Here is a 72,089-nt window from a genome sequence, read left to right as displayed (position 1 = left end):
TGCATCGAACGTACCATATGATCGGAAATCATTTTGGACGCACCCGATGGAACTCCTAGGTGACATGGGTTTTTTCGTTTGGAGATTGTGTTAGTGTCGGTGCAAGATAGGTGCGTGGTTTGCGCTAGATGTACCATAGGCTTACAAATCATTTTGAACACACCCGTTGGTGCCACTAGATGATGATGCTCAACTGGAAGCTCATTTTGGTCTATTTGGAGATAGTGCTAACCTTGACGCAAGATAGGTGCATGGTTTGCGTCGAACACACCATAGGCTAGGAAATCATTTTGGACGCACCCGATGTAACTTCTAGGTGACGTGGGTCATGTGGAACCTCACTTCTTTCCGTTTGGAGAGAGTGTTGGAGTCGGTGCAAGCTAGGTGCATGGTTTGCACTAGATGTACCCTAGGATTACAAATCATTTTGGACGCAACCGATGGTACCACTAGATCATGAGGCTAAAGTGGAAGCTTGTTTCGGTCCGTTTGGAGATAGTGCTAATCTTGACGCAAGATAGGTGCACGGTTTGCGTCGAATGTACCATAGGCTTGGACATCATTTTGGACGCACCCAAAGGAACTCCTAGGTGACGTGGGTCATGTGGAATCTCTCTTCTTTCTGTATGGAGACAGTGTTGGTGCAAGATAGGTGCATGGTTTGCGCTAGACGTACCATAGGATCTGAAATTGGTTTGGACGCACCTGATGGTACCACTAGGTGACAAGGCTCAAGTGCAAGCTTGTTTCGGCCCGCTTGGAAATAGTGCTAAACTTGACGCAAGATAGTTGCATGGTTTGCATCGAACATATCATAGGCTCGAAAATCGTTTTGAACGCACCCGATGGAACTCCTAGGTGACGTGGATGATATGGAATCTCGCTTCTTTCCGTTTGGAGACAATGTTAGTGTCAGTACAGGATAGGGGCATGGTTTACACTAGACATACCATAGGCTCAGAAACCGTTTTGGACGCACTCGATGGAACCACTAGGTGATGAGGCTCAAGTGGAAGCTCGTTTTGGCCTTTCGGACATAGTGCTAATCTTGAAGCAAGATAGGCGGATGGTTTTCATCAAACGTACCATAGGATCGGAAATCATTTTGGACGCACTCGATGGAACTCCTAGGTGACATGGGTCATGTGGAATCTCACTTCTTGCCGTTTGGTGACAGTGTTAGTGTCGGTGCAAGATAGGTGCACGGTTTACGCTAGACGTACCATAAGATGAGAAATCATTTTGGCCGCACTCGATGGTACCACTAGGTGAGAAGGCTCAAGTGGAAGCACGTTTTGGCCTTTTCAGACATAGTGCTCATCTTGAAACAAGATAGGTGCACGATTTGCGTCAAACGTACCATAGGATCGGAAATCATTTTGGATGCAACCGAGAGAACTCCTAGGTGACGTGGGTCATGTGGAATCTCGCTTCTTTCCGTTTGGAGACAGTGTTAGTGTCGGTGCAAGATAGGTGCACGGTTTGCGCTAGATGTACCATAGGCTCAGAAATCGTTTTGGACACACTCGATGATACCACTTGGTGACACGGCTCAAGTGGAAGCTCGTTTCGGCCTTTTGGACATAGAGCTAACCTTGACGCAATATAGGTGCACGGTTTGCGTCAAACATACCATAGGCTCAGAAATTGTTTTGGATGCACCCGATGGAACTCCTAGGTGACGTGGGTCATGTGGAATCTCTCTTCTTTCTGTTAGGAGACAGTGTTGGTGCAAGATAGGTGCATGGTTTGCGCTAGACGTACCACAGGATCTGAAATCATTTTGGACGCACCTGATGGTACCACTAGGTGACAAGGCTCAGGTGCAAACTTGTTTTGGCCCGTTTGGAGATAGTGCTAATCTTGACACAAGAGAGTTGCATGGTTTGTGTCAAACGTATCATAGGCTCAAAATCATTTTGGACGCACCCGATGGAACTCCTAGGTGACGTGGGTGATGTGGAATCTCGCTTCTTTTCTGTTTGGAGACAGTGTTGGTGTCGGTGCAAGATAGGTGCATGGTTTGTGCTAGACGTACCATAGGCTCAGAAATTGTTTTGGACGCACTTGATGGTACCACTAGGTGACGAGGCTCAAGTGGAAGCTCGTTTTGGCCTTTCAGACATAGTGCTAATCTTGAAGCAAGATGGGTGCACAGTTTGCATTGAACGTACCATAGGATCAGAAATCATTTTGGACGCATCCGATGGAACTCCTAGGTGACGTGGGTCATGTGGAATCTCACTTCTTGTCGTTTGGTGACAGTGTTAGTGTCGGTGCAAGATAGGTGCATGGTTTGTGCTAGACGTACCATAGGCTCAGAAATCATTTTGGACGCACCCGATGGAACTTCTAGGTGACGTGGGTCATGTGGAACCTCACTTATTTCCATTTGGGGAGAGTGTTGGAGTCGGTGCAAGCTAGGTGCATGGTTTGCACTAGATGTACCCTAGGATTACAAATCATTTTGGACGCAACCAATGGTACCAATAGATCATGAGGCTAAAGTGGAAGCTTGTTTTGGTCCGTTTGGAGATAGTGCTAATCTTGACGCAAGATAGGTGCACAGTTTGCGTCGAACGTACCATAGGCTTGGACATCATTTTGGACGCACCCAAAGGAACTCCTAGGTGACGTGGGTCATGTGGAATCTCTCTTCTTTCTGTTTGGAGACAGTGTTGGTGCAAGATAGGTGCATGGTTTGCGCTAGACGTACCATAGGATCTGAAATCGGTTTGGACACACCTGATGGTACCACTAGGTGACAAGGCTCAAGTGCAAGCTTGTTTCGGCCCGCTTGGAAATAGTGCTAAACTTGACGCAAGATAGTTGCATGGTTTGCGTCGAACGTATCATAGGCTCGAAAATCGTTTTGAACGCACCCGATGGAACTCCTAGGTGACGTGGGTGATGTGGAATCTCGCTTCTTTCCGTTTGGAGACAGTGTTAGTGTCAGTGCAGGATAGGGATGGTTTACACTAGACATACCATAGGCTCATAAACCGTTTTGGACGCACTCGATGGAACCACTAGGTGACGAGGCTCAAGTGGAAGCTCATTTTGACCTTTCGGACATAGTGCTAATCTTGAAGCAAGATAGGTGTATAGTTTGCATCGAACGTACCATATGATCGGAAATCATTTTGGACGCACCCGATGGAACTCCTAGGTGACATGGGTTTTTTCGTTTGGAGATTGTGTTAGTGTCGGTGCAAGATAGGTGCGTGGTTTGCGCTAGATGTACCATAGGCTTACAAATCATTTTGAACACACCCGTTGGTGCCACTAGATGATGATGCTCAAGTGGAAGCTCGTTTTGGTCTATTTGGAGATAGTGCTAACCTTGACGCAAGATAGGTGCATGGTTTGCGTCGAACACACCATAGGCTAGGAAATCATTTTGGACGCACCCGATGTAACTTCTAGGTGACGTGGGTCATGTGGAACCTCACTTCTTTCCGTTTGGAGAGAGTGTTGGAGTCGGTGCAAGCTAGGTGCATGGTTTGCACTAGATGTACCCTAGGATTACAAATCATTTTGGACGCAACCGATGGTACCACTAGATCATGAGGCTAAAGTGGAAGCTTGTTTCGGTCCATTTGGAGATAGTGCTAATCTTGACGCAAGATAGGTGCACGGTTTGCGTCGAATGTACCATAGGCTTGGACATCATTTTGGACGCACCCAAAGGAACTCCTAGGTGACGTGGGTCATGTGGAATCTCTCTTCTTTCTATATGGAGACAGTGTTGGTGCAAGATAGGTGCATGGTTTGCGCTAGACGTACCATAGGATCTGAAATTGGTTTGGACGCACCTGATGGTACCACTAGGTGACAAGGCTCAAGTGCAAGCTTGTTTCGGCCCACTTGGAAATAGTGCTAAACTTGACGCAAGATAGTTGCATGGTTTGCATCGAACATATCATAGGCTCGAAAATCGTTTTGAACGCACCCGATGGAAGTCCTAGGTGACGTGGATGATATGGAATCTCGCTTCTTTCTGTTTGGAGACAGTGTTAGTGTCAGTATAGGATAGGGGCATGGTTTACACTAGACATACCATAGGCTCAGAAACCGTTTTGGACACACTCGATGGAACCACTAGGTGATGAGGCTCAAGTGGAAGCTCGTTTTGGCCTTTCGGACATAGTGCTAATCTTGAAGCAAGATAGGCGGATGGTTTTCATCAAACGTACCATAGGATCGGAAATCATTTTGGACGCACCCGATGGAACTCCTAGGTGACATGGGTCATGTGGAATCTCACTTCTTGCCGTTTGGTGACAGTGTTAGTGTCGGTGCAAGATAGGTGCACGGTTTACGCTAGACGTACCATAAGATGAGAAATCATTTTGGCCGCACTCGATGGTACCACTAGGTGAGAAGGCTCAAGTGGAAGCACGTTATGGCCTTTTCAGACATAGTGCTCATCTTGAAACAAGATAGGTGCACGATTTGCGTCAAACGTACCATAGGATCAGAAATCATTTTGGATGCAACCGAGAGAACTCCTAGGTGACGTGGGTCATGTGGAATCTCGCTTCTTTCCGTTTGGAGACAGTGTTAGTGTCGGTGCAAGATAGGTGCACGGTTTGCGCTAGATGTACCATAGGCTCAGAAATCGTTTTGGACACACTCGATGGTACCACTTGGTGACGCGGCTCAAGTGGAAGCTCGTTTCGGCCTTTTGGACATAGAGCTAACCTTGACGCAATATAGGTGCACGGTTTGCGTCAAACATACCATAGGCTCAGAAATTGTTTTGGACGCACCCGATGGAACTCCTAGGTGATGTGGGTCATGTGGAATCTCGCTTCTTTCCGTTTGGTGATAGTGTTCGTGTTGGTGCAATATAGGTGCACCATTTGCGCTAAACGTACCATAGGCTCAGAAATAATTTTGGATGCACTCGATGGTACCACTAGGTAACGAGGCTGAAGTGGAAGCTCATTTCGGCCTTTTGGTCATAGGGCTAATCTTGATGCAAGATAGGTGCACGGTTTGCGTCGAGCGTATCATAGGCTCAAAAATCATTTTGGACGCACTCAATGGAACTCCTAGGTGACATGGGTGATGTGGAATCTTGCTTCTTTCTGTTTGGAGACAGTGCTAGTGTCAGTGCAAGATTGGTGCATGGTTAGCGCTAGACGTACCATAGGCTTAGAAATAATTTTCGACGCACTCGATGGTACCACTAGGTGACGAGGCTCAAGTGGAAGCTCCTTTCGGCCTTTTGGACATAGTGCTAATCTTGAAGCAAGATAGGTGCATGGTTTGCGTCGAACGTACCATTGGATCGGAAATCATTTTGGATGCACCCAATGGAACTCCTAGGTGACGTGGGTTTTTACCATTTGGAGATAGTGTTAGTGTCGGTGCAAGATAGGTGCGTGGTTTGCGCTAGATGTACCATAGGCTTACAAATCATTTTGGATGCACCCGATGGTGCCACTAGATGACAATGCTCAAGTGGAAGCTTGTTTTGGTCTGTTTGGAGATAGTGCTAACCTCGACGCAAGATAGGTGCATGGTTTGCGTCGAACACACCATAGGCTAGGAAATTGTTTTGGACGGACCCGATGGAACTTCTAGGTGACGTGGGTCATGTGGAACCTCACTTCTTTCCATTTGGAGATAGTGTTGGAGTCGGTGCAAGATAGGTGCATGGTTTGCACTAGATGTACCATAGGATTACAAATCATTTTGGATGCAACCGATGGTACCACTAGATGACGAGGCTCAAGTGAAGCTTGTTTCGGTCCGTTTGGAGATAGTGCTAATCTTGATGCAACATAGGTGCACGGTTTGCGTCGAACGTACCATAGGCTCGGACATCATTTTGGATGCACCCAATGGAACTCCTAGGTGACGTGGGTCATGTGGAATCTCTCTTCTTTCTGTTAGGAGACAGTGTTGGTGCAAGATAGGTGCATGGTTTGCGCTAGACGTACCACAGGATCTGAAAATCATTTTGGACGCACCTGATGGTACCACTAGGTGACAAGGCTCAGGTGCAAACTTGTTTTGGCCCGTTTGGAGATAGTGCTAATCTTGACACAAGAGAGTTGCATGGTTTGTGTCAAACGTATCATAGGCTCAAAATCATTTTGGACGCACCCGATGGAACTCCTAGGTGACGTGGGTGATGTGGAATCTCGCTTCTTTTCTGTTTGGAGACAGTGTGAGTGTCGGTGCAAGATAGGTGCATGGTTTGTGCTAGACGTACCATAGGCTCAGAAATTGTTTTGGACGCACTTGATGGTACCACTAGGTGACGAGGCTCAAGTGGAAGCTCGTTTTGGCCTTTCAGACATAGTGCTAATCTTGAAGCAAGATGGGTGCACAGTTTGCATCGAACGTACCATAGGATCAGAAATCATTTTGGACGCATCCGATGGAACTCCTAGGTGACGTGGGTCATGTGGAATCTCACTTCTTGTCGTTTGGAGACAGTGTTAGTGTCGGTGCAAGATAGGTGCATGGTTTGCGCTAGACGTACCATAGGCTCAGAAATCGTTTTGGCGCACCCAATGGTACGACTAGGTGACAAGGCTCAAGTGGAGGCTCATTTCAGTCCGTTTGGAGATAGTGCTAATCTTATCGCAAGCTAGGCACACGGTTTTCATCAAACGTACCATAGGATCGGAAATCATTTTGGACGCTCCTAATGGAACTCCTAGGAGACGTGGGTCATGTGGAATCTCACTTCTTGCCGTTTGGAGATATTGTTAGTGTCGGTGCAAGATAGGTGCACGGTTTGGGCTAGACGTACCATAGGATGAGATATCATTTTGGCAGCACTCGATGGTACCACTAGGTGACAAGGCTCAAGTGGAAGCTCGTTTCGGCCTTTCGGACATAGGGCTCATCTTGAAACAAGATAGGTGCATGGTTTGCGTCGAACGTACCATAGGATCAGAAATCATTTTGGACGCAACCGACGGAACTCCTAGGTGACGTGGGTCATGTGGAATCTCACTTCTTTCCGTTTGGAGATAGTGTTTGTGTCCGTGCAAGATAGGTGCATGGTTTGCGCTAGACGTACCATAGGCTCAGAAATCGTTTTAGGCGCACCCGATGGTACGACTAGTTGATGAGGCTCAAGTGGAAACTCGTTTCAGTCCGTTTGGAGATAGTGCCAATCTTGACGCAAGATAGGCACACGGTTTTCATCAAACGTACCATAGGATCATAAATCGTTTTGCACGCACCCGATGGCTCTCCTAGGTGACGTGGGTCATGTGGAATCTCGCATCTTTCCATTTGGTGATAGTGTTAGTGTCGGTGCAAGATAGGTGCACGGTTTGCGCTAGACGTACCATAGTTTGAGAAATCATTTTGGCTGCACTCGATGGTACCACTAGGTGGGAAGCTTGTTTTGGCCTTTCAGACAGAGTGCTCACCTTAAAGCAAGATAGGTGCACGGTTTGCGTCGAACATACTATAGGATCGGAAATCATTTTGGATGCAACCGACGGAACTCCTAGGTGACGTGGGTCATGTGGAATCTCGCTTCTTTCTATTTGGAGACAGTGTTGGTGTCGGTGCAAGATAGGTGTATGGTTTGCACTAGACATACCATAGGGTCATAAATCATTTTGGATGCTCTCGATGGTACCACTAGGGGACGAGGCTCAAGTGGAAGCTCGTTTCGGCCTTTCGGACATAGAGCTAACCTTGACGCAAGATAGGTGCACGATTTGCGTCAAACGTACCATAGGCTCAGAAATCATTTTGGACACACCCGATGGAACTCCTAGGTGATGTGGGTCATGTGGAATCTCGCTTCTTTCCGTTTGGTGATAGTGTTAGTGTCGGTGCAAGATAGGTGCACAGTTAGCGCTAGACGTACCATAGGCTCAGAAATCATTTTGGACGCACTCGATGGTACCACTATGCAACGAGGCTCAACTAGAAGCTTGTTTTGACCTTTCGGACATAGAGCTAACCTTGACGCAAGATAGGTGCACGGTTTGCGTCAAACGTACCATTGGATCGGAAATCGTTTTGGACGCACCTGATGGAACTCCTTGGTGACGTAGATTTTTTCTGTTTGGAGATAGTGTTAGGTTCGGTGCGAGATAGGTGCGTGGTTTGCGCTAGATGTACCATAGGCTTACAAATCATTTTGGATGCACCCGATGGTGCCACTAGATGACGATGCTCAAGTGGAAGCTTGTTTTGGTCTGTTTGGAGATAGTGCTAACCTTGACGCAAGATAGGTGCATGGTTTGTGTCGAACACACCATAGGCTAGGAAATCGTTTTGGACGCACCCGATGGAACTTGTAGGTGACGTGGGTCATGTGGAACCTTACTTCTTTCCTTTTGGAGATAGTGTTGGAGTCGGTGCAAGATAGGTGCATTGTTTGCACTAGATGTACCATAGGATTACAAATCGTTTTGGATGCAACTGATGGTACCACTAGATGACGAGGCTCAAGTGAAGCTTGTTTCAGTCCGTTTGGAGATAGTGCTAATCTTGACACAAGATAGGTGCACGGTTTGCGTCGAACGTACCATAGGCTCGGACATCGTTTTGGACGCACTCAATGGAACTCCTAGGTGACGTGGGTCATGTGGAATCTCTTTTCTTTCTGTTTGGAGACAGTGTTGGTGCAAGATAGGTGCATGATTTGCGCTAGACGTACCATAGGATCTGAAATCGTTTTGGACGCATCTGATGGTACCACTAGGTGATGAGGCTCAAGTGGAAGCTCGTTTCGGTCCGTTTGGAGATAGCTGCATGTTTTGCGTCGAACGTGCCATAGTCTCGGAAATCATTTGGACGCACCCAATGGAACTCCTAGGTGATGTGGGTCATGTGGAATCTCACTTCTTTCTGTTTGGAGACAGTGTTAGTGTCGGTGCAAGATTGGTGAATGGTTTGCGCTAGATGTACCATAGGCTTACAAATCATTTTGGATGCACCCGATGGTGCCACTATATGACAATACTCAAGTGGAAGCTTGTTTTGGTCTGTTTGGAGATAGTGCTAACCTTGACGCAAGATAGGTGCATGGTTTGCGTTGAACGTACCATAGGATCGGAAATCATTTTGGACTCAACCGATGGAACTCCTTGGTGACATGGGTCACGTGGAATCTCACTTCTTTCCGTTTAGAGACAGTTTTATTGTCGGTGCAAGATAGGTGCATGGTTTGCGCTAGACATACCATAGGCTCCTAAATCGTTTTGGGCACACCCTATGGTTCTACTAGGTGACGAGGCTCAAGTGGAAGCTCGTTTCAGCCTGTTTGGAGATAGTGCTAATCTTGACGCAAGATAGGCACATGGTTTTCATCAAACGTACCATAGGATCGGAAATTGTTTTGGATGTACCCGATGGAACTCCTAGGTGACATGGGTCATGTAGAATCTCGCTTCTTTCCATTTGGTGACAGTGTTAGTGTCGGTGCAAGATAGGTGCACGGTTTGCGCTAGACGTACCATAGGCTCAGAAATCATTTTGGACGCACTCGATGGTACTAGTAGGTGACGAGGCTCAAGTGGAAGCTTGTTTTGGCCTTTTGGACATAGTTCTAATCTTGACGCGAGATAGGTGCACGGTTTGCGTTGAACGTATCATAGGCTCAAAAATCATTTTGGACGCACTCGATGGAACTCCTAGGTGACGTGGGTGATGTGGAATCTCGCTTTTTTCTGTTTGGAGACAGTGTTAGTGTTGGTGTAAGATAGGTGCATGGTTTGCGCTAGATGTACCATAGGCTTACAAGATAGGTAATGTATCATTTGGACACACTCGATGGTACCACTAGGTGACGAGGCTCAAGTGGAAGCTCGTTTCGGCCTTTTGGACATAGTGCTAATCTTGAAGTAACATAGGTGCATCGTTTGCATCGAACGTACCATAGGATCAGAAATCATTTTGGATGCTCCCGATGGAACTCGTAGGTGACATGGGTCATGTGGAATCTCACTTCTTGCCGTTTGGAGATAGTGTTAGTGTCGGTGCAAGATAGGTGCATGGTTTGCGCTAGACATACCATAGGCTCAGAAATCATTTTGGGCGCACCTGATGGTACGACTAGGTGACAAGGCTCAAGTGGAAGCTCATTTTAGTCCGTTTGGAGGTAGTGCTAATCTTGACGCAAGATAGGCACACAGTTTTCATCAAACGTACCATATGATCAGAAATCGTTTTGGACGCACCTGATGGAACTCCTTGGTGACGTGGGTCATGTGGAATCTCGCATCTTTCCATTTGGTGACAGTGTTAGTATCGGAGCAAGATAGGTGCATGGTTTGGGCTAGACGTACCATAGGATGAGATATCATTTTGGCCACACTCGATGGTACCACTAGGTGACGAGGCTCAAGTGAAAGCTTGTTTCAGCCTTTCGGACATAGTGCTAATCTTGAAGCAAGATAGGTGCACGGTTTGCGTTGAACGTACCATTGGATCGGAAATCATTTTGGACGCACCCGATGGAACTCCTGGGTGACGTGGGTTTTTTCCGTTTGGAGATAGTGTTAGTGTCGGTGCAAGATAGGTGCGTGGTTTGCGCTAGATGTACCATAGGCTTACAAATCATTTTGGACGCACCCGATGGTGCCACTAGATGACAATGCTCAAGTGGAAGCTTGTTTTGGTCTGTTTGGAGATAGTGCTAACCTTGACGCAAGATAGTTGCATGGTTTGCGTCGAACACACTGATATGCACCTGCTAGGGTTGAATCCCGATCTTTCGATGAGAGAAGGTGGATAACTCGATTTGGGGATGGAGATGACGTTCACGGCCCGACTACAACCATCCAAGGATGCTGCGCCTTAGCAACCGATACACCATCTCCAACGGCCGTCGCGATCTTGTGGAGCACGATCAACCAAACCACTAGGGTAATTCCTGCAAGCAATCGAGGAACAAGCAAGAACAAGTAGAACAAGCAACTCAATTGCAAGTATGGAGGTGAAAAAAACCAATCTGAAATCACAAAGTTGGGGTTCTGAATCGAGTAGAACGGATGGTCTAGTCGACACACGCGTCTACAAGGAAGTAGCAATGGCTAAACTTGATCTAAACAAAACCCCAATCTGTTTGTGGTGGCTCTAATCCTTATTAATATCTAGGGGAACGACCAGGGGGTGTTGGGGTCATTCTCCAACCCTAGGACGCGTCCTTAATGGACCCAACTTGATACATGGACCAGCGGCCCAAAATAGGGTGACGCAACACCAAAGGCAGAAAAGGTCCCGGCATTGAAACAACGATTGCGGAAGCATCGGATAAGATATAGCCATGAGTCCAGATCCGTTGGAAAATAGACTTGATAAGCTTTCCAAAAAGTGCTAGAACGTCCCAATCGGAGTCTGTATGAAGTTGTGGTGACCGTCGCAATTTGGGACTATTTTGAAGTCCGAATTCAACTTCCAAAATGTGTTGGACTTGGACTCTTTCTGTCCTTGGAACCAAAGTGACGTGGTGGCCTAGCAGAGGACGTTAGGAATACTTGGATTTGGTCCCCAATCAACTTCATTAACCTTCCATGCTTTCCATATGCAATCAAACCTTCCCTTGATCCATGTAAGTAATTCTGAAAATGAGAATGAACACACATCATGGTGCAGCATCAATTCATCAAATGCATCAATGATAAGCCTTATATAGAATGGTTGCACCTTTGGTATAGAAGTGGTTGGCATGGTCATATTGGAGCCAATGATGTCCTCATCATTCTCCCCTTCTTGACAGCAAACCGTCCTCGGTTTGACCTTTGTTGGAGTATGTGTTGTAGGTAAAAGTGAACCATGCTCCCCTTCTTGATATTTATCCTGTTGCGTATGGGAAAAACTAGGAAAACTTTGCAAGACATCATTGGTGTTAGTGCAGCCCTCAATTTGATCATGGTATTGTGGCCCAAAAGGATATTTCAGATTAGAGCAAATATAAACTTTATGCACCAAATATTCTCCTTTGCTGTCATATTTGCCAATTGCATGAAGCGAACAATGATTAAAACTCGGCAAACCAGAATCAAATTTAAGTTTCTCTTTTAGACAATTTAGATTACATAGAATATCAAATTCAATATAACCCAAAGTATTTAAAGAGGACAGCAAATTCAGTTCATCTTGTGCACATGTAATAGGATGAAAAAGCTTATCTTCAGCACATTTGTATGGTTCCAAACCAAAAGTATCACACTTATTCACTACTTGTGGCATAGAAGTAAAAGAATCATCAGCACACAAGTCCTCTTTGTCACAAGGAACAGCGAGTAATTCATTTTGTGACAAAGGAAAATCAGTAGTGGGTTCCACTATTTGTTGCTCTTCATTAGCATGCAGAGTGGACAAATTTTGGACATTATGGGTCACATCATTCTGGCAAGTATTCACAGATAATAGAATCTCTTTTTCAGCATTGAGAGCCAGACAAAACAATTGACCAATATGGCAATATGATTTGCTAATTAACAAGGTTCGAATTTCAGAATTGAGCCCTCTCATGAATCTACTCATAACATCTTCCATGCATTCATCCAATCCACCAAACATGATACAAATCTTAAAATTATGGTAGTATTGTTTCATAGTCTTACTATCCTGCTTCAAGTTGTCTAATTTTGCAAGCAAATAATCAACATAATATGTAGGAACGAATGCATCTCTAAAAAGAAATTTGAAGTCTTTTCAAGATTCTGGAACTTTGTTGTGCCTACAAATGTGTTTCCATTCTAGCAAAGCATATTCAATCAAAATATTAGAGGCAATACGAATCTTTTGTTTCTCGGACAGGTCATGCTCATCAAATTCATTGTCTACTTTTAACTCCCAATCAATGTAAGCTTGAGGATCAAACTTACCATCATATAATGGCAAGTGTTGAATGACATCCTGAATATGAAGGTCTAGTTTCAACAGCTCAAAATCTCCATATCACCTGCCATGATTAGTAGAAAACAAGAAACACAAAAATAATATGTATCCTCCTATCAACTACTAGGATGTGTCGGTTGTAATTCTCTCAAACTCAACTTGTTAAAACAAGCCCTTACAAGTTCTTACCAAGCCATACAGGAGATGACGGCAACCAACAAGTCTGCAACCGTGGAGCGAAGTGTATCGGTGCCGCAGCAACAAAACAAACTATCAAGCTGTAGTCAAAATATGTGGAGCTATAGGTGGGCTAAAGCAAGGAAGTACTAGCACCACGTTAGTCACAAAAGCAAGCTGAATAATCGTTCAACGGCGGTACTATGCTGGTTCTAGGCTAAACCATGCTAGAGACGTGAGCCTAGGCACAAAGGTAGTCACTGAAAAAGAACAACTAGCACAGCATGAAGAAAACAACAGATTCAGCCCCTTCTTTCTTCTCCTTCTCTTGTCTCTTTTTTTCCTTTTTTTCTTCTTTTTCTTTCTTATTTTTTTGCACAGGCCTAAATGTTTTATTTGGTACTATGACAACCCAAACAATAAGGCTATTGCACACAGCCCCTTCGAATTCAGATTTAACAACTCTTGTTAATACCGTAGATGCGGAAATCTCTAAGATGATTGTGGAGTGCTCAGATCGAATTTTGCTGCAAGGTCAGATCCATTGGAAAGAAGACAACTTCAAGTTTCCAGATTGTATTCAAACTCCCAAATCGGACATCATATGGATCCGTGGTGGCAGAAATGCAGCAACAATGTATATGGTGATGGTGGATCTCGTGGTGACTAAAATGTGATAGAACTCAAAACTCTAAAGGAATAGACACTAAGACCAGCAACTCGACACAACCGATGCAACTGAAAACTCAGCAAGCCCTAACTAAGCAGCGCTAGCAAAGGCTCAAAGGGTTTATAGGATTGTGGGTAAATGAATCTACTATTTTTTGGCTTTTCTAGACTATAGGAAAAATTAAAAAACAGTGAAGGATTCGAAGTCTCTCACCGATAAACCATGCTCTGATTACCAACTGATATGCACCCGCTAGGGTTGAATCCCGATCTTTCGATGAGAGAAGGTGGATAACTCGATTTGGGGATGGAGATGACATTCACGGCCCGACTACAACCATCCAAGGATGCTGCGCCTTAGCAACCGATACACCACCTCCAATGGCCATCGCGATCTTGTGGAGCACGATCAACCAAACCACTAGGGTAATTCCTGCAAGCAATCGAGGAACAAGCAAGAACAAGTAGAACAAGCAACTCAATTGCAAGTATGGAGGTGAAAAAAACCAATCTGAAATCACAAAGTTGGGGTTCTAAATCGAGTAGAACGGATGGTCTAGTCGACACACGCGTCTACAAGGAAGTAGCAATGGCTAAACTTGATCTAAACAAAACCCCAATCTGTTTGTGGTGGCTCTAATCCTTATTAATACCTAGGGGAACGACCAGGGGGGTGTTGGGGTCGTTCTCCAACCCTAGGATGTGTCCTTAATGGACCCAACTTGATACATGGACCAGCGGCCCAAAATAGGGTGACGCAACACCAAAGGCAGAAAAGGTCCCGGCGTTGAAATAATGATTGCGGAAGCATCGGATAAGATATAGCCATGAGTCCAGATCCGTTGGAAAATAGACTTGATAAGCTTTCCAAAAAGTGCTAGAACGTCCCAATCGGAGTCTGTATGAAGTTGTGGTGACCGTCGCAATTTGGGACTATTTTGCAGTCCGAATTCAACTTCCAAAACGTGTTGGACTTGGACTCTTTCTGTCATTGGAACCAAAGTGACGTGGTGGCCTAGCAGAGGACATTAGGAATACTTGGATTTGGTCCCCAATCAACTTCATTAACCTTCCATGCTTTCCATATGCAATCAAACCTTCCCTTGATCCATGTAAGTAATTCTGAAAATGAGAATGAACACACATCATGGTGCAGCATCAATTCATCAAATGCATCAATGATAAGCCTCATATAGAATGGTTGCACCTTTGGTATAGAAGTGGTTGGCATGGTCATATTGGAGCCAATGATGTCCTCATCACACACCATAGGCTAGGAAATCGTTTTGGACGCACCCGATGGAACTTCTAGGTGACGTGGGTCATGTGGAACCTCACTTCTTTCCGTTTGGAGACAGTGTTGGAGTCGGTGCAAGATAGGTGCATGGTTTGCACTAGATATACCATAGGATTACAAATCGTTTTGGATGCAACCGATGGTACCACTAGATGATGAGGCTCAAGTGAAGCTTGTTTCGGTTCGTTTGCAAATAGTGCTAATCTTGATGCAAGGTAGGTGCACGGTTTGCGTCGAACGTACCATAGGCTCGGACATCATTTTGGACGCACCCAATGGAACTCCTAGGTGAGTGGGTCATGTGGAATCTCTCTTCTTTCTATTAGGAGACATTGTTGGTGCAAGATAGGTGCATGGTTTGCGCTAGACGTACCATAGGATCTAAAATCGTTTTGGACGTACCTGATGGTACCACTAGGTGACAAGGCTCAAGTGCAAGCTTGTTTCGGCTTGTTTGGAGATAGTGCTAATCTTGACACAAGATAGTATAGTTTGCGTCGAACGTATCGTAGGCTCGAAAATTGTTTTGGACGCACCCGAGGGAACTCCTAGGTGACGTGGGTGATGTGGAAGCTCGCTTCTTTTCCGTTTGGAGACAGTGTTAGTGTCAGTGCAAGATAGGTGTGTGGTTCACGCTAGACGTACCATAGGTTTAGAAATCATTTTGGACGTACTCGATGGTACCACTAGGTGACGAGGCTCAAGTGGAAGCTCGTTTTGGCCTTTTAGACATAGTGCTAATCTTGAAGAAAGATAGGTGCACGTTTTGCGTCGAACATACCATAGGATTAGAAATCATTTTGGATGCACTCGATTGAACTCCTAGGTGACATGGGTTTTTTTCGTTTGGAGATTGTGTTAGTGTCGGTGCAAGATAGGTGCGTGGTTTGCGCTAGATGTACCATAGGCTTACAAATCATTTTGAACACACCCGATGGTGTCACTAGATGATGATGCTCAAGTGGAAGCTCGTTTTGGACTGTTTGGAGATAGTGCTAACCTTGACGCAAGATAGGTGCATGGTTTGCGTCGAACACACCATAGGCTAGGAAATCATTTTGGACGCACCCGATGGAACTTCTAGGTGACGTGGGTCAAGTGGAACCTCACTTATTTCCATTTGGAGAGAGTGTTGGAGTCGGTGCAAGCTAGGTGCATGGTTTGCACTAGGATTACAAATCATTTTGGACGCAACCAATGGTACCACTAGATCATGAGGCTAAAGTGGAAGCTTGTTTTGGTCCGTTTGGAGATAGTGCTAATCTTGACGCAAGATAGGTGCACGGTTTGCGTCAAACGTACCATAGGCTTGGACATCGTTTTGGACACACCCAAAGGAACTCCTAGGTGACGTGGGTCATGTGGAATCTCTCTTCTTTCTGTTTGGAGACAGTGTTGGTGCAAGATAGGTGCATGGTTTGCGCTAGACGTACCATAGGATCTGAAATCGGTTTGGACGCACCTGATGGTACCACTAGGTGACAAGGCTCAAGTGCAAGCTTGTTTCGGCCCGCTTGGAAATAGTGCTAAACTTGACGCAAGATAGTTGCATGGTTTGCGTCGAACGTATCATAGGCTCGAAAATCGTTTTGAACGCACCCAATGGAACTCCTAGGTGACGTGGGTGATGTGGAATCTCGCTTCTTTCCGTTTGGAGACAGTGTTAGTGTCAGTGCAGGATAGGGGCATGGTTTACACTAGACATACCATAGGCTCATAAACCGTTTTGGATGCACTCGATGGAACCACTAGGTGACGAGGCTCAAGTGGAAGCTCATTTTGGCCTTTCGGACATAGTGCTAATCTTGAAGCAAGATAGGTGTATAGTTTGCATCGAACGTACCATATGATCGGAAATCATTTTGGACGCACCTGATGGAACTCCTAGGTGACATGGGTTTTTTCGTTTGGAGATTGTGTTAGTGTTGGTGCAAGATAGGTGCGTGGTTTGCGCTAGATGTACCATAGGCTTACAAATCATTTTGAACACACCCGTTGGTGCCACTAGATGATGATGCTCAAGTGGAAGCTCGTTTTGGTCTGTTTGGAGATAGTGCTAACCTTGACGCAAGATAGGTGCATGGTTTGCGTCGAACACACCATAGGCTAGGAAATCGTTTTGGACGCACCCGATGTAACTTCTAGGTGACGTGGGTCATGTGGAACCTCACTTCTTTCCGTTTGGAGAGAGTGTTGGAGTCGGTGCAAGCTAGGTGCATGGTTTGCACTAGATGTACCCTAGGATTACAAATCATTTTGGACGCAACCGATGGTACCACTAGATCATGAGGCTAAAGTGGAAGCTTGTTTCGGTCCGTTTGGAGATAGTGCTAATCTTGACGCAAGATAGGTGCACGGTTTGCGTCGAATGTACCATAGGCTCGGACATCGTTTTGGACGCACCCAAAGGAACTCCTAGGTGACGTGGGTCATGTGGAATCTCTCTTCTTTCTGTTTGGAGACAGTGTTGGTGCAAGATAGGTGCATGGTTTGCGCTAGACGTACCATAGGATCTGAAATTGGTTTGGACGCACCTGATGGTACCACTAGGTGACAAGGCTCAAGTGCAAGCTTGTTTCGGCCCGCTTGGAAATAGTGCTTAACTTGACGCAAGATAGTTGCATGGTTTGCATCGAACATATCATAGGCTCGAAAATCATTTTGAACGCACCCGATGGAACTCCTAGGTGACGTGGGTCATATGGAATCTCGCTTCTTTCCGTTTGGAGACAGTGTTAGTGTCAGTACAAGATAGGGGCATGGTTTACACTAGACATACCATAGGCTTAGAAACCGTTTTGGACGCACTCGATGGAACCACTAGGTGACGAGGCTCAAGTGGAAGCTCGTTTTGGCCTTTCGGACATAGTGCTAATCTTGAAGCAAGATAGGCAGATGGTTTTCATCAAACGTACCATAGGATCGGAAATCATTTTGGACGCACCCGATGGAACTCCTAGGTGACATGGGTCATGTGGAATCTCACTTCTTGCCGTTTGGTGACCGTGTTAGTGTCAGTGCAAGATAGGTGCACGGTTTGCGCTAGACGTACCATAAGATGAGAAATCATTTTGGCCGCACTCGATGGTACCACTAGGTGAGAAGGCTCAAGTGGAAGCACGTTTTGGCATTTTCAGACATAGTGCTCATATTGAAACAAGATAGGTGCACGATTTGCGTCAAACGTACCATAGGATCAGAAATTATTTTGGATGCAACCGAGAGAACTCCTAGGTGACGTGGGTCATGTGGAATCTCGCTTCTTTCCATTTGGAGACAGTGTTAGTGTCGGTGCAAGATAGGTGCATGGTTTGCGCTAGATGTACCATAGGCTCAGAAATCGTTTTGGACACACTCGATGGTACCACTTGGTGACGCGGCTCAAGTGGAAGCTCGTTTCGGCCTTTTGGACATAGAGCTAACCTTGACGCAATATAGGTGCACGGTTTGCGTCGAACATACCATAGGCTCAGAAATCGTTTTGGACGCACCCGATGGAACTCCTAGGTGATGTGGGTCATGTGGAATCTCGCTTCTTTCCGTTTGGTGATAGTGTTCGTGTCGGTGCAATATAGGTGCACCGTTTGCGCTAGACGTAACATAGGCTCAGAAATAATTTTGGATGCACTCGATGGTACCACTAGGTAACGAGGCTGAAGTGGAAGCTCGTTTTGGCCTTTTGGACATAGGGCTAATCTTGACGCAAGATAGGTGCACGGTTTGCGTCGAACGTATTATAGGCTCAAAAATCATTTTGGACGCACTCAATGGAACTCCTAGGTGACATGGGTGATGTGGAATCTTGCTTCTTTCTGTTTGGAGACAGTGCTTGTGTCAGTGCAAGATTGGTGCATGGTTAGCGCTAGACGTACCATAGGCTTAGAAATAATTTTCGACGCACTCGATGGTACCACTAGGTGACGAGGCTCAAGTGGAAGCTCCTTTCGGCCTTTTGGACATAGTGCTAATCTTGAAGCAAGATAGGTGCACGGTTTGCGTCGAACGTACCATTGGATCGGAAATCATTTTGGACGCACCCAATGGAACTCCTAGGTGATGTGGGTTTTTACCGTTTGGAGATAGTGTTAGTGTCGGTGCAAGATAGGTGCGTGGTTTGCGCTAGATGTACCATAGGCTTACAAATCATTTTGGACGCACCCGATGGTGCCACTAGATGACAACGCTCAAGTGGAAGCTTGTTTTGGTCTGTTTGGAGATAGTGCTAACCTCGACGCAAGATAGGTGCATGGTTTGCGTCGAACACACCATAGGCTAGGAAATCGTTTTGGACGGACCCGATGGAACTTCTAGGTGACATGGTCATGTGGAACCTCACTTCTTTCCATTTGGAGATAGTGTTGGAGTCGGTGCAAGATAGGTGCATGGTTTGCACTAGATGTACCATAGGATTACAAATCATTTTGGATGCAACCGATGGTACCACTAGATGACGAGGCTCAAGTGAAGCTTGTTTCGGTCTGTTTGGAGATAGTGCTAATCTTGATGCAACATAGGTGCACGGTTTGCGTCGAACGTACCATAGGCTCGGACATCATTTTGGATGCACCCAATGGAACTCCTAGGTGACGTGGGTCATGTGGAATCTCTCTTCTTTCTGTTAGGAGACAGTGTTGGTGCAAGATAGGTGCATGGTTTGCGCTAGACGTACCATAGGATCTGAAATCATTTTGGACGCACCTGATGGTACCACTAGGTGACAAGGCTCAAGTGCAAGCTTGTTTTGGCCCGTTTGGAGATAGTGCTAATCTTGACACAAGAGAGTTGCACTGTTTGCGTCAAACATATCATAGGCTCAAAAAATCATTTTGGACGCACCCGATGGAACTCCTAGGTGACGTGGGTGATGTGGAATCTCGCTTCTTTCTGTTTGGAGACAGTGTTTGAGTTGGTGCAGGATAGGTGCATGGTTTGTACTAGACATACCATAGGCTCAGAAACTATTTTGGATGCACTCGATGGTACCATTAGGTGACGAGGCTCAGAAATCGTTTTGGACGCACTCGATGGTACCACTAGATGACAAGGCTCAAGTGGAAGCTCGTTTCGGCCTTTCGAACATAGTGCTCATCTTGAAGCAAGATAGGTGCACGGTCTGCATCGAACGTACCATAGGATCGGAAATCATTTTGGACGCAACCGATGGAACTCCTTGGTGACATGGGTCACGTGGAATCTCACTTCTTTCCGTTTAGAGACAGTGTTATTGTCGGTGCAAGATAGGTGCATGGTTTGCGCTAGACATACCTAGGCTCCGAAATCGTTTTGGGTGCACCCTATGGTACCACTAGGTGACGAGGCTCAAGTGGAAGCTCGTTTCAGCCCGTTTGGAGATAGTGCTAATCTTGACACAAGGTAGGCACACGGTTTTCATCAAACGTACCATAGGATCGGAAATTGTTTTGGATGCACCCGATGGAACTCCTAGGTGACATGGGTCATGTGGAATCTCGCTTCTTTCCGTTTGGTGACAGTGTTAGTGTCGGTGCAAGATAGGTGCACGGTTTGCGCTAGATGTACCAAAGGCTCAGAAATCGTTTTGGACGCACTCGATGGTACTAGTAGGTGACGAGGCTCAAGTGGAAGCTCGTTTTGGCCTTTTGGACATAGTGCTAATCTTGACGCAAGATAGGTGCACGATTTGCGTTGAACGTATCATAGGCTCAAAAATCATTTTGGACGCACTCGACAGAACTCCTAGGTGACGTGGGTGATGTGGAATCTTGCTTTTTCTATTTGTAGACAGTGTTAGTGTCGGTGCAAGATAGGTGCATGGTTTGCACTAGATGTGCCATAGGCTTACAAGATAGGTGCAAGATAGGTGATGTATCATTTGGACACACTCGATGGTACCACTAGGTGACGAGGCTCAAGTGGAAGCTCGTTTTTGTCCTTTGGAGATAGTGCTAATCTTGACGGAAGATAGGCGGACGGTTTTCATCAAACGTACCATAGGATCGGAAATCATTTTGGACGCACCCGATGGAACTCCTAGGTGACGTGGGTCATGTGGAGTCTCACTTCTTGCCGTTGAAGACAGTGTTAGTGTCCATGCAAGATAGGTGCATGGTTTGCGCTAGACGTACCATAGGCTCAGAAATCGTTTTAGGCGCACCCGATGGTATGACTAGGTGACGAGGCTCAAGAGGAAGCTCGTTTCAGTCCGTTTGGAGATAGTGCTAATCTTGACGCAAGATAGGCACACGGTTTTCATCAAACATAGCATAGGATCAGAAATCGTTTTGGACACACCCGATGGAACTCCTTGGTGACGTGGGTCATGTGTTCTCTCGCATCTTTCCGTTTGGTGATAGTGTTAGTATCGGTGCAAGATAGGTGCATGGTTTGGGCTAGACGTACCATAGGATGAGATATCATTTTGGCCGCACTTGATGGTACCACTAGGTGACAAGGCTCAAGTGGAAGCACATTTTGGCCTTTCAGACATAGGGCTCATCTTGAAGCAAGATAGGTGCACGGTTTGCGTTAAACGTACCATAGGATCGGAAATCATTTTGGACGCAACCGATGGAACTCCTAGGTGACTTGGGTCATGTGGAATCTCGCTTCTTTCCATTTGGAGATAGTGTTTGTGTCGGTGCAAGATAGGTGCATGGTTTGCACTAGACATACCATAGGGTCATAAATCGTTTTGGACGCACTCGATGGTACCACTAGGTGACGAGGCTCAAGTGGAAGCTCGTTTTGGCCTTTCGGACACAGAGCTAATCTTGACGCAAGATAGGGGCACGGTTTGTGTCGAACGTATCATAGGCTCGAAAATCATTTTGGACGCACCCGATGGAACTCCTACGTGACGTGGGTGATGTGGAATCTCGCTTCTTTCCATTTGGAGACAGTGTTAGTGTCGGTGCAAGATAGGTGCACAATTTACGCTAGACGTACCATAGGCTCAGAAATCATTTTGGACGCACTCGATGGAACCACTAGGTGACGTGGCTCAAGTGGAAGCTCATTTTGGCCTTTCGGACATAGAGCTAACCTTGACGCAAGATAGGTGCACGGTTTGCGTCGAATGTACCAAAGGCTCGAAAATCGTTTTGGACGCACCTGATGGAATCCTAGGTGACGTGGGTCATGTGGAACCTTGCTTCTTTTCCATTTGGAGACAGTGTTAGTGTCAGTGCAAGATAGGTGCATGGTTTGTGCTAGACGTACCATAGGCTCAGAAATCATTTTGGACGCATCATTTGGTACCACTAGGTGATGAGTCTCAAGTGGAAGCTCGTTTCAGTCCGTTTGGAGATAGTGCTAATCTTGACGGAAGATAGGCGGATGGTTTTCATCAAACATACCATAGGATCGGAAATCATTTTGGACGCACCCGATGGAACTCCTAGGTGACGTGGGTCATATGGAATCTCACTTCTTGCCGTTGGAGATAGTGTTAGTGTCCGTGCAAGATAGGTGCATGGTTTGCACTAGACGTACCATAGGCTCAGAAATCATTTTAGGCGCACCTGATGGTACGACTAGGTGACAAGGCTCAAGAGGAAGCTCGTTTCAGTCCGTTTGGAGATAGTGCTAATCTTGACGCAAGATAGGCACACGGTTTTCATCAAACGTACCCTAGGATGATAAATCTTTTTGGACGCACCTGATGGAACTCCTAGGTGACATGGGTCATGTGGAATCTCGCATCTTTCCGTTTGGTGACAGTGTTAGTGTCTGTGCAAGATAGGTGCACGGTTTGCGCTAGACATACCATAGGATGAGAAATCATTTTGGCCGCACTCGATGGTACCACTAGGTGAGAAGGCTCAAGTGGAAGCTCGTTTCCGCCTTTTAGACAGAGTGCTCACCTTGAAGCAAGATAGGTGCACGGTTTGCGTCGAACATACTTGATGAGGACATCAACACCGATCATACATCCACGCCGTCCACGCCGACACCTGCTGGTCCTATTACCCGTGCTCGTGCTCGAACACTTAATCATCAAGTGAGTTCCTTCTTGAGCTCTTGTCCATCCTGTTTAGATCTTGGAGACACATGCACTCTTGTTTTGATTAGGAATCAAGGAGAAGACCGAAAGGGAAAAGGACTCGCGTAGGCTGGATTCGGACTGCAGCACACCTCCAACTTGCGACGGTCGCCACGGTTACATACGGAGTCGGATTGGGGTGATTCTGGACTTGTTGGAAAGCTAATAAAGTCTACTTTCATACGGATCTGACCTCATACTCATACCTGCTCATAAACGGCGTCAACAGCCCAAAAATCACCGAGAGGTCTATTCTGTCCAGGGTGCTGCGCCACCTTAAGTTAGCCCAATGGGCTTGTATCATTTAGAGTCCAGTAGGGATGCGTCCTAGGGTTGGAGCACGACCCAAACTCTCTTGTGGTCGTCCTCCACACGTCATATACCCCTTAGCCGCCACCAGGAACACTTGGGTTTTGTTTAGATCAAGTTTAGCCTTTGCTACTTGCTTGTAGGCGCGCGTGCTGATCCAGCCGCCCATCTCCTTGTCTTCGGAACCCCACTCAAAATAAGATTCAGTTTGAGGCTTTCAATTCCATCTTGCAAATTCAGTGCTTGTTTCCTTGTTCTTGCTAGTTCTTCGATTGCTTGCAGGACGGGAGCCCTAGTGGCTGGTTGTCGCGCTCCACAAGATCGTGACGGCCTTTGGAGGTAGTGTATCGGTTGCTAAGGCGCGGTCTTGGAAGGCTGTAGTCGGGCCGTGAACGTCATCTCCATCCACCAAATCGAGTGATCTCACGCCTCTCATCGAAAGATTGTCCATAAACCCTAGCGGGTTCATATCAATACTATAGGGTCATAAATCATTTTGGACGTAACTGACGGAACTCCTAGGTGACGTGGGTCATGTGGAATCTCGCTTCTTTCCGTTTGGAGACAGTGTTGGTGTTAGTGCAAGATAGGTGTATGGTTTGCACTAGACATACCATAGGGTCATAAATCATTTTGGACGCTCTCGATGGTACCACTAGGTGACGAGGCTCAAGTGGAAGCTCGTTTCGGCCTTTCGGACATAGAGCTAACCTTGACGCAAGATAGGTGCATGGTTTGCGTCGAATGTATCATAGGCTCGAAAATCATTTTGGACGCACCCGATGGAACTCCTAGGTGACGTGGGTGATGTGGAATCTCGTTTTTCTGTTTGGAGACAGTGTTAGTGTCGGTGCAAGATAGGTGCATGGTTTGCGCTAGATGTACCATAGGCTTAAAAGATAGGTGCAAGATAGGTGATGTATCATTTGGACACACTCGATGGTAACACTAGGTGACGAGGCTCAGGTGGAAGCTCGTTTCGGCCTTTCAGACATAGTGGTAATCTTAAAGCAAGATAGGTGCATCATTTGCATCGAACGTACCATTGGATCGGAAATCATTTTGGACGCTCCCGATGGAACTCCTAGGTGACGTGGGTCATGTGGAATCTCACTTCTTGCCATTTGGAGATAGTGTTAGTGTCGGTGCAAGATAGGTGCATAGTTTGCGCTAGACGTACCATAGGCTCAAAAATCGTTTTGGGCGCACCTGATGGTACGACTAGGTGACGAGGCTCAAGTGGAAGCTCATTTTAGTCCGTTTGGAGATAGTGCTAATCTTGACGCAAGATAAGCACACGGTTTTCATCAAACGTACCATAGGATCAAAAATCGTTTTGGACGCACCTGATGGAACTCCTTGGTGACGTGGGTCATGTGGAATCTCGCATCTTTCTGTTTGGTGACAGTGTTAGTATCGGTGCAAGATAGGTGCATGGTTTGGGCTAGACGTACCATAGGATGAGATATCATTTTGGCCACACTCGATGGTACCACTAGGTGACAAGGCTCAAGTGGAAGCACGTTTTGGCCTTTCAGACATAGGGCTCATCTTGAAGCAAGATAGGTGCATGGTTTGCGTCAAACATACCATAGATCGGAAATCATTTTGGACGCAACCGACGGAACTCCTACGTGACGTGGGTCATGTGGAATCTCGCTTCTTTCCGTTTGGAGACAGTGTTGGTGTCGGTGCAAGACAGGTGCACAATTTGCGCTAGACGTACCATAGTGTCATAAATCGTTTTGGACGCTCTCGATGGTACCACTAGGTGACGAGGCTCAAGTGGAAGCTCATTTTGGCCTTTCGGACATAGAGCTAATCTTGACGCAAGATAGTTGCACGGTTTACGTCGAACGTATCATAGGCTCAAAAATCATTTTGGATGCACCCGATGGAACTCCTAGGTGACAAGGGTGATGTGGAATCTCGCTTCTTTCCATTTGGAGATAGTGTTAGTGTCAGTGCAAGATAGGTGCACGGTTTGGGCTAGACGTACCGTAGGCTCAGAAATCGTTTTGGACGCACTCGATGGTACCACTAGGTGACACGGCTCAAGTGGAAGCTCGTTTCGACCTTTCGGACATAGAGCTAACCTTGACGCAAGATAGGTGCATGGTTTGCGTCGAATGTACCATAGGCTCAAAAATCGTTTTGGACGCACCTGATGGAATCCTAGGTGACGTGGGTCATGTGGAATCTCGCATCTTTCCGTTTGGTGACAGTGTTAGTGTCGGTGCAAGATAGGTGCATGATTTGTGCTAGACGTACCATAGGCTCAGAAATCATTTTGGACGCATCCTTTGGTACCACTAGGTGATGAGTCTCAAGTGGAAGCTCGTTTCAGTCCGTTTGGAGATAGTGCTAATCTTGACGGAAGATAGACGGATGGTTTTCATCAAACATACCATAGGATCAGAAATCATTTTGGACGCACCCGATGGAACTCGTAGGTGACGTGGGACTTGTGGAATCTCGCTTCTTGCTGTTGGAGATAGTGTTAGTGTCCGTGCAAGATAGGTGCATGGTTTGCGCTAGACGTACCATAGGCTTAGAAATCATTTTAGGCGCACCCGATGGTACGACTAGGTGATGAGGCTCAAGTGGAAGCTCGTTTTAGTCCGTTTGGAGATAGTGGTAATTTTGACGCAAGATAGGCACACAGTTTTCATCAAACGTACCATAGGATCATAAATCGTTTTGGACACACCCGATGGAACTCCTAGGTGATGTGGGTCATGTGGAATCTCACATCATTCCATTTGGGTACAGTGTTAGTGTCAGTGCAAGATAGGTGCACGGTTTGCGCTAGACGTACCATAGGATGAGAAATCATTTTGGCCACACTCGATGGTACCACTAGGTGAGAAGGCTCAAGTGGAAGCTCGTTTCGGCCTTTTAGACAGAGTGCTCACCTTTAAGCAAGATAGGTGCACGGTTTGCGTCGAACATACTATAGGATCGGAAATCATTTTGGACACAACCGACGGAACTCCTAGGTGACGTGGGTCATGTGGAATCTTGCTTCTTTCCGTTTGGAGATAGTGTTGGTGTTGGTGCAAGATAGGTGTAAGGTTTGCACTAGACATACCATAGGGTCATAAATCATTTTGGACGCTCTTGATGGTACCACTAGGTGACGAGGCTCAAGTGGAAGCTTGTTTCGGCCTTTCGGACATAGAGCTATTCTTGACGCAAGATAGGTGCATGGTTTGCGTCGAACGTATCATAGGCTCAAAAATCATTTTGGACGCACCCGATGGAACTCCTAGGTGACGTGGGTGATGTGGAATCTCGCTTCTTTCCATTTGGAGACAGTTTAGTGTCAGTGCAAGATAGGTGCACGGTTTGGGCTAGACGTACCATAGGCTCAGAAATCATTTTAGACGCACTCGATGGTACCACTAGGTGACGCGGCTCAAGTGGAAGCTTGTTTCAACCTTTTGGACATAGAGCTAACCTTGACGCAAGATAGGTACACGGTTTGCGTTGAACGTACCATAGGCTCGGAAATCGTTTTGGACGCACCTGATGGAATCCTAGGTGACGTGGGTCATGTGGAATCTCGCTTCTTTTCCATTTGGAGACAGTGTTAGTGTCGATGCAAGGAAGGTGCCTGGTTTGTGCTAGACGTACCATAGGCTCAGAAATCATTTTGGACGCACCCTTTGGTACCACTAGGTGACGAGGCTCAAGTGGAAGCTCATTTTAGTCCGTTTGGAGATAGTGCTAATCTTGATAGAAGAAAGGCGGATGGTTTTCATCAAACATACCAAAGGATCGAAAATCATTTTGTGCGCACCCGATGGAACTCCTAGGTGACGTGGGTCATGTGGAATCTCGCATCTTTCCATTTGGTGACAGTGTTAGTGTTGGTGCAAGATAGGTGCATGGTTTGTGCTAGACGTACCATAGGCTCAAAAATCATTTTGGACGCATCCTTTGGTACCACTAGGTGATGAGTCTCAAGTGGAAGCTCGTTTTAGTCCGTTTGGAGATAGTGCTAATCTTGACAGAAGATAGGCGGATGGTTTTCATCAAACATACCATAGGATTAGAAATCATTTTGGACGCACCCGATGGAACTCGTAGGTGACGTGGGTCTTATGGAATCTCGCTTCTTGCCGTTGGAGATAGTGTTAGTGTCCGTGCAAGATAGGTGCATGGTTTGCGCTAGACGTACCATAGGCTTAGAAATCGTTTTAGGCGCACCCGATGGTACGACTAGGTGACGAGGCTCAAGTGGAAGCTCGTTTCAGTCCGTTTGGAGATAGTGCTAATCTTGACGCAAGATAGGCACACAGTTTTCATCAAACGTGCCATAGGATCATAAATCGTTTTGGACGCACCCGATGGAACTCCTAGGTGACGTGGGTCATGTGGAATCTCACATCATTCCATTTGGTGACAGTGTTAGTGTCGGTGCAAGATAGGTGCACGGTTTACGCTAGACATACCATAGGATGAGAAATCATTTTGGCCACACTCGATGGTACCACTAGGTGAGAAGGCTCAAGTGGAAGCTCGATTTGGCCTTTTAGATAGAGTGCTCACCTTTAAGCAAGATAGGTGCACGGTTTGCGTCAAACATACTATAGGATCGGAAATCATTTTGGACGCAACCGACGGAACTCCTAGGTGACGTGGGTCATGTGGAATCTCGCTTCTTTCTGTTTGGAGACAGTGTTGGTGTCGGTGCAAGATAGGTGTAAGGTTTGCACTAGACATACCATAGGGTCATAAATCATTTTGGACGCTCTTGATGGTACCACTAGGTGACGAGGCTCAAGTGGAAGCTTGTTTCGGCCTTTCGGACATAGAGCTATTCTTGACGCAAGATAGGTGCATGGTTTGCGTCGAACGTATCATAGGCTCAAAAATCGTTTTGGACGCACCTGATGGAATCCTAGGTGACATGGGTCATGTGGAATCTCGCATCTTTCCGTTTGGTGACAGTGTTAGTGTCGGTGCAAGATAGGTGCATGGTTTGTGCTAGACGTACCATAGGCTCAGAAATCATTTTGGACGCATCCTTTGGTACCACTAGGTGATGAGTCTCAAGTGGAAGCTCGTTTCAGTCCGTTTGGAGATAGTGCTAATCTTGACGGAAGATAGACGGATGGTTTTCATCAAACATACCATAGGATCAGAAATCATTTTGGACGCACCCGATGGAACTCGTAGGTGACGTGGGTCTTGTGGAATCTCGCTTCTTGCTGTTGGAGATAGTGTTAGTGTCCGTGCAAGATAGGTGCATGGTTTGCGCTAGACGTACCATAGGCTTAGAAATCATTTTAGGCGCACCCGATGGTACGACTAGGTGACGAGGCTCAAGTGGAAGCTCGTTTCAGTCCGTTTGGAGATAGTGCTAATCTTGACGCAAGATAGGCACACAGTTTTCATCAAACGTGCCATAGGATCATAAATCGTTTTGGACGCACCCGATGGAACTCCTAGGTGACGTGGGTCATGTGGAATCTCACATCATTCCATTTGGTGACAGTGTTAGTGTCGGTGCAAGATAGGTGCACGGTTTGCGCTAGACATACCATAGGACATCATTGGCTCAAATATGACCATGCCAACCACTTCTATACCAAAGGTGCAACCATTCTATATGAGGCTTATCATTGATGCATTTGATGAATTGGTGCTCCACCATAAAATGTGTTCATTCTCATTTTCAGAATTACTTACATGGATCAAGGGAAGGCTTGATTGCATATGGAAAGCATGGAAGGTTAATGAAGTTGATTGGGGACCAAATCCAAGTATTCCTAACGTCCTCTGCTAGGCCACCACGTCACTTTGGTTCCAAGGACAGAAAGAGTCCAAAGTCCAACACGTTTTGGAAGTTGAATTCGGAGTGCAAAATAGTCCCAAATTGCGACGGTCGCCACGACTTCATACGGACTCCGATTGGGACGTTCTAGCACTTTTTGGAAAGCTTATCAAGTCTATTTTCCAACGGATCTGGACTCATGGCTATATCTTATCTGATGCTTCCGCAGTCGTCATTTCAACGCCAGGACCTTTTCTGCCTTTGGTGCTGCGTCACCCTATTTTGGGCCGATGGTCCATGTATCAAGTTGGGTCCATTAGGGACGCGTCCTAGGGTTGGAGAACGACCCCTAACACCCCCTGGTCGTTCCCCTAGGTATTAATAAGGATTAGAGCCGCCACAAACAGATTGGGTTTTGTTTTGTTGAAAGTTTAGCCATTGCTACTTCCTAGTAGACGCATGTGTCGACTAGACCATCCGTTCTACTTGATTCAGAACCCCAACTTTGTGATTTCAGATTGGTTTTCATCTCCATATTTACAATTGAGTTGCTTGTTCTACTTGCTCTTGCTTGTTCCTCGATTGCTTGCAGGAATTACCCTAGTGGTTTGGTTGATCGTGCTCCACAAGGATCGCGACGGCTGTTGGAGGTGGTGTATCGGTTGCTAAGGCGTAGCTTGGAAGGCTGTAGTCAGGCCGTGAATGTCATCTCCATCCCCAAATCGAGTTATCCACCTTCTCTCATCGAAAGATCGGGATTCACCCTAGCGGGTTCATATCAGTTGGTAATCAGAGCAAGGTTGATCGGTGAGAGACTTCCAGTTCTTTGTTGTTTTTAATCTCCTATAGTCCAGAAAAAGCCAAAACAAAATTAGTAGATTAGTTCTCCATAATCCCAAAAACCCTTTGTGCTTAATACTATTACTGCTTAGTTAGGGCTTATTGAATTAACGGGTGCATCGTCATGTTATGTTGCTGGTCTTAGCGTTTAGTCGTTTAGAGTTTTGAGTTCTAGTCACGTTTCTGTCACCATAGCAGATTTGAGTTTATTTGTTTCTCTCAACGAATCCGAGTGGATTTCCAAATTCTTTTGTTTTGTTTACCACCATTATCCTAGCCACGTCCTTGGAGGTTTCATCCACGTCCATATTTCCATCTACAAAAAGGAAATCCAACAAGATCAAGATAGAATTTGATTCGGAGTCCTGTTTTATCCTGAAAAGAAAAGCACCATATTTCCTTTGTCAGGAGTCTGAATAGGGAGTTTAAATACAATCTGGAAACCTTAACTTGTCCTCTTTCCAACGGATCAGAGCTTGCTCTGAAATTCATTCTGAGCGCTTCGCAATTGCCCTGGAGATTTGCGCGTCTGCTGGTTTTGCAAAACAGCCACTTGTTTGACTTTGCTACTGAATCACCCTTCCCAAGGAAACATTTAATTGTTGTAAGTAGCTTGTTAATTCTTGTTGCAAAAAATTCAGTTTTGTGCTAGTTGAAAAAAAAACAGAAAAAAAGATAGAAGAAAGAAAGAAAAGAAAGAAAGAAAAGAAAGATAGAAAGAAAGAAAGAAAAGAAAGAGAAAGAAGAAGAGAAGGGTTTTCTTTTGTTGTTATTCCTATCCTTGTGATCCTTCTTTGCTGCAGCTTAGTGACTTTGTTTGTGTCCAGGCTCGCGTCTCTAGCACGTACTAGCCTAGGACCAGCATAATAACGTCGTTGAGCATTTGTTCAATTTGCTTGCAACTAACGTGGTTCTAGTACTTCCTTTCTTTAGCCCACCTACAGCTCCACATATTCGACTACAGCTTGAGAGGTTTTTGTTGCTGCGGCACCGATACACTTCGCTCCACGGTTATAGACTTGTTGGTTGCCGTCACCTCCTGTTTGGCTTGGTAAGAACTTGTAAGGGCTTGTTTTAACAAGTTGAGTTTGAGAGAATTACAACCAACACATCCTAGTAGTTGATAGGAGGATACATATTATTTTTGTGTTTCTTGTTTTCTACTAATCATGGCAGGTGATATGGAGATTTTTGAGCTATTGAAACTAGACCCTCATATTCAGGATGTCATTCAACACTTGTCCGTTATATGATGGTAAGTTTGATCCTCAAGCTTACATTGATTGGGAGTTAAAAGTAGACAATGAATTTGATGAGCATGACCTGTCCGAGAAACAAAAGATTTGTATTGCCTCCAATGTTTTGACTGAATTTGCTTTGCTAGAATGGAAACACATTCGTAGGCACAAGAAAGTTCTAGAATCTTGGGAAGACTTCAAAATTCTTTTTAGAGATGCATTCATTCCTGCATATTATGTTGATTATTTGCTTGCAAAATTAGACAACTTGAAGCAGGGTAGTAAGACTGTGAAACAATACTACCATGATTTTAAGATTTGTATCATGTTTGGTGGATTGGATGAATGCATGGAAGATGTTATGAGTAGGTTCATGAGAGGGCTCAATTCTGAAATTCGAACCTTGTTAATTAGCAAATCATATTGCCATATTGGTCAATTGTTTTGTCTTGCTCTCAATGCTTGAAAAAGAGATTCTATTATCTGTGAATACTTGCCAGAATGATGTGACCCATAATGTCCAAAATTTGTCCACTCTGCATGCTAATGATGAGCAACAAATAGTGGAACCCACTACTGATTTTCTGTTGTCACAAAATGAATTACTCGCTGTTCCTTGTGATAAAGAGGAGTTGTGTGCTGATGATTCTTTTACTCCTATGCCACAAGTAGCGAATAAGTGTGATACTTTTGGTTTGGAACCATACAAATGTGCTGAAGATAAGCTTTTTCATCCTATTACATATGCACAAGATGAACTGAATTTGCTGTCCTCTTTAAATACTTTGGGTTATATTGAATTTGATATTCTGTGTAATCTAAATTGTCTAAAAGAGAAACTTAAATTTGATTCTGGTTTGCCAAGTTTTAATCATTGTTCGCTTCATGCAATTGGCAAATATGACAGCAAAAGAGAATATTTGGTGCATAAAGTTTATATTTGCTCTAATCTGAAATATCCTTTTGGGCCACCACACCATGATCAAATTGAGGGCTGCACTAATACTAATGATGTCTTGCAAAGTTTTCCTAGTTTTCCCATATGCAACAGGATAAATATCAAGAAGGGGAGCATGGTTCACTTTTACCTACAACACATCTTCCAACAAAGGTCAAACCGAGGACGGTTTGCTGTCAAGAAGGGGAGAATGATGAGGACATCATTGGCTCAAATATGACCATGCCAACCACTTCTATACCAAAGGTGCAACCATTCTATATGAGGCTTATCATTGATGCATTTGATGAATTGGTGCTCCACCATAAAATGTGTTCATTCTCATTTTCAGAATTACTTACATGGATCAAGGGAAGGCTTGATTGCATATGGAAAGCATGGAAGGTTAATGAAGTTGATTGGGGACCAAATCCAAGTATTCCTAACGTCCTCTGCTAGGCCACCACGTCACTTCGGTTCCAAGGACAGAAAGAGTCCAAGTCCAACACGTTTTGGAAGTTGAATTCGGACTGTAAAATAGTCCCAAATTGCGACGGTCGCCACGACTTCATACGGACTCCGATTGGGACGTTCTAGCACTTTTTGGAAAGCCTTATCAAGTCTATTTTCCAACGGATCTGGACTCATGGCTATATCTTATCTGATGCTTCCGCAGTCGTCATTTCAACGCCAGGACCTTTTCTGCCTTTGGTGCTGCGTCACCCTATTTTGGGCCGATGGTCCATGTATCAAGTTGGGTCCATTAGGGACGCATCCTAGGGTTGGAGAATGACCCTAACACCCCCTGGTCGTTCCCCTAGGTATTAATAAGGATTAGAGCCGCCACAAACAGATTGGGTTTTGTTTTGTTGAAAGTTTAGCCATTGCGACTTCCTAGTAGACGCATGTGTCGACTAGACCATCCATTCTACTTGATTCAGAACCCCAACTTTGTGATTTCAGATTGGTTTTCATCTCCATATTTGCAATTGAGTTGCTTGTTCTACTTGTTCTTGCTTGTTCCTCGATTGCTTGCAGGAATTACCCTAGTGGTTTGGTTGATCGTGCTCCACAAGGTCGCGACGGCTGTTGGAGGTGGTGTATCGGTTGCTAAGGCATAGCTTGGAAGGCTGTAGTCAGGCCGTGAACGTCATCTCCATCCCCAAATCGAGTTATCCACCTTCTCTCATCGAAAGATTGGGATTCACCCTAGCGGGTTCATATCAGTTGGTAATCAGAGCAAGGTTGATCGGTGAGAGACTTCTAGTTCTTTGTTGTTTTTAATCTCCTATAGTCCAGAAAAAGCCAAAACAAAATTAGTAGATTAGTTCTCCATAATCCCAAAAACCCTTTGTGCTTAATACTATTACTGCTTAGTTAGGGCTTATTGAATTAACGGGTGCATCGTCATGTTATGTTGCTGGTCTTAGCGTTTAGTCGTTTAGAGTTTCGAGTTCTAGTCACGTTTCTGTCACCATAGCAGATTTGAGTTTATTTGTTTCTCTCAACGAATCCGAGTGGATTTCCAAATTCTTTTGTTTTGTTTACCACCATTATCCTAGCCACGTCCTTGGAGGTTTCATCCACATCCATATTTCCATCTACAAAAAGGAAATCCAACAAGATCAAGATAGAATTTGATTCGGAGTCCTGTTTTATCCTGAAAAGAAAAGCACCATATTTCCTTTGTCAGGAGTCTGAATAGGGAGTTTAAATACAATCTGGAAACCTTAACTTGTCCTCTTTCCAACGGATCAGAGCTTGCTCCGAAATTCATTCTGAGCGCTTCGCAATTGCCCTGGAGATTTGCGCGTCTGCTGGTTTTGCAAAACAGCCACTTGTTTGACTTTGCTACTGAATCACCCTTCCCAAGGAAACATTTAATTGTTGTAAGTAGCTTGTTAATTCTTGTTGCAAAAAATTCAGTTTTGTGCTAGTTGAAAAAAAAACAGAAAAAAAGATAGAAGAAAGAAAGAAAAGAAAGAAAGAAAAGAAAGATAGAAAGAAAGAAAGAAAAGAAAGAGAAAGAAGAAGAGAAGGGTTTTCTTTTGTTGTTATTCCTGTCCTTGTGATCCTTCTTTGCTGCAGCTCAGTGACTTTGTTTGTGTCCAGGCTCGCGTCTCTAGCACGTACTAGCCTAGGACCAGCATAATAACGTCGTTGAGCATTTGTTCAATTTGCTTGCAACTAACGTGGTTCTAGTACTTCCTTTCTTTAGCCCACCTACAGCTCCACATATTCGACTACAGCTTGAGAGGTTTTTGTTGCTGCGGCACCGATACACTTCGCTCCACGGTTATAGACTTGTTGGTTGCCGTCACCTCCTGTTTGGCTTGGTAAGAACTTGTAAGGGCTTGTTTTAACAAGTTGAGTTTGAGAGAATTACAACCAACACATCCTAGTAGTTGATAGGAGGATACATATTATTTTTGTGTTTCTTGTTTTCTACTAATCATGGCAGGTGATATGGAGATTTTTGAGCTATTGAAACTAGACCCTCATATTCAGGATGTCATTCAACACTTGCCGTTATATGATGGTAAGTTTGATCCTCAAGCTTACATTGATTGGGAGTTACAAGTAGACAATGAATTTGATGAGCATGACCTGTCTGATATGCACCCGCTAGGGTTGAATCCTGATCTTTCGATGAGAGAAGGTGGATAACTCAATTTGGGGATGGAGATGACGTTCACGGTCCGACTACAGCCTTCCAAGCTGCGCCTTAGCAACCGATACACCACCTCCAATAGCCGTCGCGATCTTGTGGAGCACGATCAACCAAACCACTAGGGTAATTCCTGCAAGCAATCGAGGAACAAGCAAGAACAAGTAGAACAAGCAACTCAATTGCAAATATGGAGATGAAAAACCAATCTGAACTCACAAAGTTGGGGTTTTGAATCAAGTAGAACGGATGGTCTAGTCAACACACACGTCTACAAGGAAGTAGCAATGGCTAAACTTTCAACAAAACAAAACCCAATCTGTTTGTGGCGGCTCTAATCCTTATTAATACCTAGGGGAACGACCAGGGGGTGTTGGGGTCGTTCTCCAACCCTAGGATGCGTCCCTAATGGACCCAACTTGATACATGGACCATCGGCCCAAAATAGGGTGATGCAGCACCAAAGGCAGAAAAGGTCCTGACGTGAAAACGACGACTACGGAAGCATCGGATAAGATATAGCCATGAGTCCAAATCCGTTGGAAAATAGACTTGATAAGCTTTCCAAAAAGTGCTAGAACGTCCCAATCCGAGTCCGTATGCGACCGTGGTGAACATCACAAGTTGGAGCTGTCCTGGAGTCCGAATCCAGCCCCAAAACGTGTTGGATTTGATCTCTTTCTTTCCTTGGACCAAAAGTGACGTGGTGTCCAGGTGGAGGACGTTAGGAATACATGGATTTGGTCCCCAATCAACTTCATTAACCTTCCATGCTTTCCATATGCAATCAAACCTTCCCTTGATCCATGTAAGTATTTCTGAAAATGACAACGAACACACATCATGGTGCAGCATCAATTCATCAGATGTATCAAATACAATCATGGTAAAGGATTGTTTCACCTGTGAATCAAAAGTTGCTAATGTGGTTGTATCCAGGCAGGTGATGTCCTCATCATTCTCCCCTTCTTGGCTGCAAGTCGTCCTCGACTTGCCCCAATGGCATTCAAAGGTGCTTGCTTTGATGTTGGAGCATGGAGCGACGACTATGCTGCATGGCCACAACCAGCAATGCTCCCCTTCTTTGGCCTTACCCTGTTGCATATTGGAAAAACTAGGAAAACTTTGCAAGACATTATTAGTGTTAGTGCAGCCCTCAATTTGATCTTGGTATTGTGGCCCAAAAGGATATTTTAGATTAGAGCAAATATAAACTTTATGCACCAAATATTCTCCTTTGCTGTCATATTTGCCAATTGCATGAAGCGAGCAATGATTAAAACTTGGCAAACCAGAATCAAATTTAAGTTTCTCTTTTAGACAATTTAGATTACACAGAATATCAAATTCAATATAACCCAAAGTATTTAAAGAGGACAGCAAGTTTAGTTCATCTTGTGCACATGTAATAGGATGAAAAAGCTTATCTTCAGCACATTTGTATGGTTCCAAACCAAAAGTATCACACTTATTCGCTACTTGTGGCATAGGAGTAAAAGAATCATCAGCACACAACTCCTCTTTATCACAAGGAACAACAAGTAATTCATTTTGTGACAAAGGAAAATCAGTAGTGGGTTCCACTATTTGTTGCTCTTCATTAGCATGCAGAGTGGACAAATTTTGGACATTATGGGTCACATCATTCTTGCAAGTATTCACAAATAATAGACTCTCCTTTTCAGCATTGAGAGCAAGACAAAACAATTGACCAATATGTTTGTATGATTTACTAATTAACAAGGTTCGAATTTCAGAATTGAGCCCTCTCATGAACCTACTCATAACATCTTCCATGCATTCATCTAATCCACCAAACATGATGCAAATCTTAAAATCATGGTAGTATTCTTTTACAGTCCTACTATCTTGCTTCAAGTTGTCTAATTTTGCAAGCAAATAATCAGCATAATATGAAGGAACGAATGCATCTCTAAAAAGAAATTTGAAGTCTTCCCAAGATTCTAGAACTTTGTTATGCCTACAAATGTGTTTCCATTCTAGTAAAGCATATTCAATCAAAACATTAGAGGCAATACAAATCTTTTGTTTCTCGGACAGGTCATGCTCATCAAATTCATTGTCTACTTTTAACTCCCAATCAATGTAAGCTTGAGGATCAAACTTACCATCATATAACGGCAAGTGTTGAATGATATCCTGAATATGAGGGTCTAGTTTCAACAGCTCAAAAATCTCCATATCACCTGCCATGATTAGTAGAAAACAAGAAACACAAAAAAACAATATGTATCCTCCTATCAACTACTAGGATGTGTCGGTTGTAATTCTCTCAAACTCAACTTGTTAAAACAAGCCCTTACAAGTTCTTACCAAGCCAAACAGGAGGTGACGGCAACCAACAAGTCTACAACCATGGAATGAAGTGTATCGGTGCCGCAACAACAACACCTTTCAAGCTGTAGTCGAAATATGTGGAGCTATAGGTGGGCTAAAGCAAGGAAGTACTAGAACCACGTTAGTTGCAAGCAAATTGAACAAACGCTCAATGATGTTATTGTGCTGGTCCTAGGCTAGTACATGCTAGAGACGCGAGCCTAGACACAAACGAAGTCACTGAGCTGCAACAAAGAAGGATCCCAAGGAGAGGAATAACAACAAAAGAAAAATCCTTCTCTTCTTCTTTCTCTTTCTGTTCTTTCTTTCTTCTTTCTTCCTGTCTTTCTTTTCTTTCTTTCTTTTCTTTCTTTCTTTCTTTTCTTTCTTTCTTTTCTTTCTTTCTTTTCTTTCTTTTTCTTTCAAGTAGCACAAAGCTGAAATTTTGCAACAAGAGATAACAAGCTACTTACAGCAATTAAATGTATCCTTGGGAAGGGTGATTCAGTAGCAAAGTCAAACCAGTGGCTGTTTTGCAAAACCAGGAGATGCGCAAATCTCTAGGGCGATTACGAAGCGCTCAAAATGAATTTAGGAGCAATGTCAGATCTGTTGGAAAGAGCACAAGTTAAGGTTTCCAGATTATATTTAAACTCCTTATTCGGACTCCTGACAAAGGAAATATGGTGCTTTTCTTTTCAGGATAAAACAGGACTCCGAATCGAATTCTACCTTGATCTTGTTGGATTTCCTTTTTGTAGATGGAAATATGGACGTGGATGAAACCTCCAAGGATGTGGCTAGGATAATGGTGGTAAACAAAACAAAGGAATTTGGAAATCCACTCGGATTCGTAGAGAGAAACAAATAAACACAAATCTGCGATGGTGACAGAAACGTGACTAGAACTCGAAACTCTAAACGACTAGACGCTAAGACCAGCAACTTGACACGATGATGCAACCGTTAATTCAATAAGCCCTAACTAAGCAGTAATAGTATTAAGCTCAAAGGGTTTTTGGGATTATGAAGAACTAATCTACTAATTTTGTTTTGGCTTTTTCTGGACTAAAGGAGATTAAAAACAGCAAAGAACTGGAAGTCTCTCACCGATCAACCTTGCTCTGATTACCAACTGATATGCACCCGCTAGGGTTGAATCCTGATCTTTCGATGAGAGAAGGTGGATAACTCAATTTGGGGATGGAGATGACGTTCACGGTCCGACTACAGCCTTCCAAGCTGCGCCTTAGCAACCGATACACCACCTCCAATAGCCGTCGCGATCTTGTGGAGCACGATCAACCAAACCACTAGGGTAATTCCTGCAAGCAATCGAGGAACAAGCAAGAACAAGTAGAACAAGCAACTCAATTGCAAATATGGAGATGAAAAACCAATCTGAACTCACAAAGTTGGGGTTTTGAATCAAGTAGAACGGATGGTCTAGTCAACACACACGTCTACAAGGAAGTAGCAATGGCTAAACTTTCAACAAAACAAAACCCAATCTGTTTGTGGCGGCTCTAATCCTTATTAATACCTAGGGGAACGACCAGGGGGTGTTGGGGTCGTTCTCCAACCCTAGGATGCGTCCCTAATGGACCCAACTTGATACATGGACCATCGGCCCAAAATAGGGTGATGCAGCACCAAAGGCAGAAAACGTCCTGACGTGAAAACGACGACTACGGAAGAATCGGATAAGATATAGCCATGAGTCCAAATCCGTTGGAAAATAGACTTGATAAGCTTTCCAAAAAGTGCTAGAACGTCCCAATCCGAGTCCGTATGCGACCGTGGTGAACATCACAAGTTGGAGCTGTCCTGGAGTCCGAATCCAGCCCCAAAACGTGTTGGATTTGATCTCTTTCTTTTCTTGGACCAAAAGTGACGTGGTGTCCAGGTGGAGGACGTTAGGAATACATGGATTTGGTCCCCAATCAACTTCATTAACCTTCCATGCTTTCCATATGCAATCAAACCTTCCCTTGATCCATGTAAGTATTTCTGAAAATGACAACGAACACACATCATGGTGCAGCATCAATTCATCAGATGTATCAAATACAATCATGGTAAAGGATTGTTTCACCTGTGAATCAAAAGTTGCTAATGTGGTTGTATCCAGGCAGGTGATGTCCTCATCACTGTCCGAGAAACAAAAGATTTGTATTGCCTCCAATGTTCTGACTGAATTTGCTTTGCTAGAATGGAAACACATTCGTAGGCACAAGAAAGTTCTAGAATCTTGGGAAGACCTCAAAATTCTTTTTAGAGATGCATTCATTCCTGCATATTATGTTGATTATTTGCTTGCAAAATTAGACAACTTGAAGCAGGGTAGTAAGACTGTGAAACAATACTACCATGATTTTAAGATTTGTATCATGTTTGGTGGATTGGATGAATGCATGGAAGATGTTATGAGTAGGTTCATGAGAGGGCTCAATTCTGAAATTCGAACCTTGTTAATTAGCAAATCATATTGCCATATTGGTCAATTGTTTTGTCTTGTTCTCAATGTTGAAAAAGAGATTCTATTATCTGTGAATACTTGCCAAAATGATGTGACCCATAATGTCCAAAATTTGTCCACTCTGCATGCTAATGAAGAGCAACAAATAGTGGAACCCACTACTGATTTTCTGTTGTCACAAAATGAATTACTCGCTGTTCCTTGTGATAAAGAGGAGTTGTGTGCTGATGATTCTTTACTCCTATGCCACAAGTAGCGAATAAGTGTGATACTTTTGGTTTGGAACCATACAAATGTGCTGAAGATAAGCTTTTTCATCCTATTACATGTGCACAAGATGAACTGAATTTGCTGTCCTCTTTAAATACTTTGGGTTATATTGAATTTGATATTCTGTGTAATCTAAATTATCTAAAAGAGAAACTTAAATTTGATTCTGGTTTGCCAAGTTTTAATCATTGTTCGCTTCATGCAATTGGCAAATATGACAGCAAAAGAGAATATTTGGTGCATAAAGTTTATATTTGCTCTAATCCGAAATATCCTTTTGGGCCACCACACCATGATCAAATTGAGGGCTGCACTAATACTAATGATGTCTTGCAAAGTTTTCCTAGTTTTTTCCATATGCAACAGGATAAATATCAAGAAGGGGAGCACGGTTCACTTTTACCTACAACACATCTTCCAACAAAGGTCAAACCGAGGACGGTTTGCTGTCAAGAAGGGGAGAATGATGAGGACATCATTGGCTCAAATATGACCATGCCAACCACTTCTATACCAAAGGTGCAACCATTCTATATGAGGCTTATCATTGATGCATTTGATGAATTGGTGCTCCACCATAAAATGTGTTCATTCTCATTTTCAGAATTACTTACATGGATCAAGGGAAGGCTTGATTGCATATGGAAAGCATGGAAGGTTAATGAAGTTGATTGGGGACTAAATCCAAGTATTCCTAACGTCCTCTACTAGGCCACCACGTCACTTTGGTTCCAAGGACAGAAAGAGTCCAAGTCCAACACGTTTTGGAAGTTGAATTCGGACTGCAAAATAGTCCCAAATTGCGACGGTCGCCACGACTTCATACGTACTTCCGATTGGGACGTTCTAGCACTTTTTGGAAAGCTTATCAAGTCTATTTTCCAACGGATCTAGACTCATGGCTATATCTTATCTGATGCTTCCGCAGTCATCATTTCAACGCCAGGACCTTTTCTGCCTTTGGTGCTGCGTCACCCTATTTTGGGCCGATGGTCCATGTATCAAGTTGGGTCCATTAGGGACGCGTCCTAGGGTTGGAGAACGACCCTAACACCCCCTGGTCGTTCCCCTAGGTATTAATAAGGATTAGAGCCACCACAAACAGATTGGGTTTTGTTTTGTTGAAAGTTTAGCCATTGCTACTTCCTAGTAGACGCATGTGTCGACTAGACCATCCGTTCTACTTGATTCAGAACCCCAACTTTGTGATTTTAGATTGGTTTTCATCTCCATATTTGCAATTGAGTTGCTTGTTCTACTTGTTCTTGCTTGTTCCTCGATTGCTTGCAGGAATTACCCTAGTGGTTTGGTTGATCGTGCTCCACAAGGTCGCGACGGCTGTTGGAGGTGGTGTATCGGTTGCTAAGGCATAGCTTGGAAGGCTGTAGTCAGGCCGTGAATGTCATCTCCATCCCCAAATCGATTTATCCACCTTCTCTCATCGAAAGATCGGGATTCACCCTAGCGGGTTCATATCAAGTCCATTTGGAGATAGTGCTAATCTTGACGCAAGATAGGCACACAGTTTTCATCAAACGTACCATAGGATCATAAATCGTTTTGGACGCATCCGATGGAACTCCTAGGTGACGTGGGTCATGTGGAATCTCACATCATTCCATTTGGTGACAGTGTTAGTGTCGGTGCAAGATAGGTGCACGGTTTGCGCTAGACGTACCATAGGATGAGAAATCATTTTGGCTACACTCGATGGTACCACTAGGTGAGAAAGCTCAAGTGGAAGCTCGTTTCGGCCTTTTAGACAGAGTGCTCACCTTTAAGCAAGATAGGTGCACGGTTTGTGTCGAACATACTATAGGATCGGAAATCATTTTGGACGCAACCGACGGAACTCCTAGGTGACGTGGGTCATGTGGAATCTCGCTTCTTTCCGTTTGGAGACAGTGTTGGTGTCGGTGCAAGATAGGTGTAAGGTTTGCACTAGACATACCATAGGGTCATAAATCGTTTTGGACGCTCTCGATGGTACCACTAGGTGACGAGGCTCAAGTGGAAGCTTGTTTTGGCCTTTCGGACATAGAGCTAATCTTGACACAAGATAGGTGCATGGTTTGCGTTGAACGTATCATAGGCTCAAAAATCATTTTGGACGCACCCGATGGAACTCCTAGGTGACGTGGGTGATGTGGAATCTCGCTTCTTTCCGTTTGGAGACAGTTTAGTGTCAGTGCAAGATAGGTGCACGGTTTGGGCTAGACGTACCATAGGCTCAGAAATCGTTTTAGACGCACTCGATGGTACCACTAGATGACGCAGCTCAAGTGGAAGCTCGTTTCGACCTTTCGGACATAGAGCTAACCTTGACGCAAGATAGGTGCACGGTTTGCGTTGAACGTACCATAGGCTCGGAAATCGTTTTGGACGCACCTGATGGAATCCTAGGTGACGTGGGTCATGTGGAATCTCGCTTCTTTTTCATTTGGAGACAGTGTTAGTGTCGATGCAAGAAAGGTGCATGGTTTGTGCTAGACGTACCATAGGCTCAGAAATCATTTTGGACGCATCCTTTGGTACCACTAGGTGACGAGGCTCAAGTGGAAGCTCGTTTTAGTCCGTTTGGAGATAGTGCTAATCTTGACAGAAGAAAGGCGGATGGTTTTCATCAAACATACCATAGGATCAGAAATCATTTTGGACGCACCCGATGGAACTCCTAGGTAACGTGGGTCATGTGGAATCTCGCATCTTTCCGTTTGGTGACAGTGTTAGTGTTGGTGCAAGATAGTTGCATGGTTTGTGCTAGACGTACCATAGGCTCAAAAATCATTTTGGACGCATCCTTTGGTACCACTAGGTGATGAGTCTCAAGTGGAAGCTCATTTCAGTCCGTTTGGTGATAGTGCTAATCTTGACGGAAGATAGGCGGATGGTTTTCATCAAACATAACATAGGATCAGAAATCATTTTGGACGCACCCGATGGAACTCCTAGGTGACGTGGGTCTTGTGGAATCTCGCTTCTTGCCGTTGGAGATAGTGTTAGTGTCCATGCAAGATAGGTGCATGGTTTGCGCTAGACGTACCATAGGCTTAGAAATCGTTTTAGGCGCACCCGATGGTACGACTAGGTGACGAGGCTCAAGTGGAAGCTCGTTTCAGTCCATTTGGAGATAGTGCTAATCTTGACGCAAGATAGGCACACAGTTTTCATCAAACGTACCATAGGATCATAAATCGTTTTGGACGCACCCGATGGAACTCCTAGGTGACGTGGGTCATGTGGAATCTCACATCATTCTATTTGGTGACAGTGTTAGTGTCGGTGCAAGATAGGTGCACGGTTTGCGCTAGACGTACCATAGGATGAGAAATCATTTTGGCCACACTCGATGGTACCACTAGGTGAGAAGGCTCAAGTGGAAGCTCGTTTCGGCCTTTTAGACAGAGTGCTCACCTTTAAGAAAGATAGGTGCACGGTTTGCGTCGAACATACTATAGGTTCGCAAATCATTTTGGACGCAACCGACGGAACTCCTAGGTGACGTGGGTCATGTGGAATCTCGCTTCTTTCCATTTGGAGATAGTGTTGGTGTCGGTGCAAGATAGGTGTAAGGTTTGCACTAGACATACCATAGGGTCATAAATCATTTTGGACGCTCTCGATGGTACCACTAGGTGACGAGGCTCAAGTGGAAGCTTGTTTTGGCCTTTCGGACATAGAGCTAATCTTGACGCAAGATAGGTGCACGGTTTGCGTCGAATGTATCATAGGCCCAAAAATCATTTTGGACGCACCCGATGGAACTCCTAGGTGACGTGGGTGATGTGGAATCTCGCTTCTCTCCGTTTGGAGACAGTTTAGTGTCAGTGCAAGATAGGTGCACGGTTTGGGCTAGACGTACCATAGGCTCAGAAATCGTTTTAGACGCACTCGATGGTACCACTAGGTGACGCAGCTCAAGTGGAAGCTCGTTTCGACCTTTCGGACATAGAGCTAACCTTGACGCAAGATAGATGCACGATTTGCGTTGAACGTACCATAGGCTCAGAAATCGTTTTGGACGCACCTGATGGAATCCTAGGTGACGTGGGTCATGTGGAATCTCGCTTCTTTTCCATTTGGAGACAGTGTTAGTGATATGAACCCGCTAGGGTTTATGGACAATCTTTCGATGAGAGGCGTGAGATCACTCGATTTGGTGGATGGAGATGACGTTCACGGCCCGACTACAGCCTTCCAAGACCGCGCCTTAGCAACCGATACACCACCTCCAAAGGCCATCACGATCTTGTGGAGCGCGACAACCAGCCACTAGGGCCCCCGTCCTGCAAGCAATCGAAGAACTAGCAAGAACAAGGAAACAAGCACTGAATTTGCAAGATGGAATTGAAAGCCTCAAACTGAATCTTATTTTGAGTGGGGTTCCGAAGACAAGGAGACGGGCGGCTGGATCAGCACGCGCGCCTACAAGCAAGTAGCAAAGGCTAAACTTGATCTAAACAAAACCCAAGTGTTCCTGGTGGCGGCTAAGGGGTATATGACATGTGGAGGACGACCACAAGAGAGTTTGGGTCGTGCTCCAACCCTAGGACGCGTCCCTACTGGACTCTAAACGATACAAGCCCATTGGGCTAACTTAAGGTGGCGCAGCACCTTGGACAGAATAGACCTCTTGGTGATTTTTGGGCTGTTGACGCCGTTTATGAGCAGATATAAGTATGAGATCAGATCCATATGAAAGTAGACTTCATTAGCTTTCCAACAAGTCCAGAATCACCCCAATCCGACTCCGTATGTAACCGTGGCGACCGTCGCAAGTTGGAGGTGTGCTGCAGTCCGAATCCAGCCTACGCGAGTCCTTTTCCCTTTCGGTCTTCTCCTTGATTCCTAATCAAAACAAGAGTGCACGTGTCTCCAAGATCTAAACAGGATGGACAAGAGCTCAAGAAGGAACTCACTTGATGATTAAGTGTTCGAGCACGAGCACGGGTAATAGGACCAGCAGGTGTCGGTGTGGACGGCGTGGATGTATGATCGGTGTTGATGTCCTCATCAGTTAGTGTCGATGCAAGGAAGGTACATGGTTTTGTGCTAGACGTACCATAGGCTCAGAAATCATTTTGGACGCATCCTTTGGTACCACTAGGTGACGAGGCTCAAGTGGAAGCTCGTTTTAGTCCGTTTGGAGATAGTGCTAATCTTGACGGAAGAAAGGTGGATGGTTTTCATCAAACATTCCATAGGATCAGAAATCATTTTGGACGCACCCAATGGAACTCCTAGGTGACGTGGGTCATGTGGAATCTCGCATCTTTCCGTTTGGTGACAGTGTTAGTGTTGGTGCAAGATAGTTGCATGGTTTGTGCTAGACGTACCATAGGCTCAGAAATCATTTTCGACGCATCCTTTGGTACCACTAGGTGATGAGTCTCAAGTGGAAGCTCGTTTCAGTCCGTTTGGAGATAGTGCTAATCTTGACGGAAGATAGGCGGATGGTTTTCATCAAACAAACCATAGGATCAGAAATCATTTGGGACGCACCCGATGGAACTCCTAGGTGACGTGGGTCATGTGGAATCTCGCTTCTTGCCGTTGGAGACAGTGTTAGTGTCCGTGCAAGATAGGTGCATGGTTTGCGCTAGACGTACCATAGGCTTAGAAATCATTTTAGGCGCACCCGATGGTACGACTAGGTGACGAGGCTCAAGTGGAAGCTCATTTCAGTCCGTTTGGAGATAGTGCTAATCTTGACGCAAGATAGGCACACTGTTTTCATCAAACGTACCATAGGATCATAAATTGTTTTGGACGCACCTGATGGAACTCCTAGGTGACGTGGGTCATGTGGAATCTCACACCATTCCATTTGGTGACAGTGTTAGTGTCGTTGCAAGATAGGTGCACGGTTTGCGCTAGACGTACCATAGGATGAGAAATCATTTTGGCCACACTCGATGGTACCACTAGGTGAGAAGGCTCAAGTGGAAGCTCGTTTCGGCCTTTCAGACAGAGTGCTCACCTTTAAGCAAGATAGGTGCACGGTTTGCGTTGAACATACTATAGGATCGGAAATCATTTTGGACGCAACCGACGGAACTCCTAGGTGACGTGGGTCATGTGGAATCTCGCTTCTTTTCGTTTGGAGACAGTGTTGGTGTCGGTGCAAGATAGGTGTAAGGTTTGCACTAGACATACCATAGGGTCATAAATTGTTTTGGACGCTCTCGATGGTACCACTAGGTGACGAGGCTCAAGTGGAAGCTTGTTTTGGCCTTTTGGACATAGAGCTAATCTTGACGCAAGATAGGTGCACGGTTTGCGTCGAACGTATCATAGGCTCGAAAATCATTTTGGACGCACCCGATGGAACTCCTAGGTGACGTGGGTGCTATGGAATCTCGCTTCTTTCCGTTTGGAGACTGTTTAGTGTCAGTGCAAGATAGGTGCACGGTTGGGGCTAGACGTGCCATAGGCTCAGAAATCATTTTGGACGTACTCGATGGTACCACAAGGTGACGTGGCTCAAGTGGAAGCTCGTTCCGACCTTTCGGACATAGAGCTAGCCTTGACGCAAGATAGGTGCACGGTTTGCATTGAACGTACCATAGGCTCGGAAATCGTTTTGGACACACCTGATGGAATCCTAGGTGACGTGGGTCATGTGGAATCTCGCTTCTTTTCCATTTGGAGACAGTGTTAGTGTCGATGCAAGGTAGGTGCATGGTTTGTGCTAGACGTACCATAGGCTCAGAAATCATTTTGGACGCATCCTTTGGTACCACTAGGTGACGAGGCTCAAGTGGAAGCTCGTTTTAGTCCGTTTGGAGATAGTGCTAATCTTGACGGAAGAAAGGCGGATGGTTTTCATCAAACGTACCATAGGATCGGAAATCATTTTGGATGCACCCGATGGAACTCCTAGGTGATGTGGGTCATGTGGAATCTCGCTTCTTTCCGTTTGGTGACAGTGTTAGTGTCGGTGCAAGATAGGTGCATGGTTTGTGCTAGACGTACCACAGGCTCAAAAATCATTTTGGACGCAACCTTTGGTACCACTAGGTGATGAGTCTCAAGTGGAAGCTCGTTTCAGTCCGTTTGGAGATAGTGCTAATCTTGACGGAAGATAGGCATAGGTTTTCATCAAACATACCATAGGATCAGAAATCATTTTGGACGCACCCGATGGAACTCCTAGGTGACGTGGGTCATGTGGAATCTCGCTTCTTGCCATTGGAGACAGTGTTAGTGTCCGTGCAAGATAGGTGCATGGTTTGCACTAGACGTACCATAGGCTTAGAAATCGTTTTAGGCGCACCCAATGGTACGACTAGGTGACGAGGCTCAAGTGGAAGCTCGTTTCAGTCCGTTTGGAGATAGTGGTAATCTTGACGCAAGATAGGCACACAGTTTTCATCAAACGTACCATAGGATCATAAATCGTTTTGGACGCACCCGATGGAACTCCTAGGTGACATGGGTCATGTGGAATCTCACATCATTCCATTTGGTGACAGTGTTAGTGTCGGTGCAAGATAGGTGCACGGTTTGCGCTAGACGTACCATAGGATGAGAAATCATTTTGGCCACACTCGATGGTACCACTAGGTGAGAAGGCTCAAGTGGAAGCTCGTTTTGGCCTTTCAGACAGAGTGCTCACCTTAAGCAAGATAGGTGCACGGTTTGCGTCGAACATACTATAGGATCGGAAATCATTTTGGACGCAACCGACGAAACTCCTAGGTGACGTGGGTCATGTGGAATCTCGCTTCTTTCTGTTTGGAGACAGTGTTGGTGTCGGTGCAAGATAGGTGTAAGGTTTGCACTAGACATACCATAGGGTCATAAATCGTTTTGGACGCTCTCGATGGTACCACTAGGTGACGAGGCTCAAGTGGAAGCTTGTTTCGGCCTTTTGGACATAGAGCTAATCTTGACGCAAGATAGGTGCACGGTTTGCGTCGAACGTATCATAGGCTCAAAAATCATTTTGGACGCACCCGATGGAACTCCTAGGTGGCTTGGGTGATGTGGAATCTCGCTTCTTTCCATTTGGAGACAGTTTAGTGTTAGTGCAAGATAGGAGCACGGTTTGGGCTAGACGTACCATAGGCTCAGAAATCGTTTTGGACGCACTCGATGGTACCACTAGGTGACGCGGCTCAAGTGGAAGCTCGTTTTGACCTTTTGGACATAGAGCTAATCTTGACGCAAGACAGGTGCATGGTTTGCGTTGAACGTACCATAGGCTCGAAAATCGTTTTGGACGCACCTGATGGAATCCTAGGTGACATGGGTCATGTGGAATCTCGCTTCTTTTCCATTTGGAGACAGTGTTAGTGTCGATGCAAGGTAGGTGCATGGTTTGTGCTAGACGTACCATAGGCTCAGAAATCATTTTGGACGCATCCTTTGGTACCACTAGGTGACGAGGCTCAAGTGGAAGCTCGTTTCGGTCTGTTTGGAGATAGTGCTAATCTTGACGGAAGAAAGGCGGATGGTTTTCATCAAACGTACCATAGGATCAGAAATCATTTTGGACGCACCCAACGGAACTCCTAGGTGACGTGGGTCATGTGGAATCTCGCATCTTTCCGTTTGGTGATAGTGTTAGTGTCGGTGAAAGATAGGTGCACGGTTTGCGCTAGACGTACCGTAGGATGAGAAATCATTTTGGCCGCACTCGATGGTACCACTAGGTGAGAAGGTTCAAGTGGAAGCTCGTTTTGGCCTTTCGGACATAGTGCTCATCTTGAAGCAAGATAGGTGCACGGTTTGCGTCGAACATACTATAGGATCAGAAATCATTTTGGACGCAACCGATGGAACTCCAAGGTGACGTGGGTCATGTGGAATCTCGCTTCTTTCCGTTTGGAGACAGTGTTGGTGTTGGTGCAAGATAGGTGTATGGTTTGCACTAGACATACCATAGGGTCATAAATCGTTTTGGACGCACTCGATGGTACCACTAGGTGACGAGGCTCAAGTGGAAGCTCGTTTTGGCCTTTCGGACATAGAGCTAATCTTGACGCAAGATAGGTGCATGGCTTGCGTCGAACGTATCATAGGCTCGAAAATCGTTTTGGATGCACCCGATGGAACACCTAGGTGACGTGGGTGATGTGGAATCTCGCTTCTTTCTGTTTGGAGACAGTGTTAGTGTCAGTGCAAGATAGGTGCACGGTTTGCGCTAGACGTACCATAGGCTCAGAAATTGTTTTGGATGCACTCGATGGTACCACTAGGTGACGCGGCTCAAGTGGAAGCTCGTTTCAAGCTTTCGGATATAGAGCTAACCTTGACGCAAGATAGGTGCACGGTTTGCATCGAACGTACCATAGGCTCGAAAATCGTTTTGGACGCACCTGATGGAATCCTAGGTGATGTGGGTCATGTGGAATCTCGCTTCTTTTCCATTTGGAGACAGTGTTAGTGTCGGTGCAAGATAGGTGCTTGGTTTGTGCTAGATGTACCATAGGCTAATAAATCATTTTGGACGCATCCTTTGGTACCACTAGGTGACGAGGCTCAAGTGGAAGCTCGTTTCTGTCCTTTGGAGATAGTGCTAATCTTGACGCAAGATAGGCACACGGTTTTCATCAAACGTACCATAGGATCAGAAATCATTTTGGACGTACCCGATGGAACTCCTAGGTGACGTGGGTCATGTGGAATCTCGCTTCTTGCCGTTGGAGACAGTGTTAGTGTCCGTGCAGCACGGTTTGCGCTAGACGTATCATAGGATGAGAAATCATTTTGGCCACACTTCATGGTACCACTAGGTGACAAGGCTCAAGTGGAAGGTTGTTTTAGTCCATTTGGAGATAGTGCTAATCTTGACGCAAAACAGGTGCATGGTTTGCATCGAACGTACCATAGGCTTGGTCATCATTTTGGACGCACCCAATGGAACTCCTAGTTGACGTGGGTCATGTGGAATCTCTCTTCTTTCTGTTTGGAGACTGTTCGTGCAAGATAGGTGCATGGTAAGCGCTAGACGTACCATAGGATCTGAAATCGGTTTGGACGCACCTGATGGTACCACTAGGTGACATGGCTCAAGTGCAAGCTTGTTTCGGCCCATTTGGAGATAGTGCTAATCTTGATGCATGATAGGTGCACGGTTTGCATTGAACGTATCATAGGCTCGAAAATCGTTTTGGATGCACTCGATGGAACTCCTAGGTGACGTGGGTGATGTGGAATCTCGCTTCTTTTCTATTTGTAGACAGTGTTAGTGTCGGTGCAAGATAGGTGCATGGTTTGTGCTTGACATACCATAGGCTTAGAAATCATTTTGGACGCACTTGATGGTACCACTAGGTGACGAGGCTCAAGTGGAAGCTCGTTTCGGCCTTTTGGACATAGTGCTAATCTTGAAGCAAGATAGGTGCACAGTTTGCATCGAACGTACCATAGGATCGGAAATCATTTTGGACGCACCCGATGGAACTCCTAGGTGACATGGGTCATGTGGAATCTCACTTCTTGCCGTTTGGAGACAGTGTTAGTGTCGGTGCAAGATAGGTGCATGGTTTGCGCTAGACGTACCATAGGCTCAGAAATCGTTTTGGGCGCACCCAATGGTACGACTAGGTGACCAGGCTCAAGTGGAAGCTTGTTTCAGTCCGTTTGGAGATAGTGCTAATCTTGACGCAAGATAGGCACACGGTTTTCATCAAACATATCATAGGATCGGAAATCATTTTGGACGCACCCGATGGAACTCCTAGGTGACGTGGGTCATGTGGAATCTCACTTCTTGCTGTTTGGAGACAGTGTTGGTGTCGGTGCAAGATAGGTGCATGGTTTGCGCTAGACATACCATAGGCTCAGAAATCGTTTTGGGCGCACCCAATGGTACGACTAGGTGACAAGGCTCAAGTGGAAGCTCGTTTCAGTCCGTTTGGAGATAGTGCTAATCTCGACGCAAGATAGGCACACGGTTTTCATCCAACGTACCATAGGATCGGAAATCATTTTGGACGCTCCCGATGGAACTCCTAGGTGACGTGGGTCATGTGGAATCTCACTTCTTGCCGTTTGGAGATAGTGTTAGTGTCGATGCAAGATTGGTGCATGGTTTGCGCTAGATGTACCATAGGCTCAGAAATTGTTTTGGGCGCACCCGATGGTACGACTAGGTGACAAGGCTCAGGTGGAAGCTCGTTTCAGTCTGTTTGGAGATAGTGCTAATCTTGACACAAGATAGGCACACGGTTTTCATCAAACGTACCATAGGATCAAAAATTGTTTTGGACGCACCCGATGGCACTCCTTGGTGAAGTGGGTCATCTAGAATCTCACATCTTTCTGTTTGGTGACAATGTTAGTTTCGGTGCAAGATAGGTGCACGGTTTGGGCTAGAAGTACCATAGGATGAGATATCACTTTGGAAGCACTCGATGGTACCACTAGGTGACAAGGCTCAAGTGGAAGCTCGTTTTGGCCTTTCGGACATAGGGCTCATCTTGAAACAAGATAGGTGCACGGTTTGCGTTGAACATACCATAGGATCGGAAATCATTTTAGACACAACCGACGGAACTCCTAGGTGACGTGGGTCTTGTGGAATCTCGCTTCTTTCCGTTTGGAGATAGTGTTTGTGTCGGTGCAAGATAGGTGCATGATTTGTGCTAGACGTACCATTGGCTCAGAAATCATTTTGGACGCATCATTTGGTACCACTAGGTGGTGAGTCTCAAGTGGAAGCTCATTTCAGTCCGTTTGGAGATAGTGCTAATCTTGACGGAAGATAGGCGGATGGTTTTCATCAAACGTACCATAGGATCGAAAATCATTTTGGACGCACCCGATGGAACTCCTAGGTGACATGGGTCATGTGGAATCTCACTTCTTGCCATTGGAGACAGTGTTAGTGTCTGTGCAAGATAGGTGCATGGTTTGCGCTAGACGTACCATAGGCTCAGAAATCATTTTAGGCACACCCGATGGTACGACTAGTTGACGAGGCTCAAGTGGAAGCTCGTTTCAGTCCGTTTGGAGATAGTGCTAATCTTGACGCAAGATAGGCACACGGTTTTCATCAAACGTACCATAGGATCATAAATCGTTTTGGACGCACCTGATGGAACTCCTAGGTGACGTGGGTCATGTGGAATCTCGCATCTTTCTGTTTGGTGATAGTGTTAGTGTCGGTGCAAGATAGGTGCACGGTTTGCGGTAGACGTACCATAGTATGAGAAATCATTTTGGCCGCACTCGATGGTACCACTAGGTGAGAAGGCTCAAGTGGAAGCTCGTTTCGGCCTTTCAGACAGAGTGCTCACCTTGAAGAAAGATAGGTGCACGGTTTGCGTCGAACATACTATAGGATCAAAAATCATTTCGGACGCAACCGACGGAACTCCTAGGTGACGTGGGTCATGTGGAATCTCGCTTTTTTCCATTTGGAGACAGTGTTAGTGTCGGTGCAAGATAGGTGTATGGTTTGCACTAGACATACCATAGGGTCATAAATCATTTTGGACGCTCTCGATGGTACCACTAGGTGACGAGGCTCAAGTGGAAGCTCGTTTCGGCCTTTCGGACATAGAGCTAATCTTGACGCAAGATAGGTGCACGGTTTGCGTCAAACGTATCATAGGCTCGAAAATCATTTTGGACGCACCCGATGAAACTCCTAGGTGACGTGGGTGATGTGGAATCTCGCTTCTTTCTATTTGGAGATTGTGTTAGTGTTAGTGCAAGATAGTTGCACGGTTTGGGCTAGACGTACCATAGGCTCAGAAATCGTTTTGGACGCCCTCGATGGTACCACTAGGTGACGCGGCTCAAGTGGAAGCTCGTTTCGACCTTTTGGACATAGAGCTAACCTTGACGCAAGATAGGTGCACGGTTTGCGTTGAACGTACCATAGGCTCGGAAATTGTTTTGGACACACCTGATGGAATCCTAGGTGACATGGGTCATGTGGAATCTCATTTCTTTTCCATTTGGAGACAGTGTGAGTGTCGGTGCAAGGTAGGTGCATGGTTTGTGCTAGACATACCATAGGCTCAGAAATCATTTTGGACGCATCCTTTGGTACCACTAGGTGACGAGGCTCAAGTGGAAGTTCGTTTCAGTCCGTTTGGAGATAGTGCTAATCTTGACGGAAGATAGGCGGATGGTTTTCATCAAACGTACCATAGGATCGGAAATCATTTTGGACGCACCCGATGGAACTCCTAGGTGACGTGGGTCATGTGGAATCTCACTTCTTGCCATTGGAGACAGTGTTAGTGTCCGTGCAAGATAGGTGCATGGTTTGTGCTAGACGTACCATAGGCTCAGAAATCGTTTTAGGCACACCCGATGGTACGACTAGTTGACGAGGCTCAAGTGAAAGCTCGTTTCAGTCTGTTTGGAGATAGTGCTAATCTTGATGCAAGATAGGCACACGGTTTTCATCAAACGTACCATAGGATCATAAATCGTTTTGGACACACCTGATGGAACTCCTAGGTGACGTGGGTCATGTGGAATCTCGCATCTTTCTGTTTGGTGATAGTGTTAGTGTCGGTGCAAGATAGGTGCACGGTTTGCGGTAGAGGTACCATAGTATGAGAAATCATTTTGGCCGCACTCGATGGTACCACTAGGTGAGAAGGCTCAAGTGGAAGCTCGTTTCGGCCTTTCAGACAGAGTGCTCACCTTGAAGAAAGATAGGTGCACGGTTTGCGTCGAACATACTATAGGATCGGAAATCATTTTGGACGCAACCGACGGAACTCCTAGGTCACGTGGGTCATGTGGAATCTCGCTTCTTTCCGTTTGGAGACAGTGTTGGTGTCGGTGCAAGATAGGTGTATGGTTTGCACTAGACATACCATAGGGTCATAAATCGTTTTGGATGCTCTCGATGATACCACTAGGTGATGAGGCTCAAGTGGAAGCTCGTTTCGGCCTTTCGGACATAGAGCTAATCTTGACGCAAGATAGGTGCATGGTTTGCGTCGAACGTATCATAGGCTCGAAAATCGTTTTGGATGCACCCGATGAAACTCCTAAGTGACGTGGGTGATGTGGAATCTCGCTTCTTTCTTTTTGGAGATTGTGTTAGTGATATGAACCCGCTAGGGTTTGTTTCTGATCTTTCGATGAGGGGTGTGGGATAACTCGATTGATGGGTGGAGACGACGTTCACGGCCCAACTACAGCCTTCCAAGCTGCGCCTTAGCAACCGAAACACCACCTCCAATGGCTGCTGCGATCTTGTGGAGCGCGTCACCCGACCACTAGGGCACTCGTCCTGCAAGCAATCAAAGAACTAGCAAGAACAAGTATAGCAAGTACTGAATTACTAGATGTAGATGAAAGTTTCAAACTCAATCTCAATTAAGGTGGGGTTCTGAAGACAAGAAGACGGGCGGCTGATCCAGCACGCGTGCTTACAAGCAAGTAGCGAGAGCTAAACTTGATCTAAACAAAACCCGCCTATTCTTGGTGGTGGCTAAGGAGTATATGAAGGTGGAAGGATGACCAGGGGGGTGTTGGGGTCGTTCTCCAACCCTAGGACGCGTCCCTAATGGACCCAACTTGATACACGGCCCATTGGACCAAACTAAGGTGATGCAGCACCTTTGGACAGACAAGCTCTCAATAGTAATTCAATCATGGCGGCCGCCTCAAAACAGATATGGACTTGATTCCGGATCCATATGAAAATAGACTTCATAAGGATTCCATGAAGTACTTGAACGCCCAATCCGAGTCCGTATGCGACCGTGGTGACCATCACAAGTTGGAGCTGTCCTGGAGTCCGAATTCAGCCTCCGTGAATCCTTGTCCCTTTCGGTCCTCTCCCTGGTTCCTAACCAAAACAAGAGTGCACGCGTCTCCATGGTCCAAATATGATGGACAGGAACTCAAGAGTGAACTTACTTGATGATTAATGTGACGAGCACGGGCGCGAGTAATAGGACCAGAAACTGGTACTTGTGTCGGCGTGGATGTATCATTGGTGTTGATGTCCTCATCAGTTAGTGTCAGTGCAAGATAGGTGCAAGGTTTGGGCTAGACGTACCATAGGCTCAGAAATCGTTTTGGACACACTCGATGGTACCACTAGGTGACACAGCTCAAGTGGAAGCTCATTTCGACCTTTCGGACATAGAGCTAACCTTGACGCAAGATAGGTGCACGGTTTGCGTTGAACGTACCATAGGCTCGGAAATCGTTTTGGACGCACCTGATGGAATCCTAGGTGACGTGGGTCATGTGGAATCTCGCTTCTTTTTCCATTTGGAGACTGTGTTAGTGTCGGTGCAAGGTAGGTGCATGGTTTGTGCTAGACGTACCATAGGATGAGAAATCATTTTGGCCGCACTCGATGGTACCACTAGGTGAGAAGGCTCAAGTGGAAGCTTGTTTCAGCCTTTCAGACAGAGTGCTCACCTTGAAGCAAGATAGGTGCACGGTTTGCGTCGAACATACTATAGGATCGGAAATCATTTTGGACGCAACCGACGGAACTCCTAGGTGACGTGGGTCATGTGGAATCTCACTTCTTTCCGTTTGGAGACAGTGTTTGTGTCGGTGCAAGATAGGTGTATGGTTTGCACTAGACATACCATAGGGTCATAAATCGTTTTGGACGCTCTCGATGGTACCACTAGGTGACGAGGCTCAAGTGGAAGCTTGTTTCGGCCTTTCGGACATAGAGCTAATCTTGACGCAAAATAGGTGCACGGTTTGCGTCGAACGTATCATAGGCTCGAAAATCATTTTGGACGCACCCGATGGAACTCCTAGGTGACGTGGGTGATGTGGAATCTTGCTTCTTTCCATTTGGTGACAGTTTAGTGTCAGTGCAAGATAGGTGCACGGTTTGGGCTAGACGTACCATATGCTCAGAAATGGTTTTGGACGCACTCGATGGTACCACTAGGTGACGCGGCTCAAGTGGAAGCTCATTTCGACCTTTCGGACATAGAGCTAACCTTGACGCAAGATAGGTGCACGGTTTGCGTTGAACGTACCATAGGCTCGGAAATCGTTTCGGACGCACCTGATGGAATCCTAGGTGACGTGGGTCATGTGGAATCTCGCTTCTTTTTCCATTTGGAGACTGTGTTAGTGTCGGTGCAAGGTAGGTGCATGGTTTGTGCTAGACGTACCATAGGATGAGAAATTGTTTTGGCCGCACTCGATGGTACCACTAGGTGAGAAGGCTCAAGTGGAAGCTCGTTTTGGCCTTTCAGACAGAGTGCTCACCTTGAAGTAAGATAGGTGCACGGTTTGCGTCGAACATACTATAGGATCGGAAATCATTTTGGACGCAACCAACGGAACTCCTAGGTGACGTGGGTCATGTGGAATCTCGCTTCTTTCTGTTTGGAGACAGTGTTTGTGTCGGTGCAAGATAGGTGTATGGTTTGCACTAGACATACCATAGGGTCATAAATCATTTTGGACGCTCTCGATGGTACCACTAGGTGACGAGGCTCAAGTGGAACCTTGTTTCGGCCTTTCGGACATAGAGCTAATCTTGACGCAAAATAGGTGCACGGTTTGCGTCGAACATATAATAGGCTTGAAAATCATTTTGGATGCACCTAATGGAACTCCTAGTTGACGTGGGTGATGTGGAATCTCGCTTCTTTCCATTTGGATACAGTTTAGTGTCAGTGCAAGATAGGTGCACGGTTTGGGCTAGACGTACGATAGGCTCAGAAATCGTTTTGGACGCACTCGATGGTACCACTAGGTGACGCGGCTCAAGTGGAAGCTCGTTTCGACCTTTCGGACATAGAGCTAACCTTGACGCAAGATAGGTGCATGGTTTGCGTTGAACGTACCATAGGCTCAGAAATCGTTTTGGACGCACCTGATGGAATCCTAGGTGACGTGGGTCATGTGGAATCTCGCTTCTTTTTCCATTTAGAGACTGTGTTAGTGTCGGTGCAAGGTGCATGGTTTGTGCTAGACGTACCATAGGATGAGAAATTGTTTTGGCCGCACCCGATGGAACTCCTAGGTGACGCGGGTCATGTGGAATCTCACATCTTTCCATTTGGCGACAGTGTTAGTGTCGGTGCAAGATAGGTGCACGGTTTGCGCTAGACGTACCATAGGATCTGAAATCAGTTTGGACGCACCTGATGGTACCACTGGGTGACAAGGCTCAAGTGCAAGCTTGTTTCGGCCCGTTTGGACATAGTGCTAATCTTGACGCAAGACAGGTGCATGGTTTGTGTCGAACGTATCATAGGCTCGAAAATCATTTTGGACACACCTGGTGGAACTCCTAGGTAACATGGGTGATGTGGAGTCTTGCTTCTTTCCATTTGGAGATAGTGTTAGTGTCGGTGCAAGATAGGTGCACGATTAGCGCTAGACGTACCATAGGCTTAGAAATCATTTTGGACGCACCCGATGGTACCACTAGGTGACAAGGCTCAAGTGGAAGCTCGTTTCGGCCTTTTGGACATAGTGCTAATCTTGAAGCAAGATAGGTGCACAGTTTGCGTCGAACGTACCATAGGATCGGAAATCATTTTGGACGCACCCGATGGAACTCCTAGGTGACGTGGGGTTTTTTTCCATTTGGAGATAGTGTTAGTGTCAGTGCAAAATAGGTGCGTGGTTTGTGCTAGATGTACCATAGGCTTACAAATCATTTTGGACGCACCCGATGGTGCCACTAGATGACGATGCTCAAGTGGAAGCTTGTTTTGGTCTATTTGGAGATAGTGCTAACCTTGACGCAAGATAGGTGCATGGTTTGCGTCGAACACAACATAGGCTAGGAAATCATTTTGGACGCACCTGATGGAACATCTAGGTGGCGTGGGTCATATGGAACCTCACTTCTTTCCATTTGGAGAAAGTGTTGGAGTCAGTGCAAGATAGGTGCATGGTTTGCACTAAATGTACCACAGGATTACAAATCGTTTTGGACACAACTGATGGTACCACTAGATGACGAGGCTCAAGTGAAGCTTGTTTCGGTCCGTTTGGAGATAGTGCTAATCTTGACGCAAGATAGGTGCACGGTTTGCGTTGAACGTACCATAGGCTCGGACATCATTTTGTACACACCCAATGGAACTCCTAGGTGACGTGGGTCATGTGGAATCTCTCTTCTTTCTGTTTGAAGACAGTGTTGGTGCAAGATAGGTGCATGGTTTGCACTAGAAATACCATAGGATCTGAAATCATTTTGGACGCACCTAATGGTACCACTAGGTGACAAGGCTCAAGTGCAAGCTTGTTTCAGCCCGTTTGGAGATAGTGCAAATCTTGACGCAAGATAGTTGCACGGTTTACGTCGAACGTATCATAGGCTCAAAAATCATTTTGGACGCACCCGATGTAACTCCTAGGTGACGTGGGTGATGTGGAATCTCGCTTCTTTTCATTTGGAGACAGTGTTATTGTCAGTGTAGGATAGGTGCATGGTTTGCACTAGACATACCATAGGCTCAGAAACCGTTTAGGACGCACGCGATGGTACCACTAGGTGACGAGGCTCAGAAATCATTTTGGACGCACTCGATGGTACCACTAGATGACAAGGCTCAAGTGGAAGCTCATTTCGGCCTATTGGACATAGTGCTCATCTTGAAGCAAGATAGGTGCATGGTTTGCGTCGAATGTACCATAGGATCGGAAATCATTTTGGATACAACCGATGGAACTCCTAGGTGACATGGGTCATGTGGAATCTCACTTCTTTCCGTTTGGAGACAGTGTTATTGTCCGTGCAAGATAGGTGCATGGTTTGCGCTAGACGTACCATAGGCTAAGAGATCATTTTGGACGCATCCTTTGGTAACACTAGGTGACGAGGCTCAAGTGGAAGATCATTTCAGTCCGTTTGGAGATAGTGCTAATCTTGAAGCAAGATAGGTGCACAATTTGCATCGAACGTACCATAGGATCGGAAATCATTTTGGACGCACCCGATGGAACTCCTAGGTGACGTGGGTCATGTGGAATCTCACTTCTTGTCGTTTGGAGACAGTGTTAGTGTCAGTGCAAGATAGGTGCATGGTTTGCACTAGACATACCATAGGCTCAGAACTGTTTTGGATGCACTCGATGGTACCATTAGGTGACGAGGCTCAGAAATCATTTTGGACGCACTCGATGGTACCACTAGATGACAAGGCTCAAGTGGAAGCTCGTTTTGGCCTTTCGAATATAGTGCTCATCTTGAAGCAAGATAGGTGCACGATTTGCGTCGAATGTACCATAGGATCGGAAATCATTTTGGACGCAACCGATGGAACTCCTAGGTGACATAGGTCACGTGGAATCTCACTTCGTTCCATTTGGAGACAGTGTTGTTGTCTGTGCAAGATAGATACATGGTTTGCGCTAAAGTACCATAGGCCCAGAAATAGTCTTGGGCGCACCCTATGGTACGACTAGGTGACGAGGCTCAAGTGGAAGCTCGTTTTGGCCTGTTTGGAGATAGTGCTAATCTTGACGCAAAATAGGCACACGGTTTTCATCAAACGTACCATAGGATCGAAAATCATTTTGGACGCACCCGATGGAACTCCTAGGTGACGTGGGTCATGTGGAATCTCGCATCTTTCCATTTGGTGGCAGTGTTAGTGTCGGTGCAAGATAGGTGCACGGTTTGGGCTAGACATACCATAGGATGAGAAAACATTTTGGCCGCACTCGATGGTACCAGTAAGTGACAAGGCTCAAGTGGAAGCACGTTTCGGCCTTTCGGATATAGTGCCCATCTTGAAACAAGATAGGTGCACGGTTTGCGCCGAACGTACCATAGGATTGGAAATCATTTTGGACGCAACCGACAGAACTCCTAGGTGACGTGGGTCATGTAGAATCTCGCTTCTTTCCGTTTGGAGACAGTGTTAATGTCGGTGCAAGATAGCTGCATAGTTTGCACTAGACATACCATAGGGTTATAAATCATTTTGGACGCACTCGATGGTACCACTAGGTGACGAGGATCAAGTGGAAGCTCGTTTTAGCCTTTCAGACATAGAGCTAATCTTGACACAAGATAGGGGCACGGTTTGCGTCGAACGTGTCATAGGCTCAAAAATCATTTTACACGCACCTGATGGAACTCCTAGGTGACATGGGTGATGTGGAATCTCACTTCTTTCCGTTTGGAGACAATGTTAGTGTCGGTGCAAGATAGGTGCACGGTTTGCGCTAGACGTACCATAGGCTCAGAAATCGTTTTGGACGCACTCGATGGTACCACTAGGTGACGCAGCTCAAGTGGAAGCTCGTTTCGGCCTTTCAGACATAGAGCTAATCTTGACGCAAGATAGGTGCATGGTTTGGGTCGAACGTACCATAGGATCAGAAATCATTTTTGACGCAACCGACAGAACTCCTAGGTGACGTGGGTCATGTGGAATCTCACTTCTTTCCGTTTGGAGACAATGTTAGTGTCGGTGCAAGATAGGTGCATGGTTTGCACTAGACATACCATAGGGTCATAAATCGTTTTGGACGCACTCGATGTACCACTAGGTGACGAGGCTCAAGTGGAAGCTCGTTTCGGCCTTTTGGTCATAGAGCTAAACTTGACGCAACATAGGTGCACGGTTTGCGTCGAACGTACAATAGGCTCAAAAATCATTTTGGACGCACCTGATGGAATCCTAGGTGATGTGGGTCATGTGGAATCTCGCTTCTTTTCCATTTGGAGATAGTGTTAGTGTTGGTGCAAGATAGGTGCATGGTTTGCGCTAGACGTACCATAGGCTCAGAAATCGTTTTGGACGCATCCTTTGGTACCCCTAAGTGACGAGGATCAAGTGGAAGCTTGTTTCGGTCTGTTTGTAGATAGTGCTAATCTTGACGGATGATAGGCGGATGGTTTTCATCAAACGTACCATAGGATAGGAAATCATTTTGGACGCACCCGATGGAACTCCTAGGTGATGTGGGTCATGTGGAATCTCGTTTCATTCCGTTTGGTGACAGTGTTAGTGTCGGTGCAATATAGGTGCACAGTTTGCGCTAGATGTACCATAGGCTCAGAAATCATTTTGGATGCACTCGATGGTACCACTAGGTAACGAGGCTCAAGTGGAAGCTCGTTTTGGCCTTTTGGACATAGTGCTAATCTTGTCGCAAGATAGGTGCACGGTTTGCGTCGAACATATCATAGGCTCGAAAATCATTTTGGACACACCCGGTGGAACTCCTAGGTGACATGGGTGATGTGGAATCTTGCTTCTTTCTATTTGGAGATAATGTTAGTGTCGGTGCAAGATAGGTGCACGATTAGCGCTAGACGTACCATAGGCTCAGAAATCATTTGGACGCACTCGATGGTACCACTAGGTGACAAGGCTTAAGTGGAAGCTCGTTTCGGCCTTTTGGACATAGTGCTAATCTTGAAGCAAGATAGGTGCACAGTTTGCATCGAACGTACCATTGGATCGGAAATCATTTTGGACGCACCCGATGGAACTCCTAGTTGACGTGGGTTTTTTTTCCATTTGGAGATAGTGTTAGTGTCGGTGCAAAATAGGTGCGTGGTTTGCGCTAGATGTACCATTGGCTTACAAATCATTTTGGACGCACCCGATGGTGCCACTAGATGACGATGCTCAAGTGGAAGCTTGTTTTGGTCTGTTTGGAGATAGTGCTAACCTTGACGCAAGATAGGTGCATGGTTTGCGTCGAACACAACATAGGCTAGGAAATCATTTTGGACGCACCCGATGGAACTTCTAGGTGGCGTGGGTCATATGGAACCTCACTTCTTTCCATTTGGAGACAGTGTTGGAGTCGGTGCAAGATAGGTGCATGGTTTGCACTAGATATACCATAGGATTACAAATCGTTTTGGACACAACCGATGGTACCACTAGATGACGAGGCTCAAGTGAAGCTTGTTTCGGTCCATTTGGAGATAGTGCTAATCTTGACGCAAGATAGGTGCACGGTTTGCGTCGAATGTACCATAGGCTCGGACATCATTTTGGACGCACCCAATGGAACTCCTAGGTGACGTGGGTCATGTGGAATCTCTCTTCTTTCTGTTTGAAGACAGTGTTGGTGCAAGATAGGTGCATGGTTTGCACTAGACGTACCATAGGATCTAAAATTGTTTTGGACGCACCTGATGGTACCACTAGGTGATAAGGCTCAAGTGCAAGCTTGTTTTAGCCCGTTTGGAGATAGTGCAAATCTTGACGCAAGATAGTTGCACGGTTTGCGTCGAACGTATCATAGGCTCAAAAATCATTTTGGACGCACCCGATGTAACTCCTAGGTGACATGGCTGATGTGGAATCTCGCTTCTTTCCGTTTAGAGACAGTGTTAGTGTCGGTGCAGGATAGGTGCATGGTTTGCACTAGACATACCATAGGCTCAGAAATCGTTTAGGACGCACTCGATGGTACCACTAGGTGACGAGGCTCAGAAATCATTTTGGACGCACTCGATGGTACCACTAGATGACAAGGCTCAAGTGGAAGCTCATTTCGGCCTTTGGGACATAGTGCTCATCTTGAAGCAAGATAGGTGCATGGTTTGCGTCGAACGTACCATAGGATCTGAAATCATTTTGGACACAACCGATGGAACTCCTAGGTGACATGGGTCATGTGGAATCTCACTTCTTTCCGTTTGGAGACAGTGTTATTGTCCGTGCAAGATAGGTGCATGGTTTGCGTTAGATGTACCATAGGCTCAGAAATCATTTTGGACGCATCCTTTGGTAACACTAGGTGACGAGGCTCAAGTGGAAGCTCGTTTCAGTCCGTTTGGAGATAGTGCTAATCTTGAAGCAAGATAGGTGCACAATTTGCATCGAACGTACCATAGGATCGGAAATCATTTTGGACGCACCCGATGGAACTCCTAGGTGACGTGGGTCATGTGGAATCTCACTTCTTGTCGTTTGGAGACAGTGTTAGTGTCAGTGCAAGATAGGTGCATGGTTTGCACTAGACATACCATAGGCTCAGAACTGTTTTGGATGCACTCGATGGTACCATTAGGTGACGAGGCTCAGAAATCATTTTGGACGCACTCGATGGTACCACTAGATGACAAGGCTCAAGTGGAAGCTCGTTTCGGCCTTTCGAATATAGTGCTCATCTTGAAGCAAGATAGGTGCACGATTTGCGTCGAATGTACCATAGGATCGAAAATCTTTTTGGACGCAACCGATGGAACTCCTAGGTGACATGGGTCACGTGGAATCTCACTTCTTTCCGTTTGGAGGCAGTGTTATTGTCTATGCAAGATAGATGCATGGTCTGCGCTAAACGTACCATAGGCCTAGAAATAGTCTTGGGCGCACCCTATGGTACGACTAGGTGACGAGGCTCAAGTGGAAGCTCGTTTTGGCCCGTTTGGAGATAGTGCTAATCTTGACGCAAGATAGGCACACGGTTTTCATCAAACGTACCATAGGATGAAAAATCGTTTTGGACGCACCCGATGGAACTCCTAGGTGACGTGGGTCATGTGGAATCTCGCATCTTTCCATTTGGTGACAGTGTTAGTGTCGGTGCAAGATATGTGCATGATTTGGGCTAGACATACCATAGGATGAGAAAACATTTTGGCCGTACTCGATGGTACCAGTAAGTGACAAGGCTCAAGTGGAAGCACGTTTTGGCCTTTTAGATATAGTGCCCATCTTGAAACAAGATAGGTCCACGGTTTGCGTCGAACGTACCATAGGATCGGAAATCATTTTGGACGCAACCGACAGAACTCCTAGGTGACATGGGTCATGCAGAATCTCGCTTCTTTCCGTTTGGAGACAGTGTTAGTGTCGGTGCAAGATAGCTGCATGGTTTGCACTAGACATACCATAGGGTTATAAATCATTTTGGATGCACTCGATGGTACCACTATGTGTCGAGGTTCAAGTGGAAGCTCGTTTCGGCCTTTCAGACATAGAGCTAATCTTGACACAAGATAGGGGCACGGTTTGCGTCGAACGTATCATAGGCTCAAAAATCATTTTACACGCACCTGATGGAACTCCTAGGTGACGTGGGTGATGTGGAATCTCGCTTCTTTCCGTTTGGAGACAATGTTAGTGTCGGTGCAAGATAGGTGCACGGTTTGCGCTAGACGTACCATAGGCTCAGAAATCGTTTTGGACGCACTCGATGGTACCACTAGGTGACGCAGCTCAAGTGGAAGCTTGTTTCGGCCTTTCAGACATAGAGCTAATCTTGACGCAAGATAGGTGCACGGTTTGGGTCGAACGTACCATAGGATCAGAAATCATTTTTGACGCAACCTGATATGAACCCGCTAGGGTGAATCCCAATCTTTCGATGAGAGAAGGTGGATAACTCGATTTGGGGATGGAGATGACGTTCACGGCCCGACTACAGCCTTCCAAGCTACGCCTTAGCAACCGATACACCACCTCCAACAACCGTCATGATCTTGTGGAGCACGATCAACCAACCCACTAGGGTAATTCCTGCAAGCAATCGAGGAACAAGCAAGAACAAGTAGAACAAGCAACTCAATTGCAAATATGGAGATGAAAACCAATCTGAAATCACAAAGTTGGGGTTCTGAATCGAGTAGAACGGATGGTCTAGTCGACACATGCGTCTACTAGGAAGTAGCAATGGCTAAACTTTCAACAAAACAAAACCCAATCTGTTTGTCGTGGCTCTAATCCTTATTAATACCTAGGGGAACGACCAAGGGGTGTTGGGGTCGTTCTCCAACCCTAGGACACATCCCTAATGAACCCAACTTGATACATGGGCCATCGGCCCAAAATAGGGTGACGCAGCACCAAAGGCAGAAAAGGTCCCAGCATTGAAACAACGATTGCGGAAGCATCGAATAAGATATAGCCATGATTCTAGATCTGTTGGAAAATAGACTTGATAAGCTTTCCAAAAAGTGCTAGAACGTCCCAATCAGAGTCCGTATGAAGTCGTGGCAACCGTCGCAATTTGGGACTATTTTGCAGTCCGAATTCAACTTCCAAAACGTGTTGGACTTGGACTCTTTCTGTCCTTGGAACCAAAGTGACGTGGTGGCCTAGTGGAGGACGTTAGGAATACTTGGATTTGGTCCCCAATCAACTTCATTAACCTTCCATGCTTTCCATATGCAATCAAACCTTCCCTTGATCCATGTAAGTAATTCTGAAAATGAGAATGAACACATTTTATGGTGGAGCACCAATTCATCAAATGCATCAATGATAAGCCTCATATAGAATGGTTGCACCTTTGGTATAGAAGTGGTTGCCATGGTCATATTTGAGCGAATGATGTCCTCATCATTCTCCCCTTCTTGACAGCAAACCGTCCTCGGTTTGACCTTTGTTGGAGAATGTGTTGTAGGTAAAAGTGAACCGTGCTCCCCTTCTTGATATTTATCCTGTTGCATATGGGTAAAACTAGGAAAACTTTGCAAGACATCATTAGTATTAGTGCAGCCCTCAATTTGATCATGGTGTTGTGGCCCAAAAGGATATTTCATATTAGAGCAAATATAAACTTTATGCACCAAATATTCTCTTTTGCTGTCATATTTGCCAATTGCATGAAGCGAACAATGATTAAAACTTGGCAAACCAGAATCAAATTTAAGTTTCTCTTTTAGACAATTTAGATTACATAGAATATCAAATTCAATATAACCCAAAGTATTTAAAGAGGACAGCAAATTCAGTTCATCTTGTGCACATGTAATAGGATGAAAAAGCTTATCTTCAGCACATTTGTATGGTTCCAAACCAAAAGTATCACACTTATTCGCTACTTGTGGCATAGGAGTTAAAGAATCATCAGCACACAACTCCTCTTTATCACAAGGAACAACGAGTAATTCATTTTGTGACAAAGGAAAATCAGTAGTGGGTTCCACTATTTGTTGCTCTTCATTAGCATGCAGAGTGGACAAATTTTGGACATTATGGGTCACATCATTCTGGCAAGTATTCACAGATAATAGAATCTCTTTTTCAGCATTGAGAGCAAGACAAAACAATTGACCAATATGGCAATATGATTTGCTAATTAACAAGGTTCGAATTTCAGAATTGAGCCCTCTCATGAACCTACTCATAACATCTTCCATGCATTCATCCAATCCACCAAACATGATACAAATCTTAAAATCATGGTAGTATTGTTTCACAGTCTTACTACCCTGCTTCAAGTTGTCTAATTTTGCAAGCAAATAATCAACATAATATGCAGGAATGAATGCATCTCTAAAAAGAATTTTGAAGTCTTCCCAAGACTCTAGAACTTTCTTGTGCCTACGAATGTGTTTCCATTCTAGCAAAGCAAATTCAGTCAAAACATTGGAGGCAATACAAATCTTTTGTTTCTCGGACAGGTCATGCTCATCAAATTCATTGTCTACTTTTAACTCCCAATCAATGTAAGCTTGAGGATCAAACTTACCATCATATAACGGCAAGTGTTCAATGACATCCTGAATATGAGGGTCTAGTTTCAATAGCTCAAAAATCTCCATATCACCTGCCATGATTAGTAGAAAACAAGAAACACAAAAATAATATGTATCCTCCTATCAACTACTAGGATGTGTTGGTTGTAATTCTCTCAAACTCAACTTGTTAAAACAAGCCCTTACAAGTTCTTACCAAGCCAAACAGGAGGTGACGGCAACCAACAAGTCTATAACCGTGGAGCGAAGTGTATCGGTGTCGCAGCAATAAAAACCTCTCAAGCTGTAGTCGAATATGTGGAGCTGTAGGTGGGCTAAAGAAAGGAAGTACTAGAACCACGTTAGTTGCAAGCAAATTGAACAAACGCTCAATGACGTTATTATGCTGGTCCTAGGCTAGTACGTGCTAGAGACGTGAGCCTAGACACAAACGAAGTCACTGAGCTGCAGCAAAGAAGGATCACAAGGACAGGAATAACAACAAAAGAAAAACCCTTCTCTTCTTCTTTCTCTTTCTTTTCTTTCTTTCTTTCTATCTTTCTTTTCTTTCTTTCTTTTCTTTCTTTCTTTTCTTTCTTTCTTTTCTTTCTTTCTTCTGTCTTTTTTTTTCTTTCAACTAGCACAAAACTGAAATTTTGCAACAAGAAATAACAAGCTACTTACAACAATTAAATGTTTCCTTGGGAAGGGTGATTCAGTAGCAAAGTCAAACAAGTGGCTGTTTTGCAAAACCAGCAGACGCATAATTCTCCAGGGCAATTGCGAAGCGCTCAGAATGAATTTGGGACCAAGCTCTGATCCGTTGGAAAGAGGACAAGTTAAGGTTTCCAGATTGTATTTAAACTCCCTATTCAGACTCCTGACAAAGGAAATATGGTGCTTTTCTTTTTAGGATAAAACAGGACTCCGAATCGAATTCTATCTTGATCTTGTTGGATTTCCTTTTTGTAGATGGAAATATGGACGTGGATGAAACCTCTAAGGACGTGGCTAGGATAATGGTGGTAAACAAAACAAAAGAATTTGGAAATCCACTCAGATTCGTTGAGAGAAACAAATAAACTCGAATCTACGATGGTGACAGAAATGTGACTAGAACTCGAAACTCTAAACGACTAGACGCTAAGACCAGCAACTTGACACGACGATGCAACCGTTAATTCAATAAGCCCTAACTAAGCAGTAATAGTATTAAGCTCAAAGGGTTTTTGGGATTATGGAGAACTAATCTACTAATTTTGTTTTGGCTTTTTCTGGACTATAGGAGATTAAAAACAGCAAAGAACTAGAAGTCTCTCACCGATCAACCTTGCTCTGATTACCAACTGATATGAACCCGCTAGGGTGAATCCCAATCTTTCAATGAGAGAAGGTGGATAACTCGATTTGGGGATGGAGATGACGTTCACAGCCTGACTACAGCCTTCCAAGCTACGCCTTAGCAACCGATACACCACCTCCAACAGCCGTCGCGATCTTGTGGAGCACGATCAACCAAACCACTAGGGTAATTCCTGCAAGCAATCGAGGAACAAGCAAGAACAAGTAGAACAAGCAACTCAATTGCAAATATGGAGATGAAAACCAATCTGAAATCACAAAGTTGGGGTTCTGAATCGAGTAGAACGGATGGTCTAGTCGACACATGCGTCTACTAGGAAGTAGCAATGGCTAAACTTTCAACAAAACAAAACCCAATCTGTTTGTCATGGCTCTAATCCTTATTAATACCTAGGGGAATGACCAGGGGGTGTTGGGGTCATTCTCCAACCCTAGGACACATCCCTAATGAACCCAACTTGATACATGGGCCATCGGCCCAAAATAGGGTGACGCAGCACCAAAGGCAGAAAAGGTCCCGGCATTGAAACGATGATTGCGGAAGCATCGGATAAGATATAGCCATGATTCTAGATCCGTTGGAAAATAGACTTGATAAGCTTTCCAAAAAGTGCTAGAACGTCCCAATCAGAGTCCGTATGAAGTCGTGGCAACCGTCACAATTTGGGACTATTTTGCAGTCCGAATTCAACTTCCAAAACGTGTTGGACTTGGACTCTTTCTGTCCTTGGAACCAAAGTGACGTGGTGGCCTAGCGGAGGACGTTAGGAATACTTGGATTTGGTCCCCAATCAACTTCATTAACCTTCCATGCTTTCCATATGCAATCAAACCTTCCCTTGATCCATGTAAGTAATTCTGAAAATGAGAATGAACACATTTTATGGTGGAGCACCAATTCATCAAATGCATCAATGATAAGCCTCATATAGAATGGTTGCACCTTTGGTATAGAAGTGGTTGCCATGGTCATATTTGAGCCAATGATGTCCTCATCACAACCGATAGAACTCCTAGGTGACGTGGGTCATGTGAAATCTCGCTTCTTTCCGTTTGGAGACAGTGTTAGTGTCGGTGCAAGATAGGTGCATGGTTTGCACTAGACATACCATAGGGTCATAAATCATTTTGGACGTACTCGATGTACCACTAGGTGACAAGGCTCAAGTGGAAGGTCGTTTCGGCCTTTTGGTCATAGAGCTAAACTTGACGCAACATAGGTGCACGGTTTGCATCGAACGTACCATAGGCTCGAAAATCGTTTTGGACGCACCTGATGGAATCCTAGGTGATGTGGGTCATGTGGAATCTCGCTTCTTTTCCATTTGGAGATAGTGTTAGTGTTGGTGCAAGATAGGTGCATGGTTTGCGCTAGACGTACCATAGGCTCAGAAATCGTTTTGGACGCATCCTTTGGTACCCCTAAGTGACGAGGATCAAGTGGAAGATCGTTTCGGTCCGTTTGTAGATAGTGCTAATCTTGACGGATGATAGGCGGATGGTTTTCATCAAACGTACCATAGGATCGGAAATCATTTTGGACGCACCCGATGGAACTCCTAGGTGATGTGGGTCATGTGGAATCTCATTTCTTTCCGTTTGGTGACAGTGTTAGTGTCGGTGCAATATAGGTGCACAGTTTGTGCTAGATGTACCATAGGCTCAGAAATCATTTTGGATGCACTCGATGGTACCACTAGGTAACGAGGATCAAGTGGAAGCTCATTTTGGCCTTTTGGACATAGTGCTAATCTTGACGCAAGATAGGTGCACGGTTTGCGTCGAACATATCATAGGCTCAAAAATCATTTTGGACGCACCCGGTGGAACTCCTAGGTGACATGGGTGATGTGGAATCTCGCTTCTTTCTATTTGGAGATAGTGTTAGTGTCGGTGCAAGATTAGCGCTAGACGTACCATAGGCTCAGAAATCATTTTGGACGCACTCGATGGTACCACTAGGTGACAAGGCTCAAGTGGAAGCTCGTTTCGGCCTTTTGGACATAGTGCTAATCTTGAAGCAAGATAGGTGCACAGTTTGCGTCGAACTTACCATAGGATCGGAAATCATTTTGGATGCACCCGATGGAACTCCTAGGTGACGTGGGTTTTTTCCATTTGGAGATAGTGTTAGTGTCGGTGCAAAATAGGTGCGTGGTTTGCGCTAGATGTACCACAGGCTTACAAATCATTTTGGACGCACCCGATGGTGCCACTAGATGACGATGCTCAAGTGGAAGCTTGTTTTGGTCTGTTTGGAGATAGTGCTAACCTTGACGCAAGATAGGTGCATGGTTTGCGTCAAACACAACATAGGCTAGGAAATCATTTTGGACGCACCCGATGGAACTTCTAGGTGGCGTGGGTCATATGGAACCTCACTTCTTTCCATTTGGAGACAGTGTTGGAGTCGGTACAAGATAGGTGCTTGGTTTGCACTAGATGTACCATAGGATTACAAATCATTTTGGACACAACCGATGGTACCACTAGATGACGAGGCTCAAGTGAAGCTTGTTTCGGTCCGTTTGGAGATAGTGCTAATCTTGACGCAAGATAGGTGCATGGTTTGCGTTGAACGTACCATAGGCTCGGATATCGTTTTAGACGCACCCAATGGAACTCCTAGGTGACGTGGGTCATGTGGAATCTCTCTTCTTTCTGTTTGAAGACAGTGTTGGTGCAAGATAGGTGTATGGTTTGCACTAGACGTACCATAGGATCTGAAATCATTTTGGACGCACCTAATGGTACCACTAGGTGACAAGGCTCAAGTGCAAGCTTGTTTCAGCCTGTTTGGAGATAGTGCAAATCTTGACGCAAGATAGTTGCACGGTTTGCGTCTAACGTATCATAGGCTCAAAAATCATTTTGGACGCACCCGATGTAACTCCTAGGTGACGTGGGTGATGTGGAATCTCACTTCTTTCCATTTGGAGACAGTGTTAGTGTCGGTGCAGGATAGGTGCATGGTTTGCACTAGACATACCATAGGCTCAGAAACCATTTAGGACGCACTCGATGGTACCACTAGGTGACGAGGCTCAGAAATCATTTTGGATGCACTCGATGGTACCACTAGATGACAAGCCTCAAGTGGAAGCTCATTTTGGCCTTTTGGACATAGTGCTCATCTTGAAGCAAGATAGGTGCATGGTTTGCGTCGAACGTACCATAGGATCGGAAATCATTTTGGACACAACCGATTGAACTCCTAGGTGACATGGGTCACGTGGAATCTCACTTCTTTCCGTTTGGAGACAGTGTTATTGTCCGTGCAAGATAGGTGCATGGTTTGCGCTAGACATACCATAGGCTCAGAAATCGTTTTGGACGCATCCTTTGGTACCGCTAGGTGACGAGGCTCAAGTGGAAGCTCGTTTCAGTCTGTTTGGAGATAGTGCTAATCTTGATGCAAGATAGGCACACGGTTTTCATCAAATGTACCATAGGATCGGAAATTATTTTGGATGCACCCGATGGAACTCCTAGGTGACATGGGTCATGTGGAATCTCGCTTCTTTCTGGTTGGTGACAGTGTTAGTGTCGGTGCAAGATAGGTGCATGGTTTGCGCTAGACGTACCATAGGCTCAGAAATCGTTTTGTACGCACTTGATGGTACCAGTAGGTGATGAGGCTCAAGTGGAAGCTCGTTTTGGCCTTTTGGACATAGTGCTAATCTTGACGCAAGATAGGTGCACGGTTTGCATTGAACATATCATAGGCTCGAAAATCGTTTTGGACGCACTCGATGGAACTCCTAGGTGACGTGGGTGATGTGGAATCTCGCTTCTTTTCTATTTGGAGACCGTGTTAGTGTCGGTGCAGGTGCATAGTTTGCGCTAGACATACCATAGGCTTAGAAATCGTTTTGGACGCAGTTGATGGTACCACTAGGTGACGAGGCTCAAGTGGAAGCTCGTTTTGGCCTTTCGGACATAGTGCTAATCTTGAAGCAAGATAGGTGCACAATTTGCATCGAACGTACCATAGGATCGAAAATCATTTTGGACGCACCCGATGGAACTCCTAGGTGACGTGGGTCATGTGGAATCTCACTTCTTGTCATTTGGAGACAGTATTAGTGTCAGTGCAAGATAGGTGCATGGTTTGCACTAGACATACCATAGGCTCATAACTGTTTTGGATGCACTCGATGGTACCATTAGGTGACGAGGCTCAGAAATCATTTTGGACGCACTCGATGGTACCACTAGATGACAAGGCTCAAGTGGAAGCTCGTTTCGGCCTTTCGAACATAGTGCTCATCTTGAAGCAAGATAGGTGCATGATTTGTGTCGAATGTACCATAGGATCGGAAATCATTTTGGACATAACCGATGGAACTCCTAGGTGACATGGGTCACGTGGAATCTCACTTCTTTCTGTTTGGAGATAGTGTTATTGTCTGTGCAAGATAGATGCATGGTTTGCACTAAACGTACCATAGGCCCAAAAATAGTTTTGGGCACACCCTATGGTATGACTAGGTGACGAGGCTCAAGTGGAAGCTCGTTTCGGCCCGTTTGGAGATAGTGCTAATCTTGACGCA

Source organism: Miscanthus floridulus, chromosome 7, assembly GCF_019320115.1.
Source record: "Miscanthus floridulus cultivar M001 chromosome 7, ASM1932011v1, whole genome shotgun sequence".
Lineage (NCBI taxonomy): Eukaryota > Viridiplantae > Streptophyta > Magnoliopsida > Poales > Poaceae > Miscanthus > Miscanthus floridulus.
This window is presented reverse-complemented; position numbering follows the sequence as displayed.